At 40.7% G+C, this 72,089-nt stretch overlaps 2 protein-coding genes across 2 annotated transcripts; one reads left to right on the top strand and one right to left on the bottom strand.

Annotated features, from left to right (window-relative positions):
- Positions 1 to 26,994: 26,994 nt before the first annotated feature.
- Positions 26,995 to 32,656, top strand: ccnh (cyclin H). The gene is made up of 10 exons (XM_079222847.1): positions 26,995 to 27,093; positions 27,178 to 27,302; positions 27,392 to 27,514; positions 27,850 to 27,923; positions 28,138 to 28,351; positions 28,476 to 28,639; positions 28,877 to 28,947; positions 29,082 to 29,187; positions 31,276 to 31,345; positions 31,437 to 32,656. Exons 2-10 carry the CDS (start codon positions 27,186 to 27,188, stop codon positions 31,461 to 31,463), a joined length of 966 nt encoding a protein of 321 aa, XP_079078973.1. The 5' UTR covers positions 26,995 to 27,093; positions 27,178 to 27,185; the 3' UTR covers positions 31,464 to 32,656.
- LOC306740615 (ras GTPase-activating protein 1-like) lies at positions 30,869 to 55,474 on the bottom strand (the record flags this gene model as incomplete). The annotated part of the gene is made up of 26 exons (XM_079222846.1): positions 30,869 to 30,917; positions 32,685 to 32,764; positions 32,862 to 32,996; positions 33,078 to 33,155; positions 33,295 to 33,383; positions 33,476 to 33,543; positions 33,699 to 33,785; positions 33,926 to 34,041; positions 34,425 to 34,567; positions 34,873 to 35,032; positions 35,121 to 35,293; positions 35,422 to 35,498; positions 35,650 to 35,807; positions 36,481 to 36,561; positions 36,931 to 37,018; positions 37,180 to 37,336; positions 37,474 to 37,597; positions 37,968 to 38,046; positions 38,250 to 38,400; positions 38,566 to 38,618; positions 38,959 to 38,990; positions 39,204 to 39,321; positions 40,021 to 40,091; positions 41,270 to 41,405; positions 43,683 to 43,835; positions 54,930 to 55,474. 26 exons carry the CDS (start codon positions 55,472 to 55,474, stop codon positions 30,869 to 30,871), a joined length of 3,201 nt encoding a protein of 1,066 aa, XP_079078972.1.
- Between the last annotated feature and the right edge of the window lie 16,615 nt (positions 55,475 to 72,089).

The following is a 72,089-nucleotide window of genomic DNA, read 5'->3' as shown; positions in this document are numbered from 1 at the left end:
CATAAAAAAAAAGCTTGGATAACTTCCCTTGATGTTTATTTTAAGTGATAGGATTTCTATCTATGCACCAACTGAATAAAGCTATTCATGTCAGACCGTTTCCTTGAATTCATTTGTCAAAAGAAATTTGATTGCCTGTCATAGAGCCTGAATTGAGCACTAAGGATTGTCTTCAGTCCGTCTTCAAACAATACATGACATATGGCTCTACTGTAAGCCTGTTTCACTTCCGATAGTTCTTACCAAGTGCCAATCAAGATAAGGCTATACATTAAGTAGATGATTTGATTTTCAAGCAAGAGAGAGCTCTTCACCTCCAGACAGTGTGCATACTCTAATATAATGGCAAGTCAATTTATCCCTCCTTCAGCCGTCTCTCATTGCTGCAAATGTAACTCTGCCACACAAGTGGAGTGTAGAAAGAGTCACACTCAAATGGGGAAAGCTTGGAGGAAACTGTGTTGAAACTGCACCAGGCAGCGGCTGTCTGTTAGCAGTACAGGAGGGTGAGCACTTGTGCCCTACGGCACACTGCAGGGGCTAAAACGTTCCTCCACATCTACGCAGGCAGCAAAGAGACTGGAGGCATACATGGGATTACATCCTGTGCTATTGCCCTAGGCAGTCACCGGGAGAGGCCCTCACACATACGGTAAAATCCCACAGTCAAACACATGCAACATCGTAGCAGTGAGTGCAACCACATGCATGCTCACAAATACACACAGAATGCAAAATGCTGTGCTTACTGTTTATTCTATTTTTCTGAAACACACAGGCACATTAAGGCATCATGAGAAAATCTACGATCTGGTTTCTTTTGTTCTTTTATTAACTTAATATTGTTCTCTTTTCCTGAGGCAGTCAGCAGGTTACTCACTGAGGAGCGATGAGTTTTAAAGGGGTTTATCTTTATCTGAGGAGCAGTTGATGCAAAGTGTACACACTCATTTGAATATTGTTAAATCTGTATGATCAAGTGTCAAATTAAGAACAGTTACTGTATCTGCAATGCAAAAAAAGTATGTTTCTCCTCTGTGTTGCAGAGCCGAAGGTGACATATCTACCTGTTTACCATTCAGATAAACACTACAGACACACACAAACACATGCACATATGCCCTCAAACACTCACACACACACACACACACACACACACACACACACACACACACACACACACACACATACACACACACACACACACACACACACACATGCACACAGCAGGATATCTGTGCTTAGCAGATGAAAGTATCTTTCCTGCACTCATTTTGGCATTGTGCAGTAAGACCCAGAGGGTGTTCTCGACAGTCTGGTACATATACAGCACTCCCCAGACAAACACACAAACTGACACAGACACACAATGATGTGTGTTGCATATTGAGGTACTCTGTAATACTGGAAGGTCACATAAGGGCAAGAATGTGCTCCAGTTAAGTCTGGAGCAAAAATTCTGTTCAATATTTTTAACACATAACCATTATGTAATTGATGTTCCCAGCAGACCATAACATAAAAAATCTATCATAAAGTTAAAAAAATGTGGCTGTGATTTCAGGTTCAGTTCAATATTTCACATCTTTTAAATCAATCCCCATTGAGGTTGAGCTTAGTTTATGGTTTACCTTACACCTTTTGATGTGTTCTCCTCCAAGCTCAAAGAGAGATATAAAAAGAAATGTCAGAAACATTTCTCTTACTCTCTTAAACCTTGTGCCCAGTAACAGTTAGTGCTTGGAGTAATTGTGATTTTGCAGGTAACCCCAAATCTGTTTAATGAGAGCAATGATCCATAGAGGGAGCACAGGTAAAGTGCTTTTAACGAGAGGGCCCTTATTTTACCAGCCAGAGAGGAGCAGAGAGGAGCAGAGAGGAGCGGAGCCGCTATTTCACATTCAGCTTCAAAGCAGTGCTTCAAATTGTGCAGACGAGACTTCATTTCCTCTTATCTGTCAGCGTATACGTCCTCCAGAGTAAGAGTGCCCAGAGTGAATATGTGAGGGAATGGTGGGTGAAGATGTATAGAGCACACAGCACCACAGAGAGACGGGAAGACTCAAATTAGCTGAATATGAGAAGGAGAAATGGAGGAAGTTGTTAGACATTACAGCTGCGCACTCTGGAGTGTTAGCTATAGTTATGTCCCCCTCAAGGAAGACCTTGAAAGATTTACTGCGAGCAAAGTCCACAATTTTCATTTCAGAGGGACTCTGTTTGAACTAGCACTGCAAAGACTGAATATCATAACTGCCTTGGCGCAGGGCTCCACTTTGACTTTTTCAGGTGTTCTTAGCATCCCATGTTTTATATGTTTACTGAATATTTTGAAGAGAAAGGTCAAGGAGGGGATGCTATCATGGAGCTGAAGTAAATGTAAAAGGGAAGTCAAATTCCAAGCAAAAGTGAAAAGGGGATTATGATTACCTCAACTCTGATGGTCTATGAACCTACACTTAATTCGCGTTAATATTTTATAGCTACAATTGTATAAATTGTGTCTATAATGTGCCACTACTGAAGTCAGAACATTACTCTTTGATTCCCCTTATTGCAAAATAGTTTGCACACCACATCTAATAAAGTCTTGAAATATACTGCAAATTAAACACTCATATTAAGCTCACATTATACAATGTGAAGTTTAACTGGTGAATAAAGTGACTGCTGCAACTAGAATCCCATCTTAATATCCCATCCATCCATCCATGATCAGCCGCTTTTCCGGGGTCGGGTCTCGTGGCAGCCGGCCCAGCAGGCCGACCCAGGCTTCCCTCTCACCCGCAACACTTTCCAGCTCATTCTGTGGGACCCTGAGGCGTTCCCAAGCCAGCCGGGAGATATAATCCCTCCAGCGCGTCCTTGGTCTTCCCCGGGGTCTCCTACCTGTTGGACGTGCCTGGAAAACCTCTAAACGGGAGGCGCCCAGGAGGCATCCTGATTAGATGCCCGAACCACCTCAGCTGACTCCTTTCGACACGAAGGAGTAGCGCCTCAACTCCAAGCTCCCCCCTGATGTCCGAGCTCCTTACCTTAAGGGTGAGCCCGGCCACCCTACGGAGGAAACTCATTTCGGCCGCTTGTATCCGAGACCTCGTTCTTTCGGTCACGACCCAGAGTTTGTGACCATAGGTGAGGGTTTGAACGTAGACCGACCATCTTATTATTCTCAAATAAATTCTGCAAATATTAGCTAAAATAAAATAATTTTGCAGATATATTCTTCTGTAATGCTCTCTGTCTTTATTGTATGCATTGTATACAGGAAATTGCTTCATAACAACCTGCAATGGGAAATCCATTGAAGTTATAGCCTCTTGGTCATAACTACAAGTGGGAGCGGGGAATTTTTTGGCTCTATGTGTAAACAAAAATCTTCAGTTATCACCACAATAACAAAAAAAAACATGTGTGAAAATATCAAGCTAAGTCTACTGATTTATATCAAAACAGATTGATTGCTACATTAACCTAGACAGACAGAGACTTGGCTTCCTTTGAATGAAAAGCTTGAAACTACACCAACAGAAACTAAACACCTCAACCAAAAATTGAGCCTGAGCTCTTCTATACAATTCAAGAAAAAGCTTTTAAGGGAATAAAGGGCAAAGCCAGAGTGACTCAACCTATAGTGGAAAACTGACAACCTTGACTGACATTAGAGGACACAGGCTGAGTTTTCTGCTTGCTGGTGTTAGTAAGTGACATATTGACAAAATCTGTAAAAGCTTTTCAATCAACTGTTTTTTAGAATTGTATGACTAACTTTTAGGTTTATAATCAATGCACTATTTTACATTTTTCTAACAGACGATTTTTCTTCAACCATTACTGTATGCATATTTTGGTTGGCACTGTAGCTTCAAGTGAGTTTTGAGGCTGTAATTCCAGAAAAAGATGATGCATATAATAATATGCATCATAGAGTTTTGAGCTGTAATGGCAGATCTATAATATCAGTCAGTGAGGATCCTGGGATTGAAGCATAGCATGTGTAATGTAAACTATGTTATGGTCTAGCGTGCTATAAATCAGATAAAGTGAGTACACAAGTGTTTCCAATGTACTTTGTATCTGTGTGTTTCTGACTTTGGAAAAAGGAACTAAATTGCAGCAATCTGGACGCTGAGCTTAATGTTACTGTTGTTAGTAGGCAAGACACATCAAAAAGTATAGATTTTGTCAGTAACGTCCTTGCCAAAATCTCCTGGTGTTCCATTACACAGTGATAGAAATCCTAGTGGGGAACTACAGCTAACTTGAATGCCCCACCCCCCCTTACAACAAAGCATCTTGGACTAGAGAAAGACTGATGGAAACCTTTGAGGTTGGATTGAATGAATGAAAAAAGAGAAAATGTCACCAATTCCATCTTCGAAGATTTCAGATAGAGAGTCTGACAATGAAAGTACATCAAAGGGAAATGCAGACCCCACAGTCTTCAAAAGGCACCGTGAGCTCCACATTCAGGGTTATTAAATAGTCGAATATTGACAGGGTTTTTCCTATTTGAGGTGAACGACACCTTAGCTATCTCCACAGATCCAACAGGACCAGAGAGATGGCGAGCACAGCCGAGCGCTCTCCACCTCCCAGCCATTCACAGCAGCCTTAATTGACAGGCAAAACCCTACAACGGCTCTTTTTTCCACCTCTCACCTCCTCGCTGCTAACTTTGCCCACTGGACCGGGCTATTGCTGAGCCAATCAGGGGAGGATTTGTTTGTTGAACTCAAATACGTCCTTCAGCACTTTGGCCCCATTCATCTCACCAAACAATCCCCTAAGAATTTAACTGGTGGGCAAACACACAGCACATGGGTAATGACGGGGGCACCTTGACTGTCTGTGTGAATGTTTACCCTGTCATCAAAGGAGGGGCATGCATATAAATCTATGCCTGAAATCCCAAGTTCGAGTTCAGGCTCGGGGAGTGCAGGAGGCAAAGCGAGAAAGACAGCAACGGAATAGTCCTCAGATCTTACAGCCTATGGAACGTGATAGAGCCTTAAATCTATGGAATATGATAGAAAATTAGCTTGCTTTGTAACTCTACAGGCACGCAGAGGTTGTTTAAAATGTCAGATCCATGAATAAATACATTTGAAAATAAAATGGCACCCTCCCACGCATCAGGGCTATTCGACAAGAGATGACTGGAAATGCTGTAGTGCATCCAAAGCATCTAGCACTTTTTTCTAGCTTCAACAGGTCGTGTGCCCTCTTGCCGAAATGAAATTGAAACAAAGTTTGGTTTGTAGTTTTGTAAAAAGCTGTGACCTTTTCGAGAATATTTTATGCTGTTGATTAACACCTGATAAAGCATTCCTACTTCATTGTTCAAAATCTGATAAACTCGATTCGTAAGGGCCAGGAAACAATTCTGCTTCAGGGAAAAGCAAGAAAATAGCTACAATCGGCCGCTAGATTGCAATGTTTTGTCTGCGATTTGGAAGAGTGGAGATTCTATCAGGCTAGTTCTTGAAAATAAACTAGTTAGCGAGAGGCTAATCACAGAACTCGAGGAGAGTCCAACTTTGGGTCCGATGAACAAGACATCGTAATGACGTCCTCCCGCTTTCAATATGGCAAATATGGCTGTTATTACAGTGACGGTCGGACAGTGAAAGTTCATAAAGATTAATTCAAGTAGTGTGTATGAATTGTGTAATCTAGCCTGTTTGTTTATTAAAGTCGATCTTTTTATCACTATTCAGGCTGATTTCTAACTCTGAATGGTTACCATATCAACCACTAACCACATCCTGTAGTCAATGTCCAACCCAAATAGGCCTCTGGACTTGCCTTTTATTAATGTGTGTGTATGAAAACATCTGGAACAAAGCAGATTTTAAAAGAAGCCATGCATATTGTTGTTTCACTTTGAAAACCATATGAGGAAGTTTACAATTCAGATTGGAAAGATTACTAAGAGACTGAGCTCAGGCTGTGTGCACTTTGTTGTACATTGTTTCATCTCACGTGTCAAATATTGTGAAACTGAAACCACAGTGCAGTGATAACATACATACTTCCTACCTTTTGCCTTTTAAGAGATATTTTTCTTCTTCTGTTACACAGATATCAAGATGTATTGTAGATGATTGTCTTGCAGTTGGATATTCATCACATTCTCAAGGGATGACCTCTAAACATGTAAAGATGGGAGGGGGAAGTTAGAGGATCTTTAACTTCTACTGTGAGTATTTTTCCAGTGAAATGCAATATTTGAGCGGTGTACAGTAACAAGAGGGATTAAGATCAAATCCTTTAGCACAATATGGATCCAGCATCGTTGACAGAACAACAACGACTGAGGCTCCACACAAACATTTCACAATATTGCACATATTGTTCAATAGATGCTCAATATGACCGGGGATGTGATCTAAAAAGGGTTGGAATGGACAATTTTCCTTTCATTATGAATTAAAATGCATAACATGTCATTCGTCACCACACATGCGGGCTGCATCAGTTTCTCCCTCAAGATCCTCTGCTGCTTCTGTCTTTGCTCTCCACAGGAACAGTGGTGGTGGTGTGTGTGTGTGTGTGTGTGTGTGTGTGTGTGTGTGTGTGTGTGTGTGTGTGTGTGTGTGTGTGTGTGTGTGTGTGTGTGTTGGGGTGGAGGGGTCTTTCTCTACCATCATCTCTCAAAGCTAGCGAGCACCCACCCCTCTCAGATCAACAAATCTCCAGTCACACATTAGTGTACATGTCATTTCCACAGCAAAAGCAGACTCTGACAGAGACCCTGAAGATGCAAGAAGGCTGAATGACCTTTTTTTAAGTAGGAACGTTGGTTATATATTTGTCTGGCATGTAGACAGAGAAAAGGTAATAAAGGCAGGATGATATGTTTTATTTATTCATTTCGCTGATGTCTATTTATTATTCAATGGCTCAGCTTCAAATGAAATCATAGGACTACAAGAGGCAACATGTAAATGCATATCTACTTATTGAGGACATGTGTAAGGAAGAAGGAATTGGTGTGCTAATATTGCAAGATCATGCTGTGATATGAATAAATATATGGCAGAATTATGAAATGTAATTATTACAAAGTAGGCTTGTAAATTAATAATAATCAGACTATTGTACAAGTATTGTGTCTTTGCTTAATGTGCAATTTACATTGACATGCTGTTATTTTCTTATCTGAATGATAAAATCCAAGTTCAACTATGGTCAGTAAATCTGTGAATACATCATGCCTTGTGAAATAAATGTATGTATGTATGATACTGTCATTATGTCACAATTCAAATATTTTAACACCTGACCGTACCGAATGTTAATTCAATATATTATTCAAGATATTTGACTTTCTACTTACATTCTGGTGTTATTAATTTTGAAATAAGTAGTTATGTGACAATCCTAACCACTCGTCATGGGCAGCTGCAATTATTATTGAATCATCATCCCATATTTGGTGAGTCCTTTACTGGTTGCTGCCCTTGCCCGGCTAAAATCACCATGACAATATGTGACTTCCGTACACATTATCACAATTAGCTATTTATAAAACCACAGTCCAAGATTTATAGCTAACATGTCAAATAAACATGTTGATACTCACACAAAACTGCTGATGTGTGTCTAGTCAGTCACATATCTTTCTCTCTAACACACACACACACACACACACACACACACACACACACACACACACACACACACACACACACACACACACACACACACACACACACACACACACACAGACAAAGCCCTTTGTACTGTCTTCCACACCAGCACTCCTCCAGGGGCCAATACTGTGCTCCAAAGCCCTATAGAGAGGCAGCAAGCCGGAAAATGACCCCATGCTGTCCCCGCTCGCCTCAGCCCCGCCTGGTTACGCCCGTTTCCCAGGGACCCGCTGAGGGCCGTAGGCCTCCCTCTCACGCCACACTACCTCCCAGGGCCAAACGTTAACAGGGGCTCCTCACCGCGGACAATAGGAGCCGGGAAACGTGGGAAAGAAATGTCACAAGGCTCTCTGACAACCGAGGTTCGACCCTTTGACCTCCAGGGCTGGTCCCACTGGGCCTCTTTATGTAAACACAGGGTGTCCAAACAAAAGCAAACCCTGTGTTAATCAGATTCATAACCTAGTTGAGAAGATGTATAGAAACTAAGGTGTGGAAGTTTTAAGTTTGGACTGCTGCTTATTCATTTGAGTATACTTATATATTTTTCTTGCATTTTCATATGTCCATGCGTAAATCCGTTATGAATTCACTTCATCATTTGGATCATTTATTTTGTGTTATTTATTCTTCAATTAAATATTCATACTTTTTTTTTTTTTACCAATAATGGCTTAAATACTCTGTCTCTCTACGCTGTTTGACTTTAATGGAGTCATTAACAGGGTGAGGACAAAGACTGGACAAGCATCTGCTGTTTGAAATCCCCACAGCCTTTGTAAACAGTCCTGGTCATTTAACCTCTGACCTTTCGGCAGTGTCTCACTTCATATTGGAGCTGCAGGTCAAATAAGGATATGGTCAGCCACGCCACTCCCTCCACAGGGTCAAGGGGGTTTGCACGACTGGGTGGACACAGGTATGTCTTTTGCAATGGGGAGCAATTAGTTGTTGAGCAGGGTGTTAACGAGGGAATGATAGGCATTAAGCAACATGTGACTTTATCCTAGACATGGCTAGACTTGGCTTTGATGGTTTTTGCTGGTATTAATGTATGATTGGTAAGTAATTTTTGTTTTGTTAGTTATTGATTTTTGTAAAATATTACATATTGTTTAAATTGTAGGGTGTTTTAATTTGAATTGAGTTTGACCTCAAATTATTTGTAAGCTTTCCGGTTTTTATAACAAGGAGGTGTTGTTCAAACTATGCATTTAAAATTGTGTAATAGAAGAAAAATATATACATGCATCGAGATGCCTTTAAAAGTCTTGGACAACCACTTGTGCTCCCAATAAAACTGGGCCATGTGTCCGTTTTCTTCTTCACGGGTCACATAATTATAGTGACGGGCAGTGAGGCAGCTGGTCACCCTATTTACAAACAATGGGCCTAAACTGTTTGCTCAAGGCCCTTGACAAGATCTCATTGGTACAAGAGCACATGTGTGAGTCAGACCACTATGGTCACTGGAGGTCAGAGGTCATGAACCAAACACCACGACCTCATTCCCAGGAGAGTCTTGCTGAAGGATTCCTGTGCTAGTTAGCGGACATCATTAAGGACTCAGGCTCGACAAGTGAAGGTTTAATGACCCTTGGCGTGATACTAACCTTGCGTTCAGAATTATGATAAAAAAAGCCAAGCCAATACATTGAGTTATAATGCAGAGGAAGAATAAGACCACATTGCATTAATTGAATTCCTAGTGCAACACCTGTCTAGATGAAGCCCCATGATTAGTCATTAACAATGCAGAACTGTGAATGGGAAATGGCAATTAACTCTCTCGATGGGGTCTTTAGAGGGACTGTCTTTGAGGATAGCATTTTCCAGCGTTGATCTTAAGGTTAACTATTCAGCATGGAAATAAGGGGCCAGAGGTGAAACATTTCTTGACCACGAGCTACATCCAGAATTAGCATGTTAATGTGTTTTGTGTCCACGTGAGCTTTTGAATGGTAGTTTTCTTGTGAATTAGCACAAACTCAGTTGAGCTCTATTATCCGTCCGAAAGCATCATATCCACAATTTATTGAGTAACAGCTTACTTGCTGCCTTTCCTCATCCCAACCTCCTCATATTTTTCCATCTCCTCTTCCTCATCATCATCATCATCATCATCGCTATCAACACCGCCACCATGACCGCATACAAACCCCAAACTCAAATGACTGCTATTCATAAGAGTACAGATGAGATGCTGCATTGTCACACGTCTCCTTGCAACCCCCCATAATCATAAATCTGCCTGCATGGCCTGTGATCATTTATGAGCACTTTACATGAAAATCACTCTCACAAACAACGCCCTTCAGGCAGTAATGAAAGCAAAGCGTCAAAGTTGAAGATCAATGTCAAGTTACGAGATTCGTGACAGGGATTGCTTGTATGTAGGCCTATATGACCCCATATGTAAAGAGGATCTCCAAGGGATACCGCACGATCCATTATGACGAGGGACATTTTGCCGCTGAAATAATGAGCACCTTTTTTAACTGATCTTTAGACCTTAAAACAGATCTGTCCATCAATCAGCCGTTAATAGATATTTTTATAAGGTGAAAGTTGATTAAAAAAAGATGATTTAATTCAAAGTCTTCTTTGTACATTTTTTTTGTCCAGGATGATTATGTTATGTAAAAGAAAAATGTCATTGCAAGTTTCCAAATCTACTCTAAAGCATTTTTTTAAACTGCAGGCCAACTGAAATAATCTGAATCCTGAGATTGGGACAAGCTCTCAGCCAGTAGCTGAGGTCAAGGGTTAAATGACTGAGGTCAGGGAGTCTTGAACCTCTGTTTAGGGAACTCTTAGATCAATGAAAGTGAGTTAAACATATATACTTATAATGGGGGATTGATTAGAAGAAGGACAAGTGTCATAGGGTTTGACTGGTCTGTGGTCAGTGTTACAGAAAATAATTCTGTTATCCTGTTATATTCTGTTATCTATTTCCAAAAATGTGTAAATAGGTAATATCATAAAAGCATACAAACTAGATATTTTGGATTTGAGTACAAAAAAACGTGCTCAAGTAAAAGGTCACTTTTCATTAAGAAGTCAACACTGCTTTAATAAAGTTATCCATTAAGTTCTTCAAATGAAAGTGCAACTGTCCTCTTGAACAACGCATACAAACATTTTCTGATCTGACGCCACTATTGACTGGATGTCTTCCAAAACTGTTAAAAATCAATTGTATGATGTTAAAACACTATTATTAAGATTTGGTTATGTTAAGACACAAACACAACTTGCTGACAGAAACATCACAGTTTGGGTTAAATAAGTTTTAAGAAAATACCACGGTTTTGGTTCAAATGTAGAGGTTTGGGGACCTCCATTGTCCTGGTGACAGTAATAACTACTTGGTTAAGGTTGGGGAACGATTGTGGTCATGGTTTTAAAAAGACAACATTGACTTGTGGTTTTAAAAGAAAAAGTCTTCTATGTTAAAGTCCAGTGCTTTGTTCACCCATCCATCCCCCCAACCACTTCTCTATGTGGATTTGTAATATAATAATTTCACAAACAATAAACAAACGACGTTTTTATTTGCCGAAACAACTGATGTTTTAATTTTTTATTGGAGGAAAGACCAGAAAAAAACATAAAAGAAAAAAAGGAACCTCCTCACAATTATTACAGCGATACCTCTTCCACTTGTTCTGCCTCCTTAAAACGTTGAAGGCCATGTTGTCAACCTGATGCTGTGACCAGACTCAGCCCTGGCTGTGCCCAGGCAGGTGGCAGCTCAGATCAGCACCCCACTCTCTGGCCTGGGCCACAGATTAAAACATGTCTCCCTTTGCCCACTTTCATCTACGGCCAACTCTCCAGCCAAGCATACTCTATGCCTCCACACTCCTGCATCCCTTATCCTCCTTCTCTTCTTGCCTCTGCTCTCTCTCTCTCTCTCTCTCTCTCTCTCTCTCTCTCTCTCTCTCTCTCTCTCTCTCTCTCTTTCTCTCTCTCTCTCCTGCAGGGGACCGAGATGGGCATGCAGGGACAAACCTGAGACCTTGAAAAAAAAGAAGAAAACAGGAGGGGAAGGACATTGAGGGGTGGGGAGGGTAAGGAAGAAAGGAGGCGGGTAGAAAAAGAGAAACGCACATTGTACTTTTCAAATGGATGGGAAATGATTCGCTGGGATTTGCTGACAATTATACGGTGGGGTTTAATCAATTCGGACCATTCACAGCGTGGAGAGGGCTGATCCCCCAGTACAAAGGAACAGACCGTGGGAGGGCGGTACCTGAGAAAGCGCCGGCCTGGTGTAAGTAACATGAGGCAACACTCCCCTCCCCACACATTGCACTGCAGCATATGGCCCCTCTCTGAACTTATTAGCTGGCGGATTAAGGCCAATCGCAGAGACCCAATGGCCTGTGGCTGCCTCTGACGCACCCTCCCTCGCTCCTCTTCACCCCCAGGAATGAGGCTGACTGACAAGGGGCATTGTGTTGGGCACCTAGCTCGCCACACCCCTCACTTACCCTGTCATGCGGTGCAGTTTGATGAGGTTATTTGGTAGAGAGAACAGAATCTGACCATTAACCTTACGGCCACAGAACACACTATGCGTGGGCTTAGATAATTACTGCGTCGTTATATCAGAACAGCTCTCTTCAAACATGTCTCCATCATAATTCTTCATAAGATCATTTTTGCCTTTTCCTTTGACCACTATGGTAATACTACCTGCAAATTAGCAAACTGCTCGGCTATGGAGTGGATTAAAAGCACCTGAATGTGAACACACAGATTAGCCCTGTAGATATGAAGTCTAATTAGCATCTCATTGCAACTCAACATGCAAGCTCAACATGAGTGCAGACACGCTGAGAGAAAAGGCTCCATTGGCCAGGGGTTGATTATAGGTCTATTATGCACACAGTACTTAGTGATGGGCTGAGAGTAGGAATTAAGAGCTTGATGGCTACTGTGAGGGGACCTGGGCTGAAGTACAGAGGTGTTAGCAGTCAACAGGGTCTCGGGTCTACAGGAGGCCAAGACTGAGGGAGGCTATACAGTAGTCTCTGGCCTTCCTGAGTATTCATGGAGAGAGATTTGACAAGAGAGGAGCCCCCTATTTAAGCCTTCATTTGATCTGGCAAGCGGCAGGTGATCCTCTGCCTCTTTTTGTATCAGACCACAGGGGTTTGTCGACCCCTCGTGACCTGTCTTACCTGGCGCCCTTCAGGACACCTCATTTAGAGGAGAAGAGAGAGGCTAATTCAGTCGTAGGTGTCCCCCCATTACGTAGCTCCACCTGGCCACAGGGTTGCAAGGTCAGCTCCACACTGAGACAGTGGGGGTGCGCGAGGCCTGCTTTGCTAATCCCCCTCATATACTGGGAACTGTTGGAGGACCCAAAGGCCAGGGACGAAGGAGAGGAGCCATATTCCTGGTTCTTTTAGACAGGATTAAAGGCCCAGCAAGGGTTGGTCTCCAGGGTTGAGGTCTCACACTTGGAGATCATGAAGGCATTTCTGAGAAGAGCAGAAGAGCCCAGCTTTGGTCTGCTTTCCCCCGATACCACCTGTGACCTATGACCTCACATTGATAGCTTATGCTGACAAGCGCGACACTTGAGAGTTTATTTCATGAACAGATTTGACAATATGCAATATAGTCTGTTGTGGAAAGCCTTTTCTCCCTTTTATGGTTCCCTCCAAGTGAGTACTTATTTGTTTGTTTGCTTTCAAGGAGTTCTCGTTAGACGAGAGCCAAGCATTTGATCTTTAATGAGAAGGGAAATCCTCTCCCCCTTCTCCCTGCAGGATGGTTTCCCTATACCTTATCTTGAACCTCCCTTTGCTAGCTTTCATGTGTGTCTCGTCATTCTGGGGTGAGTGACTGCTCCTCAGAGAGACTGTGGCTTTGAGAACCAATAATTAATGCTCTTTGAGGATGCTGCCCCTCACCTTCTTTACATACAAAGCAAAAGACCCAGCTTTTTCCTACACAAACAGTCATGCCACAGAGAGAGAGAGAGAGTTGGTAAGAGAAACCCACACAGGCTGCCTGTGCTTCATAGACACAGATATAAATGGGCGTCCTAATAGTCAAATCCGTTTCTCCACCCACCTCTCCCCAATCAACACTTAGGCGCTCTGTATCTCACCATTTCTGACACACTCTCACCTCCGAAAAACACCCCAGAATCCCGGCCCCTTTCATCAATAGCTTTTCTCACAACAAAATTAGCCACAGTATGGGCAAGAACTTTCTTTTTTAAAGAATGAATATGTTCAGTGGTAACCAAATACGGAGATGGATATGAACATAGATGTTCAGTGGGATCAAAAATCCAACCATTAAACAAAACACACTCAGGCATGATTGCATTTGGATTACATTTTATTTCTTACATTTACTGAACGTGAATAAAAGAAATGGGAGCGCTTGTCAATGATCACCACACTAAATGCTTGTAATGCTCAAGAGCATTTAGCGGAAGCTATTAAATAGCCATAGTGATAAAACTTAGAATAGCATCAATGCGAGGGCTGATGTTAACATTTCAGATTAGCTCCATGCTGAACCGCGGGGTTCATTTGGCTGCATTTGCTTCCATTATCGACTGAATAAGCAGATTCGGCTGGCGGAGGTCCATTTCTCTCCACACACTGTAGCACTCTATCTCCGTCTGAGCCCACTCAAATCACGTTAGCCAGTCAAATCAGGTTAGCTCCTCTTAAGCGTCGAAAGTACTTTTAATTCAAAGCATCACTTCATCCACACCAGACTTGTTGGCATGCCAGAGCTTCAGTTGTCAGTGCCTCCGCACTGATCCACATCCAACGGGGTCAGACAGATCAGGATACTCCGAGTCTGTGTGTGTGTGTGTGTGTGTGTGTGTGTGTGTGTGTGTGTGTGTGTGTGTGTGTGTGTGTGTGTGTGTGTGTGTGTGCGTGTGAGAAGGGAGAGTGTTGGACTATGAGATATTTTAGGGTTGGATGTGAAGAGTTACTTACAATCTGGCCGTCCCCCAGACTGACATGTGTGTTTGATGGCACACACAGCCCGGCGGCGGCCTCCCTGACCCAGTGCTGGCACAGAGGGTCGAGTGTGTGACAACGCGCTGCTGTTTGTGCTGCAGAGGACCGGGATTTGTTGAGGGTGGATTGGTGGAGGGCAAGGACGAAGCTGGGGGTTGAAGCTGAGGACAGGGGTTGCGTCGAGACTGCCAGTCTTTGTGGTTATTGTCGAGTGGAGAAATACATCCATCAAAGTGTTTTCACACCATCTGGATTACACATTGATGTTCAGATTTATCCCCAAAAACGCATAAATCAGAACAACGTAATAATTTTGCTGTATTTTTAAATAATCATGCATGAGACAACAACAACAACAAAAAAAGCCATACAAAGAGTGCCTTATTCAACAATACAGATTAGTTTTATCAAAATTGACTCCATTTGCCACGTGTGCACTTTCTTGTGGTCCTTTATTTCTGACCCTCAACAAATCCAGATGAAAAGCAGAGTTATATCAGTAACAGTGTGTTCTACCTATAATAAATCAGCAGTGAATACATGATAGTAGCGACACAGAAACAACCTTTCACAGCTTTTAACTGCGAGGACTTGGTGTGGACATTGTTATAGTGCGACTATGAACCAAGCTGGATTTATCAACAGACCTCTGTTTTTATCCAACTCACTGCCTGACAGGTACAAGGTGTACAAGGTGCAAATTAATGTCAATGGTTGAATGGCCCTGAGGCCACACTTGCATCAAGTAAGCCTTAATAATACCATATGACCATATATAAAATATAAAATCTGAGTTGCAATTTCTGTATGTTACAAGGGTAAAAGCAAAACACCTTTCACAAACATTGCATTGTGTACTTTCTCGTCATATTGACTATATTTGTTATTGCATGATTCTTAAATAATCTCTCATATTTTCAGTGTCTTATACATTCTACTATCTTCTAAAACACCATTTCTTTAATTATGCATTGGCAATATGATGCACGCCATACACACGGAACAATTATGCTCTTGAAAGTAACTGCAGGTCTGCAGTAACTGCAGGTCAGTCTGACTCATATGTATGCCGCGAGGTGGAGTCAGGTAGTCTGATTGTCTGAGGCTAATAACAATAGAGTGGGAGGAAGAGGTGCATAGAGGAGAAGTTAAAAAGGCTAGGAGGCTTACAGTGGGAGTAGGCGTACGTCTGGGTCTAAATATGTGTGTGTGTGTGTGTGTGTGTGTGTGTGTGTGTGTGTGTGTGTGTGTGTGTGTGTGTGTGTGTGTGTGTGTGTGTGTGTGTGTTTGCGGGAGGGCACAGCATAAGTGTAGGCACAGTGGTATGCTAACCCTTTTCTGATAAATGTGTGGGATGTAAGGATCGTTGTGGAGCCCCAAAGCCAATCTGCCCAAGACCCTCACTGGAGCCTGAGGGCCTCCTTGGTGCCTGCCTGTCTCTATTTTCCACTCTCCTGTTAGTCAAACGCTCCAGGATTGACCGAATACAAAATATTTATCTTGTAGTTTTGAGTGTGTGAATTTTTTTATTTATACATTTTTGGTAGGGAACTGCTTAACTTGTAAACATGTTCAACTAAATTACCCTCTTAATCTGGCTTGACTTGAAATATTAAACAGTAAATACATTTTTATATTGCTTCACTCCAAATCAAATTTCCACCTTTTATTCTTGAAAAGATGAACCCTGTCAACATTTTTAGTTAGACTTTTCCAAGACATTTTTACCATTTTTCTTTTGCTGGTTAGTCCATCATTAAGAACGGCCCATACTAAGGCAAACACTCAAACCCTGTTGAAACTGTGAATTAGCTGCTTTGTTACAGCACAGACAGAAGCCTCAGGACAATCACTCTGCAGCAACACTGTAATAACTGCACTGTGCATCAACAAATAGACATTACAAAATGTGTGAAATATAGATGACACAAACACTTTGTAAATGTAATTTTTGCATTTGAACTGATGAGTGGTGCAATATACCGAGCTAGAATCAAATAAAGATTGTGTGAAAGGAAGATGAGAGTGATGCAGAATCAGTGCGTGTGATGGAGCTGAGCAGCAGACAGAATAAGGTGGTTTTGATCAGGAGTTTCTCTGGGATAATTGTCAGGATCTGCTGTTTGGAAGATGACTGACAAAAGGAAAAATATGACAGTGGAATTTGTTGAGGAAACATGAAAATGTGTCACACATCCGTCAAACAAAGAAATGCAATATTTATGGGTTCTTGAAGAACCTCTCTCTCACACACAAACACACACATGCATATTGTTTAAGTCTTCTCAGCGTCTTCTCTACAAGTAATTTCCCATGTCGTCATGCGTCTCCCTAATGTTCTTCCATAAAAGGATTAACATTCAGAAAAGGCTGTTTACATAACAATGACAAGAGTGTTTAAAAATCCACACTTGAAAACGTGATTATGATAAGCATGTGAAAGTTTTAATACTCCCTCAAATATATGTAGAAGACCATTTTATTATTCTGCTACCCGTAATGCTATTGAGGATTAAAGACGAGTACAAAACAACACATTGACCACTTCAAATAGTGATGTGTATTTTAATTCACATATTGATTTTTATATGTATATATAAATATATATATATATATTTTACACATCGCACACAACATTTTACACAACACACACAACATGCACTCACACAAATATACAGAAACACAAATTGTCATTGCTAAGGATGAAAAGAGTCCGTTGATTAATTAGAGCTTTCTGTCAACCTCCCCTCCCTCACTTCTCTCTTACAGACACTCACACACACACACACACACACACACACACACACACACACACACACACACACACACACACACACACACATGCTCATAAATACACACTCACACACCTACTAAGAAAACAAAACCCCACTAATCATTTGAAGCCTGTGCGTTGGAGGTGGGGCCCTGTCATTATCGGGCCTCAGCAGTGCAGGGTTTTGTTGGTTTTGGCTCTGCATCCTCAATCAGTCGCTAACAGGAAGAACTTTAATCAGGGTTTTAATGCAGCTGTACAAGAGGTGGGCCAGCTCATTGTCTGGGTCTGAAAAGATTGATCAGAGGGGAGTCCTCTTGCGTTTCTTTACATTCACCTGCTGGGCCCTATTGGGTCTCTTTCTGAAAGAAAAGGACGAGGGAAATGAATGACGAACACAGTGTGTCCGCTCAACCAGCCTATGGGCTAATCAAGGAGCTACTTGTCAACTCAACAGAGCCTCACAGTTCTGGCCACTAAGCTCTCCCTTTCTCTTTCCCATCCCAATTCAGACACACTGAGGAGCTGAGACCGGACAAACAACTGCAGGCCATAACACAACTATGAGCTAATGATATGCTACTCTGGAATCAATGTATGAAGCAGGTGAAGGGGGGGAGGAGAGGGAGGGGGGGGGGGGGGGGGGGGGGGGGGTGGAATCACAGAGAAACGCAACTTCGAGAGTCTGAATATATGCAAAAATGACGAAAATGTAATTACTGTATTAAATACAAACAAGTTAAATGTTTCTTTGTATTTAGGCACTTATTACTTTCACAAGTGTTTCGTACACCTCAGCCATGCATATACGAATATTTAAGCAGATTTTTGTTAACACCTTCAGTAGTTCAACGCATATGTTGAACCTCTGAAGATTGTGTCAAAAGGTTTGTTTTGCTCAGGTGACTTAAGTTTAGACCTCGCCAAAACCTTGGATTTCTAGAAAAATCCAAAAGGAATTAAATGCAGTTTTATTAAGATATTACTATTTGCAAAAGGGCAGCGGGGCAGCGTTTGCGATCAGTTTCCAAGCCTTTTAAATGATGCTCTTACTCCATCTAGTGAAAAGACGGAGTAATTCCCATCCTCCACACAAGTGAATGATTGCGTGTGTGTGTTTAGTGTTACAGTAAATGAACATCTTAAGATTCCCAAGAAACTGAGAGAAAATGAAAGTGGTAACATTCAAAATGTGATGTGAATGTAGTAGAATATTTGAAGAGTTAGTCAAAGCAAAAAACACGAATGCATTTGTCTTTTTATCATATTCATTATATATTTGCCTGTTCAATATTCCTCACACAAAAACCACAAGGGGCATTATTTAATCAGGACATTGTAGCAAAAGATATCACACACAAAAGTAAAAATATGTAAAGCTTTGATTTAGATGAATAGATGATTATTAGGATGTTTAAATTAACATTAAAAGATTGATCCCATTCAGAATAAATATAAATATAATTTCACAAAAATAAAATTGGGGATTAGACAATCTCTATTGGAAAAAAAGAGTCATACCAAGCCATATCGATCAATCAGTCAATCAGACTTTATTTGATATGCACAACTATTGTGCTTCACACAATACTACTTACTATATATTGATATATTATAATCATAGAACATTCGATAACAGCATTCAATAAAAATAAAAACAGGAACTGAGGAAAATCTATAAATATCAATTTACAGTGAGGGAACATTTGGCAGGATTTGAACGAGATAAAAACTTTAACTTGAAATCATCAAACGTACCAATGAGCAAAACAGAATAAAATGCATGATTATAACTAAAAAGATAGGTCTTAAGTTTGCTTTTACAATTTTTTACATTCTCTAATATGACAATAATATAAATCTTTGTCGACAAGTAGATTCATTTATTTAGATATGTTCTATTCTTACATACATTTGATAAGAGGAGATTTAACCGAGCCAAGGCTCAAAAAAGTTCAACCCGACATTTATGACATTTCCAGGATAAAACGCATGCAATTTGCGTGCTTTGGAATTATGTGTGTACTTTAAACATCAGATATGTCAGAGACAATGTAGAGTGGCGACTAATGGCTGATCCACCTGACAAAGGCTTTTTGTTGAAGTCCACAGGAAGTTCACAGGAAGCCTTCAGAGCTCTGCAACAGGGATTGATGCGAAAATGCTCCCTAACAAAATGGATGGCGGCAATTAGGAAAACAGGAGAGGAGGGTGCCAGTGATTATAGCAGGAGCACTTGAACAGCCAACACCCAGCAACACTGTCAATTAGAGAAGCAATGATAAGCCAGAATATACACCAGTTCATATTTAAATAACATTTGTTTTTATGAAAGCTCTGTGATTAGTTAGAGACTATATGAATACAATTCTATTCATTTAAAAAAAAAATGTGTGTATATTTGGCAATTGTATCTTGTCTGTTATATTTATTTGTCAATATTTTTGGTTTTATTTCCTGTGAAAAACAGGGCATGCAAACCTTGAACCTGTCTGGTTGGAAAATTGGAAATGAACATTGTGTTTAATTCATAATGACTGCGTTTGAACTCACTTGAGCCCGCTCAATTTAAAACATTGAAATGAGAAAAAAAACAATTTAAATTAATTTACTTTCGCTTTTGCAAGCTCGGTTTAAATGCTTATTTTGGCTGATTTGCAGTGTTAGAGTGCTGATTTTGACAGGCACTCACTGCAGAAGGTCAGCAATTCACCTGTAAGTCGAGAAATTACCCTGCCTAATGTTTGCTGTCCTTCAGGTGCAGCCTGACATCCTCCTTTGCATTTTAATGCAGACAACCTGATTATTAAATCTTAGAGGGCTTTTTTTTTGTCTGAAATAAATGATTTTGGTTACTGGGCAACCTGACTTAATGAAACACCATTCCCCTCCCCCATTCTCAAATAATTTGGCATCTATATTCAGGGATCTAATTCTTAATTAGATTAAGAGGCCAGCAAATTCACACTGATGTATGAATCTCACACACATACAGGCGCTCAATTTATGGCTTTGCTTCAGTGATGTACACATCCATTAAAACATTTTTATTTTATTTCATTTTATATTATTCGATACATTTTTGTAAAGAATAATGCATCATCATTTGAACCGAAATATTTAATTTACTGTCACACTTTTAATGTAGAAATTATATAAGTAAACATATAAGAACGGCCTAATGTGTCTAATTGGACACACAAAAAAACACAGTATGCAGCTCGACACGTCCATTCTAAAATACACTCCAGCTTTTTAGGGGGGGGGCAGACCATTACTCTACCAGCACACTACACATGCTCCCATTTCACCCAAACGGCCCTGCTGTTTGGAAAGGTGAGGACATTGCACGTTGATATAAAGGGTCATTTGGAGGACTTGTTGGAGCTTCGTTCTGTGAAGGATTGGATTCTCACCAGAATGGCTGCACTTTAACATCCCTCTATCTGCCCTTCTCTGCATTTCACTCAAAGCTAGGGTGCTCAGAATGATGGAGCACGGTGTGGGTGTTTCACTCCCGAGTGATTTAAATCCTGGCAACCGTTCACAAATGAACACAAGTTACTTTGTTTTATAAATAAAACATTTCCATCCAAGCTCATTAAGGCAACAAATCTCAAAATATTTTTGCCCTGTTTGCATTTGTCTTCAAGGTAAGGTTAAATGGATCATTAAATGTCACACAATTCTCGCTGGTCTCACTGTGGAGGAAAAAGTTGTAGCATATAAACCAAGGACAGTTGGATTTGCCGTAAAGAGCATGCCATTTTGTCTCCCCCTGAAGTTATGGCTTTGATTGAATCCTGAAATGAGTGGAAATGTCCCAAATCCCTACCAATGTGCTAGAAATAAAAATTGGCCTTGGGTTTTAAGGTTCCCATTAAGAGTGTGCTTAACATATTCTGTTAAGTGTGGTTGGAGTGCATCAAGAATACAACATCATTACACGTCTCGATGAACTCAAACACAATGTCCACTAAATTCCTTGATCCTGATGTGCAAGAGAGCTTAGGGTCAGGCCTCCACAGGACTGAAGCCAGAGAAAGGTCAGCCTGGTACAAATTAAACCTGGCAATATTCAAGCCATACGGGAGAAAATGATCATGTCGGACTGGTAAAAAAAAAGATAGGTAAATCCCTGTTTGCGTTATCAAAACAAATCTGAAATTACGGTCAAATTGGAGCGCAGAAGAAATTATGTCTGAATACAAACATGTATAGAACTGGCTTTTGTATATTATATGTCTAATTTTATGTCAAACTATAATATGTGATACCTTCGGCAATGTCTTGTTGTTCTAGAAATAATAAAGTATTCTTCTGCATCAGCGTCTCCTTTCAGGCTGGTGATGCCCGTCTCGCTCTGAATGCACTGATTAGATACAACCGCCCTCCTTCCTCTCTACCCCTCATCTCTCCGGTAGCTGTATTTTCAGGAAACAGGGAAATGTCTTTCCTGGTTGCTTAATATTCGCGTCACGTAAAGTGGGTCTGTGTTCCTCATTTAGTTCTGTACTGTACAGCTGGGGAGCTGTCCGGCATTCGGCGGCAGTATGCAAATGACTCTGGATTTGAATGGAGATGGAGGTAGACACAAAGCTCAATTAGAGACAGAGAGGGAGAGAGAGATGGTGGGGGAGCTTTGAAAGTCTGGAGGGGAGGGGGAGGGGAACCGTGCTGCTTAATGCCAACCTGAGGAAACCAATGTACGGACACATCCAAACACAAAGGCACACACATATGAGAATGCATTTAAATAGCCAGGCAGTTTTCTAAATTCCTCAGACAGGCAGCGGATCTCTGAAGGGCTCAGAAAAGCTCAGCTCTGTGATGCGATTCGGTCAAACCAATTACAATGAGAATATTCCACAACATCCGTATCACACATATCATTAAAAAAAAGTGTCAGGCCAGCACAGGTGCACTTCCTCTTTTGTTTAAAGCTCAAAGAGAGACTCTTCCATGCGGCGAAAAACATAAGGGGGATGACGGCCATTTTGTTCTTGGGCGTTAGCCGATGCCCAGCAGTATACATCACCTGACCCAGCCCCTGCATGAGTGTCCTTGAAATAGTCTCTGACATCAGCACTGCCACCTCTGGTTGCCACAGCAACCGCAGTGCTGTGTGTGTGTGTGTGTGTGAGGGGGTTCCTGATGGAGGGCAGAATAATTAATATGCACATGTAGGGAGTTGGAATCAGGGTTTAATTGCATTTGTTGGTGTGTGAAGCTGAAATGGATTGAACGCTACAGCAGAAACGGGGAATAATCAGGGAAGGGGAAAAAGAGATTAAGCAAGCTCATTGGTCAGAGCAATCATTTGCATCATTGTCAGGGTTATTTCCAAATTATATCCTTTCATACAAAAAAGTTACTTCAGCGATGAGACGTGGGGAGGTGGGCCACGGGAAGGGGATTCTCATCCTCTTCAAGATTCTCCTCCTCCTCCACAACATTATCATGAATAGTTAAAAAATATGTGTAAAGCCAAGGTGATGCCCCATGCCTGGAAAGGTTTCCAAATGCAGCTGAGAAATAACAGAGAGGAGGGCAGACTTGACTGTGTGTGGATGAGACTAACATGATCAGGGAGGCTTGCAGATCACTCAGCTGATCTGGTGATGCCTCACAATCGCCCAAGTCTGATTTCCCATAAAACATTGCCTGTCAGATTATATAAGCGTAACCTTTAGTCAAAGACACACAAGCCAGACCCTCACACACACACACACACACACACACACACACACACACACACACACACACACACACACACACACACACACACACACACACCGATATATACTTGTTGGTTGTGTCAATAGCATCCACATATTTATTCCCTAAGTAAAGAGACTGCATGCTTCATTGACTGCCAAAAATATGAATAGAAAATTCAACACCAATGTAAAAAAAAAAAAAAAAGGTCTACGTTTTAAGATATTCTAGAACAAGATAAAAAAAAAAAAAAAGTCATCTACCACACTGAAGAATCATGCGAGATATCCAGAAGGAAAGGTGTTTGGTTACACTGACAACACAGACGTACATTGCACACAGTCACTCACGCACGCACGCAAACATTATACGACCTATCAGTGCGCGCACACGCGGGCACACATACAGTAATCGTTGCAATGGTCTCATCAATAATGCATCGGCGCTTCATGTTTATGCAATCTACAGGGCAAGACCCAGCGATGGATAGCTGCAGATGTAAGACTTGCTCACACTGAACGTATGCAGCGCTTTACAAGCAAATCACAGACGGAGCTCAGACATTAAAGTTAAAATCGTTTCCGCCCGTAGAGAAAGAGATTAAGATAATAAAACAGTCCTCGGCACATACCTGTTAAAGCATTATTTCTTTGATTCTGGTTTATGCAGGCTTGAAGGACTTCATGATAACACCGCACCAAGGAAATAAAACTGTAGCTGTGGTGATATGCAAATTAACGGCTCCCGCTGAATGCAAGGGCATTTATTATTCATAAATTACTCATGTTTATGCAAATTGGGTATACGGAAACACTGGTGGGGGTTGAGTTGCTGCGTCTAAACATACCGTGTGATTCAGTTCCTGTTATGCGCTTCCATCTGGAATGATGCACATCCAGGAATGTGTGGCCATAAAGTGGCGTGTTATTCCGAGGCTTCATGCAGGTGGTCAGCAGTCACGTGGGCTCTGGGCAGGTTGGGCAACATGGCAAGCAATGGAGGCCTCTATCTGTGAGGAACCCTCTGAGGCTGTCACATGATTGTTCAGGACCAGGTTAGTGAACGTTTTCTCAACCTGTTGGTCCTGTGTACAAGTTGTGTGTTTTTGATAGTGATAGGCTTGAACTTAAATGCAGGATTTTGTGGACATTATGGGCTCAGCCTCTGTTGGAGGGTCTGGGTGGAGGGTCTAACCCTAACTTTTAACCTTTATCCTTTAACTGACCCGATTTTTGTAATAACCTCCACTGGGGACCACATTCACGCTTTAATAATTATAATACAATCATATGTATTATTCTGCATAATGAGTACTTTTGGTTCCTAATATTTATTATTTTTTTATAAGCGATTTTCATATGGAACCATTGTTTCTTTATTTCAGCGACAGCACGACCCTCCTGTGACACAGCATTGACAGTGCTCTTGTTTTTTCCCATTCCGTGACTTTAGCATCTTCCCAATTCCACTGCTGGTGGTGTTAAGAAATATAGATTTCCCTTTACGACTAAGAAATACATTCTTCTTTTTTATTCTTTTGTGCTATTTCCATTAATGAGCACTTGAAGTTTAAAATTACATCCCATTTAAGGAGCTCATTCGCTGTTTTTGTTGGTTCTCAGAGAAAAGACACAAGTTGTTGTAGAAAGAGCAGCAGATTTGATGGAGACAAGGACATCAAGATGAGGTGATGTACCTTATTTACACTTTTGGAAACTGCATCAGCCAAATTAAAATATTTTTATATTTGAATGATTGTGTTTCTGTAATGTGTTTTTTGTGGCAGGGGAGAAGGGGGGATGGGGAGGAGTCCACCCCCTAACTAACCACCCACCGACTCAAGCCCACCCGCACACCCTCTCATCAACTGCTGTCAACCCTAAAAGGTCTGCCATCCTCTTGGCATCCCATTTGAAGAAGATGATGGCATCATATTTGGAAGTATATAGTAAGTAAGTATATAGTAAGTCAGTGTAATTGCATTTGCCAGCCACTTTTATTACAGACAATGTTTTAGGATCCTAATGTCACTAATAGTTACTACAAGTCATTGCGACAGCAACAAGAACTCAGTTCACACTTGTTGAATAGGTATAGAAAATGTCATTTTGATTTATGAAAGCAATGCTGATTTAACCTCATACTCAACTGAAACATTTTCTTTCAGTATGCAGGACAACAAGGAGATGACCTCCTGAGAGACTTGTAGATATCCACTATGTGCATACATGTCATTAAAAAAGGGGCTGGTGAAGCTGGACATTATGATGACATTGACATTAATGCTGGAGGAATAATCATTCTGTCAACACTGGATCTGTTGCCTAAGCTCCTTGCGATGAGGCCAGGAGTCGGGATGAAAGAAAAGAAAAAAGAACAGAGTATTAATTTAGATATTCAATTAAATTAAACTTAAGCTTAAACAGTAGAAGTGCGAAAGTGCAAGTATGTATGTATGTATGTGTATATTAAGTGTGTGAGGTGTAAATAAACAAACAATAACAAACAATAGGAGAGTGCAAAAATGCAAGTTATGTATGTAATATGTGAAGTGTGAAGTGTAGATACACATAAACATGTACAGTGATTAATCAGTCAGAGGATCTGGCAAGCGGTGACTTATTATAAAGCCGTAATGCCGTAGGCAGGAATGTTTTCCTGTAGCGGTCCTTGTTGCAGCGGAGCGTGATGAATCTCTTGGAGAAAGTGCTCCGCTGTCCCTGCAGTAGGTGGTGGAGAGGGTGGTCCGGTTTGTCCAATATGGACAAAAGTTTCTTCAGCGTCCTCCTCTCCATCACCTGTTCCAGAAACTCCTGCTTGCAGCCAATGATGGAGCCGGCCTTCTTAACTAGCTTGTTAAGTCTGTTGGTGTCACCGGCTCCAATGCTGCTCCCCCAGCAGACAATGGCGAAGTACAGGGAACTGGCCACAACCGACTGGTAGAACATCTCCAGCATCTTGCTGCACACATTGAAGGATCGAAGCTTCCTCAGGAAAAAGGGTTGACTCATCCCCTTCTCATCCACGTCTTCCACAGCACCGGGACCTCCTCCTTCCTCAGGCTCAGGTTGTAGAGGTGCTGCAGGACACCAGACAGCTGGGTGGCGCAGGTCTTTAGGATCCTGGGGCTGATGCCTCTTTCTTTCCCCCAAAGTACTTGGACCAAAGACCAAAATGAAAAAATTGCTCAGTTGCGAATGAAACAAAAAGGTTTGACTTTTAAGTATAACATTCAAATAAGTACCTATCGTGTCCTAGCGTTTCTTTAAACAACACCTCAGCCCTTGATCCAGCATTGTTCTTGGGCTAGTTAATTACATTGAGTTAGTGCATTTCACAACGTTTAGGATCTAACAATTCAAATAAGGACTATTCCTGTGTTTGCTAAATAAAGGTATGGAAGTCGGAACATGAAAAGCATTGTATGTCTCACTTTACACATTTTTCTTTACTGAACCATCTTCATTGATTTTGCACAACGTTTCTGAACCAATATAACATGGCCTGAACTGTCCCAACTTCATAATAGAATGTCACTAATTCAAGTAGGCTAACTGTCTTTTAAAAAAAGGTCTGTGTAAAATGTCTGTCTATGAAAACCTTTATTTAAAACCCTTTTTAGTATCTAGCTTTATAATAAACTGTTACGTGCATATTCATATTGCTTTGAGGTTAATGGCAGATATCAGGACACGAGAAGCCTCCTGCTAAATATTTATTTTGCGCACTGTATCATAAATTACGGTAATATGACGTCATCACAAGGGGACAAAGTTGACGGAGGATAAACAGTTGCGACGCGCATGCGCATCAGTTGTGTTTGTTATTTTTAAGACAGCGAGTTTGAAGCTCCACGAGCAATTAAATATGCTGTTTTGTAGACAGCTAGCCACCTACTGCCTCACTACCGTCCGGATTTGAATGGACTACAAATAAAGTATGTTACGTTAATTTATTCTACCGTGAATCGTCCCATCCTACGGTCACTCTTATTTTCTGTCGTTCCCCTCTTTTCTTGCAGAGGCAGCCATGTTCCACAAGAGTTCACAGGGAAAACACTGGATCTTCGAATGTGAAGACGATGTTGAGCAGAAGAGACAAATGGCCAACCAGGCATTCCGCAACAAGATACTTGAGAGTGGGAAGGTAAGTTGTGACGACACAGACAAATAACAAGCAAACACGAGGACAGCAGGCACATGTGTGACCTCCTCCCGCATCCCTGTCTGAACCAGCCTGGGCTGAGCGAGTCCAAGTTCCTGGAGCGTCACGAGGAGGACGTTTTATTCCGACACTATGAGAAGAGGATGGTGGACTTCTGCAATGCCTTCAAGCCTGTAATGCCCAAGTCTGTTGTGGTATGTGTGTACTCTCTTTTCTTTTGTGTGGGAACAAGCATATGTGCATACAGATAACTGCATAAGCGTTGGAGACGGGGGCTTGTTACTGTGTTGCAAAGTGCCATATGAAGGATATACAACGTTTAACTTCCGCGTATAGAGGCCACGTAAACTATGGAAAATTAACTTCAAAACTCTGGCGCTCAGATTATGAACTTGTCCCACACTTCCGCATTAAGGCTCATAGAGCAGGCGCACTAGCGTTTCCTTAAGACCCGCCTCCCAGCCGACACGAACGGAGGAAGGGAAACCTATTCTAGCATATCTGACCTACATGTGTCTCACCTGTGCAGGGTACAGCCATCATGTACTTTAGAAGATTCTACCTGAACAACTCCATCATGGAGTACCACCCTAGGATTATCATGTGAGTACAGATATGTTTGCGGGGAAATATGTATGCAAGTAAAGTATTTAAAATGTTCCTTTCTTTGGTTTAAAGTTTAGGAATTACTATAAGAAGGGTTTTGTTCTAAAATGATTACGGTTGCTTCATATCTTTTGCAATCCAACTATTGCACCAAAACTGTTGTGGAAATTATATTGTTCAGGCTCTTTCTGACCTAATCTTCTGGTTCCAGGCTGACTTGTGCATATCTGTCCTGTAAAGTGGATGAGTTCAACGTTTCCAGCACCCAGTTTGTGGGCAACCTTCTGCAGGAGACCCCGGCAGGGCAGGAAAGGGTTCTGGAACAAATCCTGGAGTTTGAGCTGCTGCTGATCCAACAACTCAACTTTCACCTGGTGGTCCATACTCCCTACAGACCGATGGAGGGCCTGCTGATTGACCTCAAGGTAGGTGGACTCCTGGAGAGAGATCTGCACATATTTCTCTAGTCCAAATCTAGCTCATTTAGTAGTTCAGATGTTTTGTCCAGTTTCAATGAAGTATGTTCTTTTCATAAATGTCATCCTTCAGACAAGGTACCCTATGCTGGAGAACCCAGAGTCACTGAGGAAGAATGCGGATGACTTCCTGACGCAGGCGTCCATGACAGACACAGGACTGCTGTTCCCTCCCTCGCAGATTGCTCTCACGGCTATTCTGAACAGCGCCTCGAGAGCTGGTCTCAACATGGAGAGGTGCTCATGTTTAAACGAGGAACTATGCAAAGTTTGAATTTTGAAAAATAGATTTAAGTAATTTAGTAATAATTACCTTTAATTAAATAGCTGGATGACCATCATTAGTGTATTTGTGTAGCAATTAAATGAATGTTCTCCCAGAATAAAAGCAGAACCCTTGAACTGAAAATTCACTTAAGAAAAGTTGTTAGTTTGTAAATGTACACAATCCTTTTTGTTTTTTCAAATGACAAGCTACCTGAATGAATGTCTGCGACTGAAAGAGGACAAAGAGACTCTCTCAAAGATGTACGACTCAATGAGACGTGAGTAAACTGCACCTTCATTTGACACCACAAGATGGTGATGTTTAGCACTTTGAGCTTCACTGCACGGTTTGTGATGCAGAACAAGTCTGATCTGAGATTAAAGTAAATGTGCTCTGTGTTCGTTCATCCAGAGATGAAAACCATCCTCAGGAAGTATGAACTTCCTAACGCGGAGGAGGTGAATGCTTACAAAAAGAAGTTGGAGAGGATTCATGCTGAATTTGCCAGTTCAAGCAAGTAAGGAGATGAAGTCACTTGTGCATGTTTACTTTGTGAGATGTCCAATGATTAGAGGAAACAACTATAGTCACACTATACACTGCCATATTCAAATTAAGAATGTGACTTTATTGTGGAGGTGAGAAGCCAAACACAATTTATTTGAGCTTGTCCTTATATTAACCTAATATTAGTTCACATATGAATATTAGTTCACATATATGAACTAATATTGTGTAATTTTGGGCACATTTTTAGTTTCAGTGTTGTGTATCGATGCTTGATACCCAAGTAAGCAACTCAAGTTTTCTGTTGTTATACATAGTAACAGTTTTATTTTAGCCAGGTTGTCGTATCTAAGATGCAAAAGGTTCAGTATCAGGTAGAAAAATAAAAAGGAACACATCATCAGCTGTATGAAATACAGAAAGGAAGTACAACAGCACGCCACATTCCTACCTATTTCATCCATACCATGTAGCACAGCTGATATTGGTATCGCTGATGAGGAGACTTGTAGTCTAATCATTTACCTGTCGCCAGCTGTCTGTTAACACTTGGTGAGGTTGGTGAGGTCCGTGGTATTTTTAAGTGCAACTACAGTAAACAGTTTGGTAAACGCTTGAGCTATGACAGGCACAGATTCAGACTCTGCAGCGGCTCGTCATCAGGAGGCACACAGGGCCGACCCTTTATGACTTTGAAGTTGATAAATCTGTGCATGGCATGACTTCTCAGGATGAATCTATATGAAAATAGTCGGTGCAGAAGTGTTCTGAAAAGCCACCTGTGACGGCAGGAGAGCTAGAGAGACTGCAAATGCAAGAAAGCTTCAAAACCCCCAAGGCTTAGTGGAGGTTCAGGTGATGTTTGTTAGAGCAGCATATATGTAGGCCCACACGCTATAGCAGGATCCATTCAGGATTAACACATGCACAGGACAGGTTACAGACTCTTTCAGCTATATCATACACAGACACCCTATACTTCTATACAAGCCTTAGTATATAATAGCAACAAACAAAGCAGCATATAAAAATCTAACAAGTGGTTCCAGTGCTGCGGGTTAGTTCGTACAATGAAGAAAGCTCGTCATAAAACCAGGTGAGGTGGGTGAGTGGATGGTGCGTAGAAAGGAGTTAAGGCTTGTGTCATCTTGGAGAGAGGTGCTGCGTTAAATTCCCTGATGACGGCAGAAAACGCTACTTCAATGCTTTGGATGGCCTCCCCCGTCATCCTGGCAAGTTTTGTCCCAGGAAAGAAGGGACTGATCAAGACGCCACATCTGTCTAGTTTCCATGTCAATTAATAACCAGTGAGACTGGCGTGGCAGGCATACCAGGATAAAAGGAGTTCAGGCATTTCTGCTGTTGACTGTATCTTAGGTCCATCTTCATAGAAATCATCTCTTCAAGGTCTTATGCGACACGACTTCCTGTCAAAGTTTCATCAGTTCAACGCACTGTGTCTGGAGCATTTCGGGAAGGGATTTGGAAGGACGGTATTTAGATATGCAGCAAGTGGTTTCCCACGGAGAACGGCCATATTGCGTTTGAACTGCCAGGAATCTAGGCCACATGCTTATAAATACAAACTGACGTAAGTCTTCGGTAGGGCACCTCATGGGATGAGGACTCACTTTGGCTGGCTGTGTGGTCTGACTACCACACTTTGATTCCCCGGTAGAAATCTGTAACTCTCACATTACCTGGATGGCAGCAGCCAGTGACATGATGGTGCACTCTGTCCTGTAAGATAAAGTGGACATGTTTGTGAAAGGCCCCCGATTGGAGAATCACTTATTGTGCGCTAATTAAAATGCTATGTATGTACTGGCACATGGTGTGAGCTGGTCAAAATGAAGAGGCATGGGAAACTACAACTACCAATGGCAATCATGAAGGTGTAGTGGAAACTAGATGCTGCTTTCCTAAATGAGTGTTGAAAATGGACTTGAAGGGGTTGGTCACAAACGTTGAATGTAAGGAACAATGTTAACCAACAGTTAGGAGTTGCAAAGATAGTTCTGATAATGAAATATTCACAACCGTAATTCTAAACTTGCCGTTGTTATCTGCTCAAAGAAAAACTACTTTTGTATTGCAGCAAACGAAAGAGAGGGTATGAAGAAGATGGCCATGTATCAAAAGAACCTCGTTTAACAGAAGATATAGAGGTGAGACCATATTTTTCATTACATGCCGACACTCAAACTTAGTTAAGCTACATATTTTTACTTTTTTTTTGTTCTTCTTCCACCATTGCAGGAATGGACTGATGAAGACCTGGTGTGAGCATTTACCCCAAAATGGTTTGGTATTTGAAGATATTATTCTTGTATACCATCAGTTTATTCCAATATTAAACTGTCACGATTGCATGACCATGCCGTTACAGAAAATACAATGGAGAGTCAAAGACAGTTTGCATAAGTGTACATGTTATATTTACTTTTCTACAACATATTGAAGTCCTGGATTTGCTTTTGTTCTGCAGTCTGAATAAAGATTTTTCTACATTGTGTCTCGTTTCTGCAGATTAAACAGAATAGATTATTCTTTACGCGCAAACAAGACACATGATACTGTGTGCATAAGTTTCTCCACCTTTGTCAGGGTACAATGAATGACTCATAATCTACTTTACAAAAACTGTTTAATAAGTGCATGCATGTCTGATACAATCTGTATTATTCAAAAGATTTGCTGCTGTAAACACTTATTTTAATTGGTTTCACTGATTATGTGTCTTGTCTGGCATTGAGAAGTTTCAAAAAAGACCAAATAATCAAAATAGCTGATGCAATCTGAGGAAAAAAAAAAAATCAGCTCATCTCACTTATATACTCATGATTCCAGCAAGAGAATTTATTCTTAATATAAAATAACCATACTTTTCTAAAAAAAACTTTGTTTCAATCTAGAAAACAAAGAAAGAACAAATAGACAAATGCTAGTTTTAGCACTTTGTGGATACTGTCACAACCTTAAAATAAATCAGTCAATTACAGTATAAAAAGCTTTATCGCTCATAATCCAGTTACAAGAAAAGGGGACAGAACGAGCTTCTTCATGTCAGTTTCCTCATTGAGCAGGAAAGGGGTACACTTTGGCAACCTGTGCTATCAGAACACATACTGGGTACAAAGAAACTCTTACAATCTCAATATTTGGCCCTCATGATGAAGGGAATGAAATGTACCCAAGTCAGTATTCTGAACACAGTTTATGAGGGTAAACATTTCCCACAGTTTCCTGTCCATACAGCTGTTAGTCACTGGTGCAAGTTTTTGTTTGTTTTTAGGTACAGCGTCGGTTGTTGCATAGCTCTCTTGTGGTGAACGGGGACAAAATGTCATGTGGGTGGGGATGGGCGGGACGATTGGAGGAGGACATGATGGAGGGGTTGCCATGGTGATGAGGGTAGAGCATGCTAGGTCGCCTCTGCGCTGCACTCTGGTGGAGGAGACTTGACGGAAGGATGGGAAGATGAGGAGAGGAGGAGTGCAGTACTACCTGTTGCTGTTGGACATGGCATACTGAGTCTGCTTCTGTTGGAGGAGCTCTGTGATGGCCAGCAGCTTTTTCAACACGTGCTGCAAAAGGAAAACAGGAATTAGATAATGCTTCTGAAACGGGACAGCAGAAAATGTCCTATGCTTGCACAACTGTGCTTATCGTCAAGTCTCTGACCTGCTGTGCTCCCCTCTCGTTGCTTAGCGTCCGAAGCTCATCCGAGTGCGAGGCACAGAGCTCGTGCAGCGCGGCCAGGTCCCGGGACAGATCCGTCCTAAAGTGCTCTGTGGCTTCAGGGAGGTCAGGGACGTTCTACAAACACAGGGGACACTTTCCTAAGCTTGTGAAGTTCAGCCTGATTATTCGAACAAAAAGGCAAAGAACGTTACTCACCCCCAACTCATCCAGAAACATGATCATCCTGTGTTTGTTGTTTTTGATGAAAGGGTTCACACCCTCCATGTAGGGTTCCTGTTTCAGGATAGAGAAAACATTTGTAGAACTTGCATCAGACATAACAATCACCAATGAATATTGCTCCTCTGATGTACAGCCACTGTCAAAACAAGATGTATTCTGCAAGCTATTATTTCTAGTACATAATCCACACCTTAGCACCGAATTCAACCAGGTTGGCAAGGTTCTGGACAGACTTGGCCACCAGTGTGAGGGTCCTGCCTGCTGCTGTAGATGGAGGGTCTGCAAGAAGAGAGGAGAGTACAAAACACATATTGAAACATGTCACATGGCAAGCAGGTGGCTTTTTGCATGCTTTTTTAACAGATGCTCACCAGCAATGATGTTGAACAGTCTGGGGTTGAGGATTGCAGGACAGATCAGTCTTAGAAAGACAAAGCCACTGCAAGTAGAATAGAGGAAAGCATGTTAGACTGAGTAAGATAAAATAACATGCAAGTTGTAATAATAATGGACAGTTAACACAAAGAATATGTTGACAGTTTTTTTAACTTTCAAAACAAGTGGGTCCAACATTGAATATTTGTGCCCCTTTACCTTACGACCCGTGTCCTCATTGTGTTGTTAGTGGTCCATTTCTGTTGCACAGACTTCTGCAGACAGCCATAGATGAACCTCAATGTCCTGAACGTGTCATCAAAGAGAGAAATAAACAAATTATTTGGGTTTATTAGACCTTTGCGTTTCTCTTTGAAGCCAGTTTGAGTGATCTACCCACAGCACAGGACAAAACTGTGTGCGAGTACAGGTGGGTTTGTTCTTACGGTGGTAGAATCTCAGCAGCCATGAAGATCTTCTCCACTAGTTCCGACAGGATGTTGAGGAGATGAGCCAGGTTCAAGTTCACATCCTCATTCTTTTCCAGTTTGGAAGGGTTCAGCTTAAAAGCAAAGATGAGAGAGAGAAAGAAAAGGAGGGAGGTAAGAGAAACAACTGACAATGAATACATTAAAATTCACAGTGCATGACTGAATCATAATATAATCATCTTATTTGACGGTAACAAGCACTACATGTTGCACGTTGTGGGTAAATGTGGATCAGCTACTAGTAAATGCATTTGTGATATTTCTTATTCGTAACACAAGAGAAGTTGGGAAAACAATAAGTCATAGTTATTGCAACTAAGACTCACGCCTACGAGACCTCAGCCATGCCGATTCTGTGTGCCTGTATGTTTTGATTTGCATCTACATGCAGGGAAAAAACGCTTAGGAACTTGCATAGCTGTGCGTAAAAGCAAAACCCTTTGTAGGTCTTTACCTCGCAGGACTGTTTGCTCTCCATGATCTTGAGGATGGTGTCTTTGAGAGCGTGGTGGACAAATGGCGTGGCTGTGGCCTTCATGTACTGCTCCATCAGAGTGCTGGCCAGTGTGGTTGCTCTGAATAATGTTGTGGCTTCATCTGAGTAGTGCACAAGCAGAGAAACTTATGCAAGTGTATGTGCACAGGGTATTTCTAAGCCGACGTGACAAACAAACCAAACAGTAAAGCTGAACCCTGTAAAACACCAACACTGCTGATTGATGTGTTGCTACAGAGAAGCATTGAAGGTTTCAGCACTAATTTAAATAACATTTAAACATATACATTATCATTTTAGTCAACATGAATATATGTTGGGTTCCTGAAGTGAATTGTATGCAGATCCCTTAATGCAGCAATGCTATCCATTTGTTTTTGCATCATTGTTTTGTTGTTGTTCTTACCTTCCACGTTGATCTCTCTGTCGTTGAGGGTCCTGAGTAGAGGGGCTTCAGCCTTCTCGTGTCTGAAGATCCGCAGAAGGAGGCTTGCCAATAAGGTGCGGTCCTGACCACACACATTGGCCAGAGCGTAGATAACATGGAACTCTTTCTGCAAGATCATCTGCAGAGGACACGTGCCAATGATATCATTGTCATTTTAAGTGAATAACAGAAGCAGACAGTTAATGGACAAAATCAGTGGTTCAGACCTCTTTGAACTCGCTGTACTCCTCTTCGGGCATGATCTTCTCCATGGAGTAGCGGGCACGTACACGTAAAGAGCCCGGCTCGATGCCCTTGAGAGGCACGTGGGAGCTGAGAGGAAACCACTCATCAATCATCTGGCCCTTCTGCAGACGGTTCAGCTGGCAGCGCATGAACACTGAGAGGGAGAGAGATTGAGGCGTGAAAGGGTGGGTGAGTGTCAGTTGTGAAATTAAACTAAAGGGGATGAGGTGAATGCCGAAACTCATAGTAATTACATTTGTTTAAAACAAATAATGTCCTTACAAATGTCACTTTCTTTGCTCTTTTTTGTTTTGTTGCTCAGGCTGATTTCAAATCTGTTGATTTCACTCGACAGATCACTGAAACAACAGATACATACATTTTATTATTCTGGAAATAAATAGAGAATATTGTATTTATTCTTCAGCAAGATGGGTTGCTGGAAATGTGAAGAGGGATAAAGAGCAGTGGAAGAATCCAAGGAAGGAAAATATGCAATGACAGACTCACTCAAAGATGAACTCTTCTGTGAAGACGGGGTTCTGCCCCTCCCGAGGGTGAGTTTTAGCCACCTGGACGCTGTTCAGGTAGATGTTACAGTAGGGGCTGTTAAAATATTTCACTGGCAGTTTGTGGGCCTCCTCCACATACAGCACCAGGCTGCTCACCTGAGAGGAGAACATGTTTTAAACGTCAGGGCATGAAACACACATTTGCATAACACAACATATAGATAAATGGTTTGTAATGGTCCTCACTAAAATATATATAATACATTGAAAACAGTTAATGACCTGAACAGTGCTGACAATTTAAAAACACAAGAGCGAGAGTCTATTTTTAATCTGCACTTGCTGACTTCTACAGGATTTCCAGCCATTACCTGCCAATCCTGATGAGGCTGTCTGTCTCTAGACCCACAGAGAGAATACAATTTCTTTTTTTTTTAAACAAAATATATTGAAGGGCCTTTTAAAATAATAATTTAGGTTGAGCAAAGTGTGGGAATGGTGAAATTATGCAGTAACAAGATTGACTTGTCTTACAAAGGCAGTACAATGAAGCCAGGATAAAAGGCCACTTAGTCTTTTCCTGTGTTGGTTTTATTAAAGAATCCACTGATTAAGATATTAAAATTGGGAGCTTACAAGCATATTAAAGTCTTTCTGTGTGACTGTGTTGTGCTCACATTAGATTAATTCTGAACTTCAAATTTAAAGTATTCATTGCTTCTGAGCTTTTACTAGAATGATAAATACCATTTTACTGGCTTGTTAGATTTGATCATCTACTGTTACTACTTTGTCTTCATGAACACACACTGGTTAATGGAATATGTACCTGTCGAAGCCTTTTGTTGGAAGTCGGCTGAGTGGTTTTTCTTAAGTTACTGCAAAAATTGTGAAGGCATTTCATCCAATCCTGCAAAAACAGAACACTGTCAGAACATTTATAAATCATCATGAGCTCTGTCTCTGGAAGAACTCACAACACTGTAAACTCTTCACAGTTTGTTCTTATTTGTTTCATTGAAAATAAAAGGAATGGTTCTTTGTCACATACAGAGGTTGATTACCACTGTACCAAGCTATCCAGTGGTCCTCTGTATCTGATGAAGAACCAATTCAGGCTCAAAATGCATTTTCTTTTTCTAAATAACAGGAGCAGTAGCTAGCACTAAGTCATTTTCGAGACAGAGCACACACTTATAGTATTTGACTCAGCATTAAAACAGATGTACACTGCTCCTACCCTGTTTGAGACAGTTATCAGTGCTAACCCTCGTATTACCTGTGCATGCTCTGGAGACTCCCCTGCAAAGTAGAATATGTACTGTTCCTCACTAAAGTGCTGTACAACAATCTGGAAACAGTGTGGCCTGAAAAATAGAGAAAAGAGAAGATTATGAATTGCTTTGTACAATATGATACATCATTTGAAAGAAATTACTTTCTTGGCAGCTGATTATTCAGAGCTGAGGGACAGTGCTTCCTGCCAACTTTACTGAATTACACCAAGAGCAATATTTGAACATCTCACCTGCCAAAAAGACTGTCATGCACACCATACACGGAGCACACACTTAGGTCGATCAGCCCTTTAGGTTTGGTGGCTCTCTTTTCGCTCTCAAAGTAGATGAGCTGGGCATCGTTACCTTCCAGGATAAAGTAAAGGTTCTTCCATCTTTTGCCTTTTCCTGAAAGTGACAGAAATCATTAAAAGTTAATAATTATTAACGGTAGATCCTGACTGACGTGACCACAAGGCAAGATGGGGATGATATTACAAGGGGCTACTGAAAGCCCTGCTATACAAGACAGATGTCACACATACCTTTGTTGAACTGAATGTAGCCTTTCTTGACAATGTTTTTGTAGAAAGCGTCTTTTGTTTTTCGTCTGATAGTGTTATAAATTTCTCTCCCATCCACTGTGTCAGTAAGAACTTGTTCTTGGTGCTACGGTAAATACAAAGACAGATCAAGCCATCACACAACCCAATCAATTCAAAAGGCTAGCTTACATAACAATGCTTAAATTAAGTGCTATAGCGGCTGCCCAAGAGAGATGTTCTAGATTTAGAGGAAAACAAACAGGAAAATGTCTGATGCAACATTTTCTCTTCAGAAAATACATTTACGGTTCAGTGACACTCAGGATTTACTCTTTTGCTTCCATCAGTATTTTGGATACTTTGCATGGCAATAAAAATGATAAATGTGAGCATTTATGTCTCATTAAAACCCTTTAATTGTCAAATGTCATTCCATTAGGTCAAAAATATAACATCAAACAGGCTGAATAATGCTAAAATACATGTGTAGCTACCTGCACTGAAACTGGCTCTTTCAGGTTGTAGCCCTCGACAATCTGCTCTTTCTTGTAATGGTCGACGATGTCATCGACACTGCCCGGTAGAGAGAGAGAGCAAACAAGATCCAGCACATCAGTTATTGCAAGTCAAAATGCACATGACAAGCTAGCTACAACTTCTAAAATGCTACAACGAGCATTTAATCTCCATTGGTAGTATATATTATGTTTTTATTATTATTATTATTATTATTATGTTGGAACAGCAGCTGGATGCAGGCACATTGCCAAACGTACCTGTTGTAGTACCTCCCCCCCATCATGAACTGATTGTTGGGAGTGGGGGAGATCTTAAACCTTTGGATGTTTTCATTGGTGCGAAAAAAGAGGGAGTAGTCCCCAGGTGTGTTGTCTGATGGTCGGACTAGAAAACTGCACACCTGGCCAACTACGAAATGAGAGGGGGCGAAAGAGAAAGGTTTTAGTGCGTGCTCAGCAATATATTTTGATAAATGGACTTTGATGTTCATAACTTATTTCTGACAAATTTAACACATTAAAGCAGCAAGTGATTAATAGCGCTCGCCTAAAGAAAGGCAAAGAGGAATGGTACCCGTCATCAGCAGGTTGTAGGCCTCCTGCTTGGTGATCTTTCCGTGATACCAGCTGTTCAGGAGATCAAATAAGAGCAACCGCAAAATGAGGTGGAGACAATACAAATTGCTAAATCAACAAAATGCAAACATATGGTAGAACCTGCTGCAACAACACCATCTCTACAAACAGAAATCTTAAATTACTGATACTGCTGTTGGGGACAGTCAGCCTTAAAGACTGAAGGACATGTTAGGTTAGGGTTAGGGATATCCTGTTGCCTAATAAGTGCAGCGTCACAGAGAATCTTATCTAATGAGAAACGTACGAGTGTTAACCTTTACATCCTGCTTTGAAATCTTCCAATTGATGAGATCACTAATAAAAGTGAGTTCAGTGTAACATAACTTACGCTTTTCCCTCATGTGGATCCTCTTCCCGTCCCTGAAAAAATATCAGAAACCAAAATCTGTCAAGACACCAACTCTAATGGACCAACGAGTGCAGTCTTTGTGACATCTATGGACTGATGTGCTGCAAATTCATAGATCTTTAACACTACCTTTGGTGCTATGCTAAGGCCATTTTGGTATGATATACATCTTCATACATTCTTAAAACAATAGATATAGCCTTAACATCTTGTGCTGTACTTACCACCTCCTCCACCAGATCCTCCACAATAAGGCCCTGCTCCTCTGTGCGAACATTGGTCACCCACATCCAGCCATCATCCAGTTCATTGTGAACAATAAACATGTCCCCTTTCAGGAAGCTGAAGATCAGAAATGTCAAAATGGGAATTAGGAGAAAGTGATAACATTGTGACATTGAGCAGATTGTATGAATAAGGCAACAAAAAGAGTAAACACAGCCATCTCTCTATCACACTTTTGCTCTGTCAAGGCATTGTAATCTGGAGAATTTGAAATGAAAAAAAATTGTCTGCTGCCTGTTTGTAATACCAGAGCACTACCAGCAGGTGGAACCTCTGACGCATAACATTTAAGGCAATTGCATGTCGGTCTATTCCTTTAAGCCAGAGGCAGACTCATGGTTGAGGTTGACTTCAGACAGATGTTTATCAGATTTAGGAAATCAGGAATCGCTGGGATCGTCACTAAGTGTGCCTACTGTAGCTTTATGACAGGGGCAAGACGGTTTTTCAATAATGTTAAGTGTAAATAACAATTTAGATGATGTGCTTTCCAGACTGTTGTGAGGGGAAGAGCAGGCCTATGCCATCCCTAAAACAAAAGGAATCCAAGTCATAGCAGGCTGCTATTTGGGAGCAATACAATCAAATACGATATTTTTAAGCTTATGGCATCATCAGGGATTGTCTGCGTCTCAAACATTGTAGCTCATATTTCTGAGAGTACTTTTAAGCGACTAAATGGATATTTGAAAATGTTAGACAACATGTATAACACAAGGGAACTATTTTTCTGAATAGTTACGCACAGAACCTTACCTGATCTCATCAGTATCTGGCACTTTGGTGTATGGAAGTATGGCCCTGACTCTCCTCCTGTCTTCTACAGGCTGTGGAAACATGCACATATAAGAATAAAGATCTCATTTTTAGCCTTGACCTTCAAAACCGACATCCATGTTAAATCCCCCAATTACTCCACAAAATCAAGTATTCTACTAAAATCCCCTCTGGGAGATATCACACTCCACTAAAAAAAGGAAATTAGCATTAGCTTTCCCTTAAATAGTTCTGAATACTGCCTAAAAGAAAAAGAAAACAGGAAGATGTGAGAAAAATATTTCCTTGTAAATTTAGCACATGGCTGGTTAAAGGAATCAAGGCTGACTTTAAGTTACCACAAAGAGATAAATATCTTCCACTCATCTTTCAGCCCTCAATCTTTTCAACCCTCAAACATCCCCTCAACACCTTCAAGTACTTTTACTGGACAACATTTCATGTGATTACATTTATTTTTTTGCATACTTTAGGGTTGATGGTCACAGTTTTTGCATGCATTTGGCATATTTTTTAAGTTTTATATTTAATTTTTCTCTGTAGAAAGTTTGTTCCTATTCCATTCCAAACAGCATAGGAGACTAATTCACTCAGTCAGCGCGATCCATTGCTGAAAACAAGCTGCCAAAATGAGAGACATTTGTGGACCACATTTAATGACCCATAATCTAGTAAAACTTTGATTTGTAAGTGTTCATTTCTTAAAGTAAATTTGATGAGAGAGAGAGGGAAAGAACTGCAACCTTGGAACTAAGTTTGAAAAATAAAATGGTTATGTTTTTTCACAAAATGTGCCTTTTTGAGTATATAGAGGAAGATTATATCGGAAGATCTCAAGTATCAAGACCAACCTTTTATTATTAAAGAGTAATATAATACCCATATGTTCTGTAACTAAGCAAGCAATCATCTTCTTGTTTACATCGGCAAACACATGCCCAGTGTACGTAATGTGATATTCGTTTTCAGGCATGCAAGCATGGACGGAAATCATTTCTAAAACAATGCTGAAAAACCCAAATCTCATACAATTAACCAACTGGGTGTACCTCATTATGTAGACAAGGTGTATTTTGCAATATTAATTTTGAGAAATAACCACAAGAGGGAAAAACAACTAACATCAAGTAATGTCATGTAACATTTTCAAATATAGTGGAATTGACCGTTAACATATTAGTTAGTATTAGAATATACCGTATACTCCCAGGCATGGAGTCAGTCTTACCTCAGGGGGCGCCACTGGCGATAGCAGTTTCTCTCCTTTTAGCAGGCAAGACACATAGCTGTAGTAACCAATCAGGTCTGATAGAGAAGAGAACCGCCGACCACCAATGTAATAGTCCCCACACATGGCAATTATCCTGTTGAGAGAAAACACAACAATTATAAAAAGGAAGCACAGTTGTTTGTAAATACAGGCAGGAAAGAACATAGAAAATGTTCTATCCATCTGGACTGGCTGCATCAACATTGTTTTTCATCAAGGCTCCTATACCACTGACGAAACATATCGCATATAAACTAAGATATAACATCAAACTAAGCAGCTGTACCACAATCATGCCAGAAAATATTAAATATGTATCGGAAAAGGACTTCAGTGAGAAAAATAGGCTGTCCTGTTGAATCCATCTATCATAACCAGGAAATTTGTAATTTGTGAGTGAAAATCAGTGAATGATTACAATGGTATGATAAAAGTATTGCTCCAAACCATATCCCATTTCAGAGCCAATACTCCTAAATCTCTGTTCATCAATTGAGTGGATCTTTGATTGATGGTTTTTACAAATGCACTTGTGCGATTACTCATTTGCTTTGTGCACAATCTAAGGACTTCAACCATTTGAAGTGTAGGTGTCACACAATTAACCTTATGTTCATAATTCCCTGACAAAAGGGCTTCCTTTTTCCAGCATCAATGACATCATGTCTCCACACTAAATCGACGCGAGTGAAATAGATGATGTCATTGTTACTTAATTAGAGAAGTGCATTTTCTGGAGGAAATGTCTACGATTTTTCAGAGCACAAACCTTTTTGCTTCTAAAGTGCAAAATTAATACCAACCGGTCAAACAGGAACCGTAGAGTAGTAGCAGGAAATACTTTAACATTTTATGAAATTACAGTTTAGCCCAAAACAGTCGAATGGAATAGACAGATATGTGCCAATAAAGGACTTTTATCACATGGCCACTTTAAGTCTTACTGTTGGTATTAAACCCACTCGACAGAATGCTGAAACCTTGGTGTAAACCACAAATTTTATTCTCAGCAGCATGCTTAGTGATCTAAAATAAATGTTTCCACTTCATCACACGGCAACTTCAAGTAAACCACTTAAAAAAAAAAGGCTACAAATTATAAATAATAAATAAGTAGAGGACGTCACATTGTTGGCTCTTGATCGGAAGACTATATTTTTCCCTTTTACGTACGAGCTGCAGCGTAAATGTATCCTTATACTGACAATGGCTTCATCCACACTAATATGTTAAAAACAAAAAGGATATCCGTCCACTCAGGCATCATTTTCAAACTGATTTCTGTTCATACGAGAACGACTATACATACGAGAATGACTATACGTGTACACTGGGCACCAGGTAAACAGGAAAATATAATACGAGTATTATAGTACTCTTTAATAATAAAAGGTCACGCTTGATACTTAAGATCATTCTTTTAAATACTCAGACAAATGCCCGTAGTGCTGATAATGCCGCTTCGTTTTGGTGTTCTAAAACTCCAGAGTAGTGTAGACGCTCAGTATAAACGTAGCAATAAATATGCGTGGAAACGTAGTAGTGTGGATGTAGCCTATAACATATCTATTGAAAAGGAGGATAATTTGTAATGCCGATTCTATTTTATTTTATTGACTACAAGGTTGTTAAATACCCCCAAGGTATTGTTGCTAGACAAGTGTGCTTCTTCACTCAACTTCTCCATTTTTTACTTCACGCCCACTCACAGACAGAAGTCTTCTGCGACGCACGCACACAGTTTATTTAATAAGGGGACAGTGCACATTAATAAAAAAACATTTCTGTTAAATGTGCCAAAGTTAGCCAAGAGGCTATTTTCCATCTGTAGTCCCATCTCTCTGCCCTTTTGGTTAGCATGTAATAAATAACTTCTGTACTTCCCCTATCCTTATCTTCTACTTGAGGGTAGCATGCTGCCGGCTTATTATGACATGCCACATTATGTTATAATTCACCTACTAAAAGGGCTCTATAGAGAATAGAAATACAACAGTTGTCAGACCAAACTATTCTAACTACTCCAAACACAAAGCTCTCAGTTGTAGGATATACTATCTCCTATAATTTGTATGGTAAACACAGATGACACCTCGAGGATCCTTACATTATCCTTTTCGTTTCCCAGAAAATTATAGCAGCAATGGAAAGAAAATAGTTTATTGGACAAACACGTTGTCAGCATTGTGTCGGCCAAATCGGGTCAAATTATGTTACATCTCTGGAAAAATCAACTGCAAACAAGCCAATTAATTTGCAACGGGACCACCAACCAACTTCTTCACCAAACATAGAAACTTACTGTAGATTCAAACTAAGTATATCACTGAGGTTAAAGTTAGTGCTGCTAGTTGCATGTACTCTGTCATACCTGAAATGGTTGACCACATTGGTCACACTGAGGAAAGACAAGACGAAGGAACCGGGCCGGCGGTCACTCTCCCTGATGAGGTAGCTGCCAGGGTTGCGGGCCTGGCGCAGCCGCTCCTCAGCAATGGTTCGGTCTAGCTTGCCATGGTACCACCTGAGACAGAAAGACGAGAAGGAAATTATTAGAAGGGACGGCAGATAGATACTATAGAAACTATAGTGAGATGCAAATATGTTGAGCAAGGAAGTACATATTTCTGTTGAGAAGTGAGCACACCATAAATCCAATGACTTGATTGATCACATTTATGTAGAGCTGGGTAATATCCATATCATGCTGTACAAATATTTATTCCAATACACTACATGCAATTTCAATAAATGTTAAAATTCATCAGAATAAAATTAAAAGAAACCCTTTAAAACTAATACAAGAGTTGTGACAGTAAAATTGTTTTGAAAGGTCAACAGAATCCAGAAACCAAGTAAGGCATGTGAATTAATCAGAAAAATGTAGCCCAATACATACTTTCCTGAAAAAAAACAGAGGACGCATATCTTTCTAATAATATAAAACACAAATATTTTGAGTTCTTCACAGTCCAGTTTCAAGAAATAAAAAATGTATAATTGCAATAACAAAATAAAATAGTTCAGAATCGCTAAACTAGAATCAGCACTTACAGGTTATCTGATGTCTTAGACATCACAATATACATACATTTCCACTTGAACCTTGAAACTCCAAACAGTTCTGTAAACTGACTTGACTAAAAGTTAAAGGACCAATAAAAAAATACTTAAAGAAAATGAAATCAATATTAGATATGAAGCTCTGATAAATTTGTACGACCTACTTTCATGAGTAAACCCCAGACAGAATCAGCAGGTCATGCATTCTTTAATAAATGGAAATCCAAAAGCTTTTACTTTTTAGTTTCCAGCACACCATTGCTCCTTTATGAATTAAACAAAAGCCTGAGGAACAACACTGGTTAACATTTTAGCAGGTGAGGCTGAACTTGACAGGGCCTCGCCAGCGAGGGTAAAAGATTAACACGCATTTACAAATTTAGGCCACTGGTGCCTATCGAACTGGAAAAAAACATCCAGTGGTTAGAAGATGAATTAGGTGTTGCAGTAGCTTTTTCACAGGAGACCTAAAGGACTCCCATCTGGTTTAGGTGAGTAAAGGTCCCTTCTTGTAAAGGAAACTTGGTGAAGTCTGCTATCATGGAGTCGCTGGAGAAGATTTGCTGAAGAGGGGGAAGAGTTAAGTGTCTGTGAAGGTGCTGTAGGGGGATTTGGGTGATAAGAGTATTGAAGAGGGTGGTTGAGAGCAGTTGGCAGGTAGGACAAAGACCGTACAGGACTAGAAAAGATGGAAACACTGACGGAGAATTGAACAGTGAAATTGAAAAGGAAGATGAGTGCAAACCAAACAAGCTAGGTTCATTACAGCATAATGATATTTAAGTAGTCCATGCCCCCATTGAAACAGACTGTAGATGACCCATTATACCCTGCATAGAATTACATTAAAAGCAAATACAAGATATTTGGGATACTAACTTCAACTGCTATTAATCCTGAACCAGGCCAGTAGATGAATAAGTGAATCGTTCGGCCAGATAGACTACTGCTGCTGTGGGGTTAAGCTTTTTTTTAAGCATATTTTGGGCTGTTTAAAGTTGCAGGTGAAAATTGAAATAGTCATTTACAATGAAACAAAAAAGCTATCCGTTGAGAAGGCGGACCTCTGTACACTGTTGCCTACGATACTTTACTGTTATAGCTACTGCTTTGGGCAGTCCTGCAGCAATTAACAGCTTGTTAGCATCCTTTTTAATTACTGAATCCCGCTCGCACTATATGCCTCAAAAATACAGGGACCTATTTGTCATTTATTGGGTTGTTGAATCAAGCAGGTGTGTTAACTGCAAAAGACAATCTTCTCAGGTGTGCTTTAATTCAGTATTGATTATCCGTATTCAGTACAAACTAACTTTCCACTGGTTTACATGCTGGACGAAGCTCGCCTTGTTGTATTTTTGTTTGTTTAACAAAATATTGTATGAGCCTTACTCCATGTTTTCGGTGTTGTCAAAGCAACCTCAGACACGTATACTTGTTGTTGTGCAGTGCATTGAGGTCAACTGCGTCATTTACATGTATCCCACGTATAACACAGACACCTCTAATGTCCTAGTGTCGGAACCTTCAGACCTGAACCTTTCTTTTTTTTGTGCACTTTACATCACACCTATACATTTGGAAAACGCTACTTACTTCAAGTTTACTGCAGTTTTTATATATATATATATATATATGAGCTATAATACTAAATTCTTAAATTACACTTTCCATGATGGGATGTGAAGAGTAGGCAGGAAGGGTGTTACGACAGGCTATTATGAGCATAAGCCATGAAAGTGGTGATAGGGCACAGTGCTACTATCAGCTTGAGGAATGCCCAGTCATGTCAGTACATGAACAGCGAGCAGCACAGTGACGTCCTGGTTCTCTCCTCTGAGGACGCTCAGCTCAGGGTGATAAGGCATTCATCTCTTTGCAACCAGTGTACTGAAACAAATTGATAGATCTTAATGCATGCAATTGAGGCAACTCGCATGCATGGTAAGTTATTGTGTTTTCCATACTAACCAAGTCACAAATATCTTTTAATGGCACCACACCAAAATGGGTTTCAAAACTGCTGAGGCGAGTGATCAGGAGGAGTCACCGACAACCTTATCTTTCACTTAGACGCTCACATCCTGAACCTAACTTTCACACAAGACACCCATTTAGTCACTTCATTAGGAGACAAGCGCCATAGGCAATGCTTTCTGCTGTTCCTGTGGGCAAAGTAGTTTGTATGTTAACTTGTCTGCATAATTGTGTCACGCTGTCAAGAACAATATTACTTTGCGCTGCTGAAATTGAACATGTCCAAGCCTATTGCGCTTGGGCAAGACATCAACATATAGGGCTTAGGCTGCAGCAAGCATTGCAGCATGATGTATTGTGTATACAATCCGTCTGGCTACATTTTAAGGCCGAATGACTTAAAACATTTTCATCAGAAGAGCTCTGATGGGAGTTATTTAAGTTAAAGAATCAAACTACAAGGTCTTAAAAAAATTGCTCAAACTAACCAAATTACATATTTTTCAGAAAGAGAAGCACTATTCCCACATTTATAAAGTAAATACTTTAATAGAATAAGTATGTATTTTTGTAATTCTACAATTACGTAATCAGTTTGTTTTATCTTAGAAATAGAATACAACACAACTCGTCTAATTTGTGATATAACTGGAGAAGAAAAATATGTGAGAGCACATCATGCGTGTATGTCATTTATGTTTTAAATGAAGAGGAAACAATTAATGTATGACACAGACAAAACAGTTATTTGTATACAGCAATATAAATAAACTTGAGGCGAAACAGCATTAGCTGTTCACATTGCTTGGGTCATTGATGTGCATCAAACTCATGATATGGGTGTTTAGACTGTAAAACTACCTGCTGAAGTAGTATGTACACTACCCATAGGAGGAATTACGCAATGACCTATGAATGAGACAATTACTGACAATAACATGAATAGAAATATAATTTAAAAAAGAAATCAATTCTCTGGGGCCAAGTGTGTCATCGCAGGGTGGAATCATTGCCAAAAATAGTACACGCGTTTAAGCAATGACAAGCTACGGTTGAAAAAGGACACCAAGTCCTCTGAAACTTTCATGCTCAAAATGACAATGCATCATAGTCTACTGACCAAAAGCATTCAAGCATGACAACTTTAAACATAGTAATGATACTCAGAGTATGTAGGGAAAAACTTCATAATTTAATAAGCATTGTGATTTTTGTTTTTTTTAATTACTATGAATACCAACGTTAAGATTTCAGGTGAACAAAGAGTCTACTATTTGTACCCACCTACTTTATGTTCAGCTTTACTGTTACCACATGCTAGAAAAATCAAATTTCTGTTTGCTGGAGCCAAGTCTCTCGGGGCAACAAGACTAAAAGGACAGATTGCTGTGAGTCTGTGACTTGAGTGAGTTGGACCTTGTATCTCTGTCAGTCTGTCTGTCTGTCTCTCATTAAGCTCTTTTATGAACTCTTTCGCTTCCGCTCATGTCTCTTCTCTTCATCTTCTTCTGTCTCAATAGATGCAGCTGTACTCAAACATCTCCACAGACGTACTGTCAGCCCTTATCAGTATCAAAATGAAGGAAACATTGCATTACAGTACATTAGCAATGCAGCTCAGTGGAGCTGCTGGCTTTATAAAAAGGGGGTATCGAGAGCAACATGTTTTCTACACAAAATTGTTATGCCATGTAAATTGTAAACGGAACCACTATATTCAATTAGTCTCACCTATTACCATGTAGTTACACAGGTAATTTGAACTTTCCTGACTCCCATCTGTCAGATCTAGGAACTATATTCTTAAACCAATAAGGCACATTATGTCATTATCAGTGTTTGACACAAAAAATGTCCATCATAGATTTCCTGTGATATTACAACTAAAATGTTGGATGTTCACAGTAAGCTCAAATATTTCACAATGCATAAATCCTTTGCATAATATTAAATTAATAAACTACACACAACCCTTCAGATTTCCACTTTTAAATAACAGTATAATAAAATACAATAAAATTGGAATCTAAAAGAAAAAAAGCTTGATAAGCAAGAGTTGTCCTGCCCGCCCATTGTTAGGGAGGCAAGGCTGGAGTTGCGGGGTGATTCGATGCCCCACTTACGCCGAGTTTGCCCTCTGCTGCATCTCCCTCCTGTGGTCTCACAACGTGCACCCACTCCACTGATGTTGCGGCTGGCCAGGCAAAAACTGTAAGCTCCAACGTGTAAAGCAGAGCAAAGGTAGCTCTAAATCCGTACAAGGCATGATGATGGGACCCTGCTGCCGCACGGATACAGTCATCTCCCGTCACTAGTGTCAGTTAGCAACATCCTTGGGAGGTAAGATGAACAAGAGGACAGAGAGATGCATTTAGTCTAATAATAAATGATTTGAGGATAATTGGAAGACCATGTCTGGTTCCGTTATCCTTTAGATTCTACCTCTGATGAAATGTATCTTTTAGAAACTGAGGCAAACTAGTCCTGTTGTCTTTGCTCCAACTTAATCCTGCTCTGACGTTCTCTTTCTCTTACCCTCCCCTCTTTCTCTCTCTCATAAAGGCACGCATCATGAGCATGCTGCCGATTGGTTTTTGAAGCAGTGGGACAGCAAGAGTAGGGAGTGGCATCTTACAGCATGAATACACACTCATGTGCTGCCTATGATCACTCAAATACACAGATGTGTACCAGTGGAAACAAATCACACAACCTTCCTACCTTGACTGAACTTAGAGAGCGCTTTATATACACCTGGCTTCAACTATGCTGAAAGATTAAACGCACGTTGGCATGATCCTCGCTCACCCTTAAACTTCCAAAATGGTTTCAACTCCACACCAAGCATTCTGTCAATGAATGAAAGCCAGAGCTTTTCATGTAAACACAGTATGGGTGTATGTATTAACCAACCAGCTAAACAACTATTATGTAAATTGTGACCCCTTAAATATTTACTCATTTGTGGGCTCAAGTTTCCACATTCACTGTCATCTATTTTTTAATTTGCTTTTTCAACTTTTTTTTTTTTTTTGCTTTTTGACTGTTTTAATGTTTTCTTAACTGTTTTTAAATGTGCATTATGTTTTGATGCTTTTAATGGTTTTATGTGAAGCACTTTGAATCGCCTTGTTGTTGAAATGTGCTATACAAATACACTTGCCTTGCCTTGCCTTACCAAAAGTGTCCAGTTAAGAACACTTTCTTTCCTGCAGAATTGAAATATGCTTAAATATGTAGTTTGGTTCATTTAGTCTTGGACCAAAAAAATTAAGATACATTGTTGCATTTTAGTTCTGGTCCGGTTTCTGTTCACACTGTAGTTTTTATAAACAAACAAAGAGGAGTAAACAAAGTTATACAGACTGACAGATAATGCGATGATTGGATATTGTTGGTGATTGTCATCCTGCATTATCGGTGGGGGGCTTTTAATGTGTAAATCAATGCATATTATACCATCATTTTACTGTGATCCTTACGGATCCCTCTCACGGTTTGGTAGTCATGTGGACGTCAGATTAATTACGCAGCTTAACGTTAACCATCACATTGTAAAATACAGTTTTACAACATTTGGTCAAATAGGCAATGAGGGCATTTGCTTTCTGCAGTTGTTTGAAGGAGATGTTTTCACAACAACATAAATAGATATTAGAGATGAATTATTAAACTGTTTACACTAGCTCTAAGCAGTTTATATATAATGTAATATACAAATATAATCTATTATTTAAGTATAATTTTAATTGTGTGTTCTTATGAAGAAATAAAACACTTTAAATTACTATAATAAAGTAAAAGGACAACATTCAGAGCAGTTTGGGACGGTGGCAAAACAAAGAGTCAGCTGCTATGTTCAAACAACAAAAGGATCTGTGTCTGTCAATATGGATCATCAATGATGTGAAATTAGTATCAGTGGCAAGAAAAGCATGACCAGGAATTTATTTTGTTCTGATCCCATCCGTGACACAATCCGAACCATGAGCTTTACAATCCTTTGCACCATTATAAGCAGTATTTGTATTATTAGACTGAAAATGGACTGAATGTGAAGATGAATAATGGTAGCGACAGGACGGTACAAAATTCCCATTGCACGCTCCCAGATAAGTAGTACGAACGCAGAGTGCGAACATCGGGGAGTGCGCAGACACCTGGATGAGGCGGGGATCCGTGGGATAGCCATCACATGCTTTTTAATGGAGCTAATGAAATGACAAAGAACACAGACTCAAGCATGGCTGTTTTAACAGACCTATTAATCAAAGAAATACCCACGCTGACGAGCTCATACATGCCTTAAATGCAGATCAATAGGAGTGCTTCCTCAACAGATTTCTCATCAGCAGATGGATTTATTAGTGAGTGCGCTTTTGAAACCGTGCTAACATCACATAGCTGCTATCATAAAAAGGCATGTGCTTTGTCCGTTGGTTTTCACACAAACAAACTACACCAGAGGTCGCTTGGAAGCTTTCCGAGAACAACCGTAACAGACTTTTTTGGTTCAGTTGTTTGGGTCGCACCAGGGTTTGAGCGACAGCTTTTTCACCAGCCAAAACAAACCATACTCACCGGGAACACCAACCAGAGTTTGTTTTAAACTAACAAAACAGGTTTGATGTGAAAGCACCCTAAGCCATTACTTATTGTCAAATTGAATGTGGAGTAACTTAAACAAACATTGACGAGAAAGTGCATCTCAATTAAATGGAAATGCACAAGAATAGCTTTCAGTGATGTGGCTTCTCTTGAGTAAAAGTAACATTGGAATGAAAGGAAAACTCTATTATACTTGCTGTGCAGGAAGTTCTACCGGTTGTACTATGGTACTTAACATTGACCTGGCATTGGAACATTTTCTATGCAAAGAATCCAACGTATTATTCAGCGCACCCAAGTAATATGGAGTCATTAAAAAAAATCCTGGGTATTGTCAAACACAACTGAAACGTTTTTGAAGATCCTGTTAAGGCCACAATGAGTGGCTCAGAAGTCTTGAAAACAGGATGTATGAGAGAAAAGGCAGGGCAGTGTGGGTATTAGAAGGGCATGACAGGACGTTGCGTAACACATTGGAAATGCATGGAAACCATAGGCTTCGCTTTATCAATCCACAGTAAAGACTTTACAGAAGGAATGGTATTGTATTCAATGGGGTCTAGCAAAACAACCCTAAGCATGTGCATCCTTTGCTATAAGAGTTGCAAGACTGAGGGGCCAGTTGTGCAACAAGATGCAAACACAGTTCTACATACGCTTCAGTATGTAACTTTTTCAGCCAGGAGTTATGCAGTAATTTCAAAAATGTATAACAGGAAATTACAGGCTTAATACTAATTGATGGGCTCACCAGTCATCAAAACTGTGCAATGACTGATCCACTTCCATTAATAAGACCATGCTTTGTTATAAAAGTGCTGTAACATGTTGGCTAGTGGGAACAATCTCCACCAGGGAATATCCTTGTTAAGCTACGTGACATGATCCTTGTGCCATTTCAGAATTCCACTGTCTCTGCCTCCCTAAACAAAGGGCAATTAGGTAGTGTGGCTACTCAATTAACACTGCAGTTAGATGTTTCCACAGCCAAGTGCTAAACTCATTCACACAGCCAGTTCTTTAAATCAATCCTTTCTTTCCCATTTTTTCTCCTTCATCCTACCACAACAGCTCTTCAGGGAACCCGTTATAATTTAAAATCCTCACTAATCTGCGTGGAAACTCAAAATCAACAACTAATTTCCCAACGTTCTGTTTGTTTAAGCTCATGCACTGGGCCTTAGGTTTCTAATGGCAGCAGGAACGCACTCCGTTAGGGCCACCTGACATCTTCACTCTTGCCTCTTCATTAAACTATCCTCAGTGTGAAATGTGTATTGCATTGCTTCAGCCATTGTTTATGAATGAATGATTGTTGCACAGAGGTGTGAATGATTGTCACTGCTGTTTGTCTTTCTCTCGCTCTCAAACATGTTCACTCTAACGCGCTCTGCAAATGTGCCAAGTTTAGCTTTGTGCAAAAAATGTGCAACACACAGTGGGACCACTTCCAACGGTGTGGAAGTTTTCCACCATCACTCTTCCAACATGTACTTTGCAGGCTGCTAACATAACTCAAAGGAATACAAGATCAGTCTTGAAGCCATTACACAGATAGCTACGCAGCTGAAAGGACAGGGTGAAATTCAGAATCATTCAGGGTAGTCAGCTGTAAATGTAACTCCCATTACAGGCGCAATGAAAGAACAAGTTCAGCACAACAACAAAAGATGTCTGTATTAAACATAGATTGGATGTTTACAAAAATAATGTGACCCAAGATAGGTTTATTTTATGCCATATATTTGGGCATGAGATTCACTATATTGCCTGGTCAAAGCTATGAACTATGTCCATGACTATGACGCGTTTGCCTGAATCCCTGTATATTAGATTTGGCATCATCTGAAAAACAGCACCACTGGATGAGACAGTAAGCTTGCAGAGGGTCCACATATCAGCCCCGTCTATCACAGTGGATCAGTGACAAATCCTGAATGGAGGGACAGACCCTCGCCTTAACTGGGTCATCGTCACAGGGCGATGGCAGCACCTTACAACTCCTGTGTTCTTGAAAAGCCTCCACTGCCAGACAAAAGAATGTATGAAGGCTGTAAGCCTAGCTCTGCGGAGAGCCTGCCTGGCCTTGCTCATATTGCTAATGGCAGGTGTTCTCATGAGGCGCACACCACACATTAACTATACATATACATGCAGCAATTAACCTCAATGTGTTTTAACCAATTATTTGATCAAAGTAAACTAGTAAAAATTAAGCCAGAAAGAAAGAATACAGTAGTACATCATAAGAGTATGATAGTTTTGTCATTATCCTTTTACAGATCACCATCCTTCAAGGCCTCAATAGTATGAACACCATCATACACTTCACAACACATATCGGGAAATTGCAGACTAATAACTAGAAACCAAAAAAAGCGGTCCAGCTTTCCGGTGCATTCTTCACCACTACAAGCAATTCACCAAAAACCACAACCCCAATATAGAGGAAAAGCTTGTGTTGCGTATGGACCTTGCACAACTCGGTTGAGTAAAGCGCCTCAGAGGAGGCAAGAGTGAGAGAGTGAGTAGATGAATTTTGACTCCCACCACCATGTAAAGTTGTGTGTGTTAGTGGCCGTGGCAGATAAATATTTGACGACAAGACTCTCATTGTGAAACAAGGAGGACCAAAGAAAATCAATGCCATCCATGCACAGATGACAACTGTTCCACTGCCTCACTGGCAAACTTGCAAGTTGACAAACTGGAATTCAAGTGCAAACACATGAAGAAGTCTACCTTGGTAAAACAACTACTTCCACAGTAGTACTGTGTGTAAGACAATTCAATTGCTTTTCCATTTAGGGGTTCATTACCAATACAAGCAAGACTTGTGAAATATTCGCCTTCCTCTGTATTCTGACAGGGAGATAAAGGGTGGCTTCTAAAAGAAGCGCTGAATCCACACTCCAGGTCCAGTCACTTCCATATCTTACAGTTAGCGGGTCAGAAATGACAAAGCTCAGCAGTTCCCTAATGAGACTGAAACAAATGGTAGGGCCGCATTTAGGTTATTACAACACCAGCGCATTTTGACATGTGCTTTTGTGCATGCCTGATAAATTAATAAATATTCCTATAATTAGAGATGCAATTCTAAAATGCACTGTATATGATGCATTTACCATGCTGCAATCAAAAAGGTATCCTCTGTTTTAAGCTTGTTTCACACACATAAAAACAAAAAATATTCCTCATACATACTATCCAATAAGACCGACAACTGTACATTTTCTTCTCCAAGACCATCTCTATTTCCCAATGTAGCATGATAGAGCACAATAGTTTAATGAAAATAATCAGTAAATAATTAACAGTATTGTATTAATAAAGTTGACTGGGCAGAATGTGTGGCTCCCCAATAGATGTTGGTGTTCCCAGCACCTTGACCCAAGTGAACTCTGTACAGCTGTGAGCCGATCAGAGAGCAAGACTCAGGCAAAACAAAAAAAGGTTTTTGATACAACAGGAAAGGCACATTTGGTGTTGGTGCTTACCTAGATGACATGCATTTACCTCACTCAGAGTAAAGTAAGGCCTTGACACCTGCAACTCTTCATCAAACCAGTTCACTTCAGCTGCTTAAGGCTCATGATGTTATCGTAAAAAAATGCCCAAAATCATCAATAGTGTATGTGGTGTTGACTTCATGTTTAATGATTTGATACAACAAAAAATTGACTTAACTTTGACTGTTTACACAACGATGCAATGTATCATCAAATCGCACAGTCAACTCAATCGTAGTCATTTAGACAAAAAGCATTTAAAGTTTTAAACAAAACAAAAAAACTAAGCTGTGAGTAGCACAAGACACTACTACACCTGCAGGAGTCAATACTAAGTCAGACCTCACGTGTATGACAGCAGGAAGGAAGTGGACACAACAACAAGTACAGGCTGCTCGAAAATGTTGATTTGTAGGTATAAATGAACAATACCTGATGTTTACTGGTAGTGTACTTACTGGTTCGTAGGAGGTGCGGAAAGGGGGAACATCACCTCTTCTTCCTCGTATTCCGGTCCGTCCTGCATGTCGCTTTCATCAATAGTGCCACCGGGCACCCCACCACCTGGAGGGGGAGGAGGTGGTGGGGGCAGTGGGGGGAAGTCAGTGGGTCCATCCGGGCCTGTTGACGTGGGTGAAATCAGACTAGCTGGACCCTCCGAAGTGGGAGATAAGCTTATGCCGCCCACGGTCCCTGAACTTGTTCCTTGTAAAACTGAATGTACACCTCCTGCTCCGCCACTCCCTGTTGCGGAAAGCGCTGGTCCGGTCACATCCCCACTAGGCATGGGGTAGGTCCCACTCATGTCGGGAGGTGAGTCCGGCAAGGGGTTTGAGTTTTGCCGGATGGTTGGTGCTGGTCCTTGTCCCAAATCAGTGACTCGCACTCTGCTCGGCTTGGGATAGTAGGGAAAAGGGGCCGTCTCCGGGCCTCCGCCGCCTGCCACCCCTGTCCCTGTCGTGACCAAGCCCGTATCCTCACTGCTGACCTCCGTAGCCATCATATTAGGACAATGTGTAGAGGGGGAAAGTCCAGAAGGGAACCTGCCCTTCCCCTCTGTTATTGCTGACCTCCTTCAGTGTTTGGGCTCTGGGGAAACAACACCAAAAGTTTCTCGAAACGCGTTAAGCTAGCCAGCTGCCGTTAGCCAACGTGCTAACTGAGCTAACTTAGCTTAGCACTAACGGGCGTTAGCTTCAGCTCGCATTCGCTCGCTACGAGAGAGCCGAGCTAACGCTAGCGGGACGGCTAGCAGCCTCGAGACACTTGATGAGTTTCTTGCTCGCTATGTCTTCATTGTTTCCTGAGTTTAAAGTTCACTCAGAAACACTATCTTTAAACTAGCACGCACAATGTCAAACAGAATATTTATTCACCAATGTTTCCCGTTGTTTGGTCCGGACTTCACCCTCGGCTCAAGGCAGACCACTTGTCGGGGAGTGTTGTTTTATTGTCACTGTTGTGTGTAACCCCCCGTCTTTTTCCAGTGTTGTTGTTTTCTTTCCTCTTGAGTTTCCAGCCGCCTCGGAGGGAGTCCACACGCGACACCGCTTTATCGCCGAAATCCCGGTTGGTCAGTGCTAACCCCTATGTCGTAAAAGTACATTATTCTTTCGTTTGCAAGCTAAGTTCGCCTTTATTTCGGTGTTTCGGGGCTGCTGGCTTGCCCGCTGCTGCTGCGCTGCTCTTTCTCCCCTCCCTCTCCTCTTCACTCACCGAGCAGACACAGCCAAGTGAACACAGAGCGGCACCACCATGATGTCTTCAATCAGTGCTCTGAGAAATGATGCCGTGTTCCCAATGTTTAAAGTACAGTTTCAATGATATCAAGGTCAGAGAGTAGGTAACAAAAAAACTGCTTGTCTGTAAGTATATTACCATGTTAAATAAATAGCACACTACACTTAGTATCTTTGTTTTTTTGGCTGACAAAACAATTCAAAGACACCACCTTGGACTTCAAGAAACTCTGATGGACATGTTTCAGATTTCATAGACCAAACGATTAATCGATAATGAAAATAATTGATAGTTGCAGACCTACCAATAATTATTTATTGTGGGTGATGGACATTAAGCTTGCCGGTCTTGACTGACATCATTCAGTCCTCCTAAATTAAATATGCATAATGGTCTTGTGAGAGTTTTAATTAGCACTGATTTACTGCTGAAGACAGTCTGAATATAACTCTGGCTTTATGAGAGAAAGTCTATCTTTATTCATTTTCGCTAGACTAAATACTCTATGTTAATGCAACTCATGTGGCCTCTACAGAGTGGCTTCTTTCAATGCAGTCAGAAAGTATTCAACAGTGAAAGCTTTTCAATTTTTTTGGGGGGAGGGGTTCATATTGTGGGGGCCTTATATTTGTAAGAATTGACTAATTGTAGGACAGTGTAGCAAGACAATGGTCCTAAACACGGAGGCAAGGCAACCAATATGTTGTATATAATGCTTAATTGGCCAAGTCAGATAATGTCCACAATACAACTGTTGAACAGACTAAAGGAAGGAGTGGAGGAGGCTGCAGTGCAGGCATGGCCGAGCAGTGTGTTGATAGTAGTCTTAGATTTAGCAACCACTAAATCAAAGCAAACATGGTCACACAATCATGTGTGATATTTCTTTTTAATGGACATAAACATACAATGAGGCGCAATCAGAAGTAATATTAACCATACATGTGCAGCTGGTCCTATAGCATCTCTGTGGCACATTTAAAGTTTTAACATGTTCTTTATATATTACATATACAATTGCCACATGACATATTTGCTTTAGAGCACAGTTTAATACCAACATCTGACACCTGACCTAGGTATATATCATCAAACTCATGCAATAAACTGACCCAATGATAATAGTGAGGTTTCTCTTTTATGTTATTTCTAATCTGCATGAGCTTTGAATACCTGTTTGAACATTTAAATGTAACTTGCAGGCTGGGAAGTTGATTTGAAAGCTCCAGTAAGTCAGGGGCTAAACTTGACCTGATAGAGCTAACTTAGTGTTGAGTAGCTACAGCTGTGAGCCTCTCTTGGTCTCCCCTCAACATCTCCAGTCATACTCTCGTGCAGCTGCCTTCACCATTCAGCCTTCACTGACCTGTCTCAGAGCAACTGGCACTGTAAAATAAGGGTGTCTGGATATCCCGTCCACTTTCTCATTGCTCGCTCAAGTCTTTTTTATCAACCCTCATAAATCACTTCTCTTTCTCTTTTGTTTGTGATTAGACAGGCTTTTTTATAGACAGATATCTTAGAATTGTACAGCTCTCATGACAAATGGCTCCTGAATACACTGTGACTGAGGTGGACCAGCCAGGGTGCAAACAATTGCAACTAAAGAGGGAGCACACCTTGCATTCCCGAGGGTCACTCAGGTAGCTGTTCTCCACCACAGCACAGGTTTCCCCTAAGTCCTGTGACACAGATGGTCAGTGAACTGTAAAATCTAAAAACTGACATTGACTTGACATGTAACCATAAAAGCTACTCTACTTGAAACGCACAAATAAACAAGTAAACACGCAAACAAACATGCACCCCTAGAGAGAGTCATACACTCAAACATGGTCATGAAGCACGTAGGGCACTTCAGGGTGAGGGGGTTCTTGAAGTGGCACAACAGACTGGTCTCAAGATCAAGGTTTACAGCATGACTTTGCCTTAGGCTGGATTGTTGCTCGGCCCAGTAGTCCCCCAGTCTTCATTTGTCTTTATGTGTTGGTGTAATCTGGAGGGCTGGGATCATCCTCTGTCTCTGTGTATCAGTGTGACTGTGTCCTGATCCTACCAAACTGAGCGTAAAGCGATTGCAGACAGGATGTGGCTAATCACCTTTCCCTGACTGACAGACAATTTGAGAGGGCCGGCTCTATACCTGCTGAGAGGTGGCGTAACCATTCTCTACCATGCTGGACTTCAACCCCACTCTGACGTGTGTGAGTATTAAAAAGGAGATTATGTACCTGTAGAGGGGAAATAAGCAAGTCCAAAATCTAGCCCTGATTTCAACGCATACATGTGTATCCTGTGATTTTGTGCCACCTTCATGTCGTGGTCTTGGTCTCTGTATCCCTGCATGTGTGTTATGGGAGGTGGGCCGGCGCTGACAGTCTGCCAAGGAGAGAAAGAGTGTGTTAAGGAGAACGTCAGACTGTTCTGCTCTGTTTCACCATAACTGCGATGTCAGATCTGAGAATGGGCACTGATTTGAGCACTACCACAGGAGCCCGACTGTGTGTCGACTGAGGCCCCTCATCCATATTAATTGTCATATTATCATAACGCTTGACTGCCCTCAAAGGCAGCACGTGGGAATATCTCTACCCTCCTATGCCTTTGAAGACAATGACGTTGTTTTGCATTCACTGACATGTTGCTTGTGAAGCACTTGCATCTTGTCTTTTAATGTTATTTAAAAAATCTATTGCTCACATTGGTAAATGTGAATGAATGATCTATTACAAGTGGTTATTGGTTCTTGATTGTGTTAGTTTGAGTAATTAGATGTTTTTTTTCTGTCCTCATTGCTATTATGACAGTATGAAGTGCACAGACTCTTCCAGTAATCACGGCTTGAGTGCAGGTCGATCGTCTTTCTTCCTGTGTGGTTAGGTGTGTAGGTAAAAGTCATACATTAGATATAAACTGTAACACGGCAGTGAGTGTGACATGCTATAAATGCGCATACACTTCCTTTCTCAGTTTCTCTATCTAAAACCTTTTTTTCTAATAACCCCTTGGTGTCTCATTTGAGTCCTGACGTGGTGAGTGTCTGAGGTGAAACACATATGTTTCAAGTTCCAGGCTCTGTGCACAAGCCGGTTTGCTTTCTCTTCTTCACTCAAGAAAAGGACACTTGCAGGCACATCAGGACTCTTGTGAATAAATGACCAGATTAACATGAAAGTTTAAAAAAGGGAGTGAGTGTCACATGGATGGATAGCGTGAGCAAAGGTCCTCAGGAGTAGTAGGCTGGGTTTTCCAACATTACTGTCATGAGTTTATGAAACCTTCCCATGCCATGTCTAATGTCAGGCAGATTCTGAAAGTTTAATGTCATGTATGAATTATCAATGCACATTGCAAGATGTGACATTAATCCTTGAATTGAAATCTGAAAAAAATAACTCCAATGAGAATGTTTCAATGAACATGTCTCAGATACATAAAATACATACATGATCTCACATTAACATCCATTTTAATAATCTAGAAACTGTGTTTGGGAATATGTTTTGCATAATTTATCCACAGCATTTAAGGTTAATTTTATCAGCACACCATTATATTTTAGGCTTTAACTTTCTGTTGCTGGTTCTAGTATTGTATTTTTGTTTTGCATTTAATATTGTCTGTTTAGTATTCTAACAATGTACAGTTCCTCCTTTGCACAAGATGGTATGGTATGGTAATATGCTGCAAGTCCGTCTGCCTGTCTCTGAAAAGATCTGTGTGTGTGTGTGTGTGTGTGTGTGTGTGTGTGTGTGTGTGTGTGTGGGTGGGTGGGTGTGTGGGTGACATTTCAGTGAGTGCTGTGGTATATGTAAAACAGAGAGTGTGTATGAAGCAGAAGTGAACTGCTCCATGTTTGTGTTTGTGTCTGCAGCACACTCATGCATTTGTTTCTCTGTCTACACACTTGTCTTGTAATATTCTAATTGGTGCCGGTGAGACTTATGCTGGCGTTGCCTCAATATGTGCCATATGTGCCCGCCTGGCCTCTGTGTGTCAGTGAGTTACTAATGTGTTGAGCAGTCTGCTGTTCTACACCTCCTGCAGGCCCCAAAGGGAGTTGGATAAGGCAGATGGGGAGGCCACTGTTGTGTTATATTAGTGAATAACTGCAGGTTGTGTGTATGTGGTATGTGCACAATTAATGCATTGACTCAGTCACAAAGCAGTGTAAAAATTATGCAAAAGAGAGACGTTCCTTCTTTAAAAATGAATTCATCAGAAGACAAAGTCCTTGCAAAGTATTTGTTTGTGGTTTTCTACCACAGTAAACACCAGAAGCCTTGCCTTTATATTTTTTGTCTCTTCCTGACACTCACAGAGGTAGCCAGACACTTTCTGCTCAGAAAGGCTCTCTTACATTCGCTGTGGTGCAGGGGGCTGTTTTTCCCTTTCTTTTTCAGAGGGCAAGCGGGGGAGTTTGCAGCTGCCACTCGAATGCACATATGGGGAGAGTGGTTGTGGGATGGAGGCGGGGGGACGGCGAGCACATGGCCCCCTCAGTCACACTTTTAGAGAGGGATTGCAGGAGGAAATGGGCAGCTCTCTGAATGCAGAACTTTTTGATTTTTAATATGAAGACAACTTTGACAAAAGAGAATTTCCCAAAAACATATTTTTAAAAAGACAGCTTAGTCAATGTCACTCTCATCACATGTAGTGTATTGCTGTTTCTAGGTTAAAACAAAAAAGAAGGTCAACTGGGACATCAGTTCCTGTTATGGCAAGCATGACAAGTCCTTTGCTAGTCATGTATGTATTGAGACCTGATTATTTCATTAATTTACACGCTTCATCTGCATTCAAATTGTTAAATGCACTTGCATGCCGCTCCGTTAAGAACTATAGACTAACGCTTTAACATGTTTGAGACTATAAATATAAATTCATTCATTTTTTAATGATTGTACAAACGTCCAGCTTGTGTGATGCATGCATCTAAATGTTGCATTGCAGTGCCTTGTCATATTGTTTGAAAAACATGCTTGTCCAGATTGGCTCTGCAGGGAATTAAGAGCACTCAAGCGCAAGTAGAATGACAACTGATACTCCACAGACTGACTACTATTACAACTAATGGACTGCATCAATAAGAGGAGCTATATTCAGCTTGACGTGAACAAAAAAAGGATTTTACAGATTCAAGTTAATAAGCCTAATTTACTTGGCACCCATTCAGATATATAAAGCTCACAACTTCCCATTTTATATGACAAGCCAATTTTACTTGTTCTGCAGGATTAATACTTGCAGAAAAAAGTCCCTGAATATAAAAGGGGAAAGTGAAGGATGAAAACCTTCCACAATATGAAAATGTACCGTGTGGCTCAGCGCCCATGTTTGAGGTTGACGATCAGATGATATCACCCTGGCACCAATGGTATGGGCGGTTCCTTTTCCCGTCTGGGGTTGCCATGAAAGATGGACAGCAGCTCCCCGAGGGACAATGAAAGGGGTTGTTATTCGAGGCACATCCTGTAAAAAGTTACTTACAAATATCATACTCATAAAACACTTAAGTGTGTGTCGATGAGAGAAAGAGAATGACATCAAAGCATGGTATTATCAAGCAAATAATCATCGTATCTGAGATAATACACAAATAAGTTTGTCTTAATCCACATTATGGATTAATCCTGAGACAAACATGTGATTATAAACGTACAACATTCAGTGTAAAAACCTATTGTATATTCATATATAAGCAAGAATTTCACCATCATCGTCTGTGACCTCAATACCTATTAGTCACATTTCATCACTTCACTGAAACAGTAAGGGTATTGCCTGAGTCTTGTATTGCCGGCAGCTACTGTGTATTGGTTTGCTGCCTTCGGTGATGAGTCACAGCCTATATGAGGTTATCTCATCCATCTGGACATGCAGCCAGAAGCGACTCAGTGCCCAACCTATTTGAGCAACAGCTGACACATCACACACCCCACTAACTGTCCACTGAATGCATGACATCATCTTTGCTCTGGTGTTTTATATGCATCAGTAAGGGATAAATATATGGCTAAATTAAGACAGCTTTTTCTCTCCTCTCTGTCTAATTACAACATCATCAAGACATTTCTGTAATTTCTGTTTCCTGTTTTCTTGTCTCTATCTCTTCCTACTTCTTCTTCCAACACATATTTTCCCTCTGCTCTCTCATGTCTCTCTGTCTGTGCGTGTCTTTCCTCCCTCAACTCTATCCAGCCCCTGCGGCCGCGACATGTGCGTTGCAATCTGCAGCTCCAGTGCTCTGCTGTCTCCCCAGGCCTCCTCATCACCCTGTACCCTCCCCTTGCGCTTTTAGGCCCCTCTGTTTAATTCATGAGCTTCCTGTGGCTCCTGTCATGTCTCATCGGGGCCACAGGAAAGCACAGTGTAAATAATGGAGCATCCACAAAGACATGTTCAATACCGACTGTCACAACAGCGCACCGTGTGCTCCCACGGAGGACAGGGCAGCAGTCTGTGTTTCTGTAATGCTCTAGCACACACGTCATGCTCATAACATTATGTTTACGCATATGGGTTACAGTAGTGCTGCTGGCATGCGTACGCACCTATTGTGTGCCACATTTCAACTCAAATATGTTGTGCTTTGCAGAATCAGGTGATGTTTCCATCTTCAGCTTCATGCAGATGTTTCAACATTGCAAAATTAAATAAAAACACGTATCAGAAAGGTAACATTTATAAATGACTTTATTACTTTTAAAGTATTCACATTGTACTTATTTAATTTCAATAGTCTACATAATCAAAAGCACTATATTCCCCATAAAACAAGCTGAGCTTCATTTATCAAACAAGCATTCTCCCACTGCTAGAATCATTATCATTGATCACCTCTGGGCGTTTTATTGGCATTATTCAGAGCAGAGGTGGTATCGCAGTAGCATCCCATGAGCGATCTTCTGTGGAATCCTTCCTTAAACCCCATAACAGGATGCTCAGATCAATACTGTTGTGAGACAAAATGAGAAATTAGGGCAGTAGTAGGGAGGCAAGGCCATCACTTAATTCTCGCAGGGCAATCTTCAAAGGCAAAGTCTTTAAAATGATCTGCTTGTTAAACGTAGCTGAGCAATTCTTCAAACACAACAAAGATCCATTTGTCCCACTCAAATATCTACCCTCAGGATATTTGTTCTGCGTACATCAATAAAGAATGGATCAGGACAGGAGACTGAGCCTGGATAGGATTGTAAAGCTCCAGGCTCCAAACATAGAGTCCTAGTCATTTTCCTTATTTCCTTTGCAACATCATCCCTCACCCTGCAGGATGTCTCCATTTTCAATTTTCAGGCCATCAGGCATGTTTATGACTCAGACGACTATACATTGGTCAAACAAGTTGGTAGTGCAAAAAGGGCTCAATGGTGTGATCTACAGATAGAAACTGAGTCAGCTGTGGAATATGAATAAACAAATTCAACCTTGAATATAAGCTGAAGGCCTGTTTCTCATGTCCGTAAGGGGTACATTTTTCATACTTAAAAAACCCATTTGGAGACGTGTTTGTGTTTGCAGGTCTACAGCGAGTGTTGGTCATATTCACCCAGTGAGGCTGTTATGTTTACCATCTCACTCATACACTATGACAAAATCTGAGGTAATGAATGCAGTGACTGCTTCCATACAGTAAAGTCTCTCGATGAAATTATATCAGAATTAAGTGTCATGGTTGTGTGTGCACGACATGAATCTGTATCCATATGTTCACATATAGAGAGACAGTGACATTGAAATGCAAATGCCGCGACAGTTGATCACATCGACAGAGGACATCTTTAGGGGGGAACAACCTGGCAACACACCATGTCCTTATTGATCTATGCTGTGTTCAGCAAATATATTACTTAGTCTCACAGTGTTTTACTGTCACCTGTATAACCCCCTACTGTTGCATACTGAGAGGTATGTTCTGCTTGATCTGGCTCCCTGTGGCTGCTAATGTTGTACCTCAGAAAGCATGATGTGAGCTGCTATAACAATATCATCGTATTATCTTGACATGTAGCCTAACCTCTCACTCAAAAGTGGGTGTAGATCATAGATGGATGGAAAAGAGACAATGATACTAAACTAAAAGCAATACACCTGTATTCTGTTTGGGGTCCTGGAGCCCCCCTTAATGTAACAGCTAAAATAACATACTAAGAGTTTTTTTTTAATCAATTTTATACTTCAAAACTTTTTCTAAATAAATGAGAACCACTTAAAACATGATTTTGATTTTGACATCAGCTTGATTTGCATACATTTCCCCATAGAGCAGTGGGGTCTGTGGGACCCTAAACCATGAGAATGTAAAGCCATTGTCAACAAAGTACAAGGTTCAATGATTTTGCATCATAAATCGAGCAACAACCTATGATTTAGAAGGCAAAATATGTGAGTAAGATCAAATAAAATACAAATTCTCCTGAAATGTAGCCCATTCTGTGCTGCCTTCTAGCTGTAATTACCAAAGCTGCAGTGATGGGAAATAGGAAGAGGGTTTGTATGATCAAGAGACCTCTGCAAGCCAAGAGATGCAGTTTATACAGCTGGTTGTGAAACTATGATAGTAGCTTTCAATAAACTCACACACTGACTTTTCAATCGTACAGCAACATTGTGTTTGATTGCTTCAGTTGTGGGGGATATATCAAAAACAAAATGGACTACTTCAGTTTCCGTGTGAAGCTCTTTATATCATTCAGTGGCTCAATAACAAGCAACATATCCTGCTGGGAAAAAAAAGTACATTCAAGCATGAATAATGCAACACAAATTTAGATTATGGAATAGATTGTATTATAAATCAGCTGAGTGCTTTGAGGCAAGAGGTGAGTGTCTGCTATCTATTTGTCATAATCCGCTCCCTAGAATGAATGTCATAAAACGTGTGTTACCTACGATGTGATGAATTGTAAGTAACACACAAGTTGTGTCTCAACAGAGCAGCTCCCATGGGCTGCCTAGAGTAACACTGCAGGAGGCTTTGTTTTGTGTTAAGTGGAGGAGCGATGGTGGATTAGACACTACACTGAAAAATAAGGGCACTGCAGGTGTGTAAATCTAGGGCAAGCCATTAGAAGAGGAAGGATATTCATCTTCATTATTTAACCCATGTGTTTCAGCAGAAAGAAGCTGGAAATATCTTCTTTCTTTCTTTCTTTCTTGCTTCTGCTATTCTGTTTTTCTCGCCAATTGCCAATATTAGCTTTCCTGAACAAAATAGTTACGAGTAACATTACTTATTCCAATCAAAAATGGAAGCATACCGATATACCGACGATCTTTCAGAACACTAGATGTGATATGAAATGTGTTTAAAATCTCAAATGTGAGTGCAAAAACCCAAACTTTTTTTTTGTTGAATAAAAAGCCAAGTCAGGTAAACTAGTAGCCTCCCTGAAACTTACTGTAATGATCTTGATGCTGCGGTTTAGACAGATCTCAATTTAACTGGAAAGGCCTGCAGCAAGAAGCATGTACTTTTACCTGCGGCAATCAGGTCGCAACATGTGCGTTACATTATGCAGCCCCAGTGCTCTGCTGTCTCCCCAGCCTCCTCATCACTGGCATCGTTTTTTGCTTGAGGGGGAAACTTGCTCTGCAATTAATTAAAGCATATTCGTTTTTACAAGCCTATGTTCTTCACACCCTTCACAAAGACATGCACATACTTCAAACACACACTCACAGCCTCTGATCTCCAGCTGCACAGTCACTCTGCCTCAGCAAATTTACAGTCACCAGAATCACAACGTGTGCTCCAGCCTCTTTGCTGTAAGTCTTAGTGCAACATTATGAATTATGCTTGATACCTTGAGATTAGAGATAAAAAAGGATGGTTCCAGATAATACAAATAATCACTCCCTAGTGTTTTGTGCATGATTGAATTTGCTAGAAGTTCCTGATGTTCTTCTTGACTTATTGTCTTTGAAAAGGGGATGAAGGTTAACACCCTGGGAAGCAGGATTCAAGGATTCAAGGAACTATTTGTAGCCGTCCTTTCCTGAACTGGACAAAGTTCCAAAACGCCTAAGACGCTGACTGTATCAGGGAGTGAAGCTGTGTTTTGCTGTTCATCTCATTTTCCACCACACAAATGGCAGCTTATGAATTCATAATGCAGACCTACCATATATCGTGCTGTTGTGCCATCATATGACCAAATTGGACAATAATAACATACACATTATTCAGCCATTATCATTGCATATCAGGATCTAACAAAAAATACCATTTAATTGAACAGTTTTCATAGTTTATTTATAGTTTGTTCCTGACTTTTTTACCCCCCATAAAGGAAAACTATATGACATAGATGGGTTTCCCTTTTGCTATATGTGAAAATAGTGGTACATTACACCAATGAGTGATACAAGTTCATAGTATAACATCGCCAGTCTTAAGTTAATCAATTGAAAACAACTGACAGAGGGCATAGGGACTTGGACTTGGTCTGTTTCTGTTTCCAGTCAGAGCAAAAGTGTGCATAAAGCCCCCTCTCCTGGTCAGATTTTGATAGCCGAAAACAAGAGGTGTTTTGTCTGAATGAAACTGGGGAAACTTGAGGAAATTACACAATATACCATTTATTTGCAAAGCCCTAATAGGGCATACTCAAAAAGTAATTGTGGTTAATGGCAGATCAAATATTTAAAACCTTGTTTTGTTACATATCTTACATCAGATACAATGCAATGCATATTGTTTTTATGAAACATGTAAAGCGACGATGTTGTTTGACGCTTCACAGTGTCCATGCTGATGGCTGATGCTGATGCCATGCTCACTCCTCGAGTGACAACAATGCTGACAGTCACAGTGCGTCTGTGTGAGTCTGCCACGTGGCAGAGAACCAGCACGGACATGACCATGTGTTCTGGTGGTTTGAAACAGAGATGAGAACAGCTGTCAGAGACGGCTTCTGTTGATGTCAAAGCAATCAGGCATTGTACACAGAACCACATGTTTTGATGTATTTTTGATTTTTTATATTTTTATATAAGCCAAAGCTTGGACCTTTTAGACTGGCCAATAGATGGCACTGTAACATCAAAGCTAAAACAAGTGTCCTTATTAAAGAAGCAGGAAAATACAGTACATAACCATTATGAGATATGTCAGACACACTTTTCCTCACAAATTAGGGAACAGATTGGTAGAAATGAAAGCTGAGCACTCGTAGGAGTTGAAAATATAAAAATGCAGAATTCCCGGATATATGTATACTGAGGAATTAAGATTTTTAGCTTCATTTTTACATGTTTGCCAGACAAACTATGTGGGATGTACACTAAGTTATTAATTAAACAAAGGAATGAATTACTAAAGACCAAAACAGATTTGTGTAACATGTACATGTGCAGCTCCACTGAGCAAAGCCTACAGGAGTGTTCTCATATCTTGGGAACATTGAGGAGAAACGGACAGGAATTACGACCTCTCTGTTCGGCTCACACTGCCATGAGTTCCCCATTGCCTGCTTCATGCAGCTGTAAATAAAGGTAATTGTACAAAAGCTTAATTAAATGACATAAATCCTGTTTACGATGTCTGGGCTTCACTGAGCCACTGAATTGCAGGGGTAAGGAGGGCTGCAGTGTGTGTGTGTGTGTGTGTGTGTGTGTGTGTGTGTGTGTGTGTGTGTGTGTGTGTGTGTGTGTGTACATTTTCTCTCTCTTCCTTCCCACCACCCCCTCCGCCCTAGTGCCTGTTGTCTTCCGAGGCTTTTTCAGACACACAAACTATAGCACACAGTGAATGCAGAACACAAACTTCCCCTCCCTTTGTGTATATGAGATACAGCTTTATTGTGGTTCTTGCTAATGTCACTTTCTGTGAAACTCTGGACACGCAGAGCAACAATTCATCTCTTTCATTAGAGCTGAGTGTGTGTGAGTGACTGTGTGTGTGTGGGGATCTGACCGGCACTCTTGTATTCCGCACTACAGACGACTCAGGCAGCTCGGCCCGGTATCATCATTTTTTTACCGGGTTTAATGAGCATAGGAAGCAAATGGAGCACACCGACAAGGACATCAAAGATTAAAGAATGAGCAAACATATTTATCGAAGGTCGAATAGAGTTCAAAGGGTTGTGCTCACACTTGATGTAAAACTCACACTGGCATTGCAGGCTTTGGGGGATATTTAGTACCTCAATCAGTCCACATGTGTCTCAGAATATGTATGGCTGTGTATGCACCCCCAGCAGAACTCCATCTTTCAGTCTCAGCAGTTTCATCCAACGAGCAAAATCTTATGATTGATTGCTCTTAGATTGAATTGGCTGGCTGTTGTTTCAGCACCAATGACTTCACAAGAGTTGTAGCCGAAGATTACAACACTGATTGCGTTTCAATTTTTAATGGAAAGTGCCGGAATATCCAACGTTCTTTAGGGTGAGTTCAAGCAGAGTGTTTTGCGCCATTAGCGACCCTTAGAAAGACAAATTGTTTGCATTACCAGCTGCCTAATGTTCATTTATTATTTGTAATAATAAAGTGGCATGTATTGGTGCTCTCCTGTAATTGATTATGTTGTACAGAACACCGTTCGTGGAGGATGATGCTTTTTTACAACCTCATAAGTCATTTGAGTCTTTGTGGCAGTTATTAATGTGTCCGGGTGATGAGGTGCCACTGAATCAACTGAGCCTGCTCCTGTTGGATTCAGTGGAACATGCAGTAAGACGTGATCCCACTGTGTGTGCTGCAACAGCATGCTGACTCCTGCCCTGTCAACTGTGGACCATTAGACCCAGATTGAGTGTGTATAGCTGATTGGGATTCCCCTAAAATGGAATGAGTGTGCATGGCAGAGATGATGATTATATATGATGCATGAGGAGCAAACAGGTGAGGGGCTGCAGTGTCTGCGAGATATATATGAACTGATTCATCCATTCATCAAGCATATATTAGTGGAAAGGAGAGGGAAAAAGTGTCGGAGAAAATTAATGAAAATCAAAAGAATATGGGTGGCATGCTGCCAGTGCTGCAGAACAATTCAGAAAGGACAGATAGGAAAGTGTCACCTGAAAATACTGTTGATTATCAAGGATATACAACAAAAAATGTTTGCTCTATCCAGAAGAAAAAGCTCTGTTAAACACTCACATGACAGAGTTGGATGTTTGAAAATACAGGTGAAAGTGAATCTAGCAGTCCACTGAAAGATCTAAATCATTTCTACAGTAATGCAACAGATGAATTATTCACTATCAGAAACGGTACTGCTCCCACTAATAGATCTTCAGCTTTCTATGCAGCCGACCAAAGTGTAGCAGCCCATAATTGCTCAGGGCATAAGGTAGTACTTAAAGCCCCGAACGATGTAGATCAGAGTGCGGTGCACACCACAGTGACAGGCACCCCCAGTAACTAGTCCATAATGCTAACCTCCGTACTGTAGACGATGAAAAAGTGAAGGGCCCATAATCCTGCAGCACTGCTTGCACATCACTGCAGGATACACCCCACAAGTTCTGTTTGGCAGAGAAGAGCTTTTGAATCAAAGGGAGAAGAATTACAGCAACAGTTAAAATTGAATGAAGGCACATAAAGTGGAAATCTCAGTATTCAAGATCTCAATGAACTGTTAGCTGCGAGAACGCTGCAGCTAAAAGCAGTAAAAAGAAGATGTTTATCATCCAGCTGTAACAAATCACCAAACGGATCTGTGCATTTACAGTGCATTCAGGTTCATTTTAAATTGTGTGAAAAATGACATTCTCACACATCCACCAGAGCTCTAAGATATCAAACACCAACAAACATGGTCATGTAGCTCCATGATTCCATCCTTATCTTCCTCAGCCATATGTTGGAAGACTACTTTTCTGGAGCGAAAGTGAAAACCCAATATTATGGATAACTCCCCTCTGTAGATTATTACAATGTGGCTATTCTCTCAAAGGTCAAGAGAAGCGGTTTGTCTCTCCACCACTCTCCACTGTCTCTCACTCTAAATCCCAGTGGTGTCTGGGCGGAGATGATAGAGCAGTCTGTTCCTTCCCTCCCAAACCCACTGACCCCATCCTTCCTGACTCCCCCTCCATTTCTCCCTCAATCAGTCATTTCCTCACTCAGTCACTCATGCAATCACTTAGTCCCCTTACTTAGAAGAGGGCACAGTTGCTGCTAAATGCATTGTGTGGCATTATTTCATAAAGTTTCAGATTTTGCATTTCTCTCATGATAAATCTGTTCTGGCTGCATGTTTTATATACCGTCGTCTAGCCTTAGGATGGAAATGAGAAATAAAGTTCACATTTTAACCTTTTTTTGCAAGTCTAATGAGCATTTCTCCTCCACTGAGAAACTTTGGCATACTAACAGTAATGCATTATTTTCTCACCATCACACAAGCAGGTTTTTTATTTGTTGTATTTTGCTTCCTGGTCACCACGTCTTACTTTTCTCCTCTTGCAGCTGCTAGTGCAGATTTAATTCAGCGTTTCCAGCCTCCACAAACTCCCTGTTGCATATTCTCGCTGCTTCATTCACAGATGGCTGCTGAGCAGTCTCCAGGGACACGAGGCTTGCACAGACTGATTAGCCGGATACTCAGCTATAATATGTATTTACAAAACCCAACAGACTCCTCATTGTTTTGCTTGTACTTTTCTTGTGTCTGTCCCCACCCTCACCCTGAATTAAGAGTCATTCACTCCCAGAAGATGTGCAGAAACATGTATCCATGTATTTGTTGTGAGCGTGACTGTAAAGGATTACGTGTAGCTCTTATACTTAGGAGGAAGTGTTTAACAAATATGAACTATCACTTTTACAGACTTTAATTGCGTTAATGCGATAAGTCAAGACTGTGGAGAGCCAACCTATATTTTTCAAATTCATGTGTCCATGAATAAATGGAATATAAATCAAACGTGTTCCATTTGAGTAACTCATTAAAAAAATCAGTCAGAGGTTAAATAGAGTGACGGAGGGCATAGTTTAATTATATCATCTTTTCTTGCTCTGTAAAGCAGGCAATTCACCCTTACTTAAAGAGACCTTTTGGCATCTTACTAAAAAAAGTGAAATTAATGAACCATAGAAAATATCTAGCATTAAAAGTGGGGTGAGAACACAAAACCAATTTAGGAACAAAACATTGAAAGAATCCCCCCATTTCCTTCGCTAGTGTATAAGACGTCTGCTATAACCCAAATTCCATTCAGCTAAAAATACAAAGGCATTAATTTCCCTTTGCAGTGAGGTATTTGACAACAGGGCAGCCTAAGTTAGGTGTCATGAATGCCCATTTTACACCGCTGAACAACACCCGCTGGAAATGCAATTAACTTGGAAGAAAAGACATTCAGAACAAAGACACTTGAGAACAAAATCACATTTAAAGTAAAGGAACTAAGCTTAATTGTGTTACCAGACTTTGAAGACAGGTGAAATTCAATTTCAAACTCTAAAAGACCATAGCTGCATCGAATTAAGCTTACATACTTCGTTCAATTTTTTTCCTGTGAAGATTACTCCGAAGTAATGAAATATTATAATATAGCCACAGGGAAAGCTTTTCAAGTAGAGATGAAAACATTTATTCAGAATAAGGGCAGCATGATATGATGACATTGCATCAAGATAATACTGCTGAGAATGCCTTCTTTAAGAGTTTATAACTATTAGATTAACGAGTTCAGATCTCCACTGGCAATGATGAAACAACTGTGAAATTCTGGTAATGTGTGGCTCAAGTTCTGCGAGGGATTTCTTTTTATTAAACAAATACTATCGTCGATCCAACTTGCATAAACCACTTTATTACCTTTGCTTTCTAAGGTTATCATTAATTGAATTCTTGACCAGTATAAACAGTATACATACACACAGTATATATATATATATATATATATATATAT

The sequence above is a fragment of the Taurulus bubalis genome, assembly GCF_910589615.1.
Source record: "Taurulus bubalis genome assembly, chromosome: 8".
Taxonomy (NCBI): Eukaryota; Metazoa; Chordata; class Actinopteri; order Perciformes; family Cottidae; genus Taurulus; species Taurulus bubalis.
Note: the sequence above shows the minus strand (reverse complement) of the source record. Positions and strands in the feature narration are given on the sequence as shown.

Bases quoted from the DNA above. Each gene is read 5' to 3' on its own strand.
- ccnh (XM_079222847.1), top strand. From the start codon at position 27,186: ATGTTCCACAAGAGTTCACAGGGAAAACACTGGATCTTCGAATGTGAA. The intron at 27,303-27,391 runs GTAAGTTGTGAC...TGTCTGAACCAG, and splicing joins AGATACTTGAGAGTGGGAAG to CCTGGGCTGAGCGAGTCCAA. The intron at 27,515-27,849 runs GTATGTGTGTAC...TCACCTGTGCAG, and splicing joins TAATGCCCAAGTCTGTTGTG to GGTACAGCCATCATGTACTT.